Source organism: Sinohyriopsis cumingii, chromosome 3 (genome assembly GCF_028554795.1).
Source record: "Sinohyriopsis cumingii isolate HCF-2022 chromosome 3, ASM2855479v2, whole genome shotgun sequence".
NCBI classification, from domain to species: Eukaryota; Metazoa; Mollusca; class Bivalvia; order Unionida; family Unionidae; genus Sinohyriopsis; species Sinohyriopsis cumingii.
The window spans coordinates 9,890,056-9,962,144 of NC_142963.1; the positions used below are offsets into that span (position 1 = coordinate 9,890,056).

The window sequence follows — 72,089 nt, forward strand, 5'->3', positions numbered from 1 at the left end:
CTCCATGATTCAACAATTTTAGGAAAGTTTTCATTGATAAGATTGTTAATTGATTTCTTTAGTTTATCGGTATTAAATCCTGGTTGTATACATTTTAATAAATTCGATTCAGCTATTTTATAGTGATTAATATATAATTCTCTGATGTTTGCTATTTTTCTACTTCCTATATGATAAGTACTAGCATTTATTATTTATATAATAACTCGATTAGTAAACTCAAGATCTGATGCAATTTGAGTTAAATGTTGTATCGTTTCAGTAATTTTCTTTTTTAGATCGTTATTAGGATACTAAGGGATATAATTTTTAAATAATTGCACTCATGTCGTGAATGTAGTTATATGTTCAGTTTTAATTTTTTTTCAGGCAGCAATCTGACATCTCTTTCATAAACAATATGGTCGAAGATTTTTCATCAAAATTGATTATTGATGTTTTAGGAAAGATTCTACCATCAGAACGTTTAATACGATTATTTGTATAATGACATCATGGATATCCATCGCGATATTCGACAGCTGTTATATAAAATTTTCTTATTTATTAGAAATTCATTTAACTTTGGTTTCAGTGGTCCATGATACTCTGCTAGAATTTCAGGACAACCTAAAATAGATCTAATTCATGATTGATAAATATCTACAACGTAATCTGAGGAATACATTTATATCGCAGCTGATAAAGTTGGTTCGTGAACTGTTATAGCTATTTTGGCTTCTATTCCAATTATTAATTCTATTCTACGTTGGAATTCATCATTGATTTGTTCGATTTCATAACTTCCAAAGTTCCATCATCTTTATTTTTATTTGCAAATACAAGTGAATTATTCGCCTGTAATCCACCGAATGATTTTTATCTGATATTACGATATACTCGTAATTGTGCTAGTGCGATTTCTTTCACTGGAATTAAAGTTGGAAAGTTAATACTAAATTCTGGATTTATTATTGGTGCCTTGAATTTATAGCTAAATTCCCACCTACTTAGAATATAATGAGTATTTGATTAACGTCCAACGTTTTAGATACAATCAAGCACGTGAATTGCAAACAAAATTAAAAATATCGTTGACGAGTATGCAGTAAAAGTAAAAAAAAATATAGCAGACGTATAATTATCGTTGACATAATTGTTTATTCAGTGTCTGCTGTTATTTCTGGAACCAGTGTATTATTATCAACAATAACAATGACATCACAATTTGTGTTTCAGCTGCAAAACCGATTGCCGGTTTTCTTAATAATATTGGAAGAAAAAAAATAATGTACGTGCACAAATACAAAATTGCATACCTATGTAATAAAATTATACACAGCGACGTTAGCATACTCCAAATTATCCTTGTTATCATTAACAAGCCTTAGTGATGGAATAATATATGATTTTGAGTTCACGAAGATGATTAAAATCTACACGGATGCAATGACTTTGGTAGAATCCACGCTTGATTTAGAAAATCAGGATTTAAATAAGAATGTCAACTCCGAACGGGCTACTTCAGCAGACTGTCGTTAATACAACTCCGTCAAAAATTACGATGATATCAGTGAGCTCAACTAATCCAGAATTTAGTATTAACTTTCCAACTTTAATTCCAGTGAAAGAAATCGCACTAGCACAATTACGAGTATATCGTAATATCAGATAAAAATCATTCGGTGGATTACAGGCGAATAATTCACTTGTATTTGCAAATAAAAATAAAGATGATGGAACTTTGGAAGTTATGAAATCGAACAAATCAATGATGAATTCCAACGTAGAATAGAATTAATAATTGGAATAGAAGCCAAAATAGCTATAACAGTTCACGAACCAACTTTATCAGCTGCGATATAAATGTATTCCTCAGATTACGTTGTAGATATTTATCAATCATGAATTAGATCTGTTTTAGGTTGTCCTGAAATTCTAGCAGAGTATCATGGACCACTGAAACCAAAGTTAAATGAATTTCTAATAAATAAGAAAATTTTATATAACAGCTGTCGAATATCGCGATGGATATCCATGATGTCATTATACAAATAATCGTATTAAACGTTCTGATGGTAGAATCTTTCCTAAAACATCAATAATCAATTTTGATGAAAAATCTTCGACCATATTGTTTATGAAAGAGATGTCAGATTGCTGCCTGAAAAAAAATTAAAACTGAACATATAACTACATTCACGACATGAGTGCAATTATTTAAAAATTATATCCCTTAGTATCCTAATAACGATCTAAAAAAGAAAATTACTGAAACGATACAACATTTAACTCAAATTGCATCAGATCTTGAGTTTACTAATCGAGTTATTATATAAATAATAAATGCTAGTACTTATCATATAGGAAGTAGAAAAATAGCAAACATCAGAGAATTATATATTAATCACTATAAAATAGCTGAATCGAATTTATTAAAATGTATACAACCAGGATTTAATACCGATAAACTAAAGAAATCAATTAACAATCTTATCAATGAAAACTTTCCTAAAATTGTTGAATCATGGAGAAAAATAGCCCCGTCTCCAAGTATTTTCAAGTATAACAATGATCCATACAGAGGCGGTCGTTATTTTTCACCAGGAATTGTAAATATAACATTAACAATCGCAATCAATCTTGTATGTGATGCAACTGATGGCAGCTATCAAATAGATCTTGAAAAACCAAATTTAAGCTCAAAAAGGTTATATTATGTATAGATTTACACCTGAAGTACCTCATGGATATTTGATTGTACAAGAACTTATTAATTCTGTTTATCTATCATGTCATAATAATTTGTTATCAAGAATACATTTCACACTCACTGACAAATCCGGACTCTGAATTGACTTACGTAGAGAATTTTTTAAATATAAATCTATATGTAAGATCTTAAAGAGATATTTTTTCAGAGTGTTTTAGAATTAATTATTTAATCAAGAGGTATTATCTAATGTACCAACATTTGAGAGTTTTCATACACGGCGAAAGAATTGCTACCTGAAAACGCCACCAGAACAATAATGACACAGCCCCCAGTCAATACAGAACGATTTAGTGTTAATATAGTTATTGATGAACATGGCAACGAAGACGCAGGATCAATTAAATGAACTGCGGCGAGACCATATTATTATGATCAAGTGTGATAGAGATCAGATTATGAATTGTGTACATTCCTATATTAAATTTGTTTATCTTAAAAAATATTGTCTAATTCTGAAAAAAATCTGATTTCATTAAATTGATGGGTATATTACCATAAGCTAAGATAAAAAAAAAGTTACAGACAAAGTTTTTTTATTATTTCTCAGGTAGAATAAAAGTTAAAGGATAATTAACCACGACACTGCCGTAACTTTCATTTTCATCAGTGATGTTGTCAATACTTTCAAAATCTTTTTTACAATTTTCACTTTCACTTTCACTACTTCGAAAATCTTCTTCACTATTTCATTTTCAAGATCTGACATACACTGTTTTGACTGCCTCACGCGCCTGTTAATAATATTCTTCGTTTCGTATTCGTGAGCTAATTCTGGTCATATTTTTTTCCATCATGCTTCAGAGGAAAACGAATTTTTTTAACTTACGTATCTGTTACAGTAGCCAAAGATTGGAACATAGTTTGTTGTATTATCTTTATAAACCTATATTCCGCTGGCAGTGCATGTCTATCATCAAATATACGCGTTTGCAATGATTCAAAATCACAAATAATTTTTGCTGGACAAGTTGAACGTTTATGCGGTCTTTTTTGAAAAAAATTATTGGAGAAATAAGATCATTAATATTTTCTTAATTCATTATGCATTAAATATATTATAGAATATTTACTTAAAATACAATACATTATCTCATCATTTACTCTTTTTTAAACCAACAATCGTTTCTTGTTTTGAGGACGGCACAACATATCATTTTTGTTTTAAGGACGGCACAAATACATCTAGTAGCATATTTACAGCATTGTATTAAAATATTTACAGCGTATATATAATTTTAATTCTAAGGACAGCACAACATATAATCTTAATTCTAAGGACGGCAATTTACGATTTTTCTAGTGAGAATAGCCAAATTGACGTTTGTCAAGTGAGAATAACCAATTTAAAGTTTGTCTAATGAGAATATCCAACGTGAAGTTTGTCTCATGAGAATAACCAACGTGAGGTTTCTCTAATGAGAATAGTCATAGTGACGTTTGTAAAGTGAGAATAGCCAAATTGAGATTTGTCTAGTAAGCTATTTACATATATACAATCTTAATTCTATAACTAAGGACGGCACAATACATATACGGGAGTTTTCTCACTTCGTTTAACATTTTTTTTTGCACCTCCCCCAAATTAACCACTCCGGGGGAGTGCAACAGATCGCTCACCACGGTGACATGATGGGGTGGGTGTTTTTTTCTGTTGAAGTTCGAGCTTTGGGTCGGATCCTCATCTTATGCAAAAAAATCGCTAAATTTCGCCACCGTCGATAATTCGATCTCCAGACCTCGAGTTTGAGAATCCAACATTCTAGCATCTTGCCACTGTACATATCTTACAAATATATGTTTCAGAAATTATTATAAAGTTACCTATGCTGGATTGCAAGAAATAATCATTATGATTAATAAAATTATAGCGTGAATTTATTTCTGTTGAGAAACACGTTGTATAAAATAATTATAAACGTATTTCTGTCATGACAAAGTCAGAGTTGGAAGAATTTTATTTTCTGCATAACAATTAGATCTAAAAATGGTCCAGACAATTGTGTGGTTTATTATCGCTATTTGTTTTTATTAATCATAATCGCTGAAAAATCTAGATGAACAAGAAATCTGACAGATTCAGAAAAATAAGGATATTGTTTCTTAAAATACAACCAAAAACACATTCATTAGGAAATAAAAGATTACTGACTCTACTTTCGTTGACAGTCAAAGGGAATAGTCAGGGGACTATGTCATCGTCGAGGACATAAAACATTAAATTACTCTGAATTAAGGTACTTTTGTTTGTATTTCTTTGAAAATACCGATTTGGTTCTATTATTTATAACGGCGATTTGCTTGTTGTACCGATAGAGAGAAAATTAATCACAAAAAATATTTTATTTAGAAGCGAATACTATTATAAAATATAGGTGATAACTCTTCAACACTCTTCGTATCCATTACAGAGTTATCTCTCTACATCTTTCTGTGTCTAACACAATCGGGTGATAATAAAATAATACTTTCTGTTGATATTTTTTTGAATACGCCGATTTAGTAATATTCTTGCGAAACGTTGTACCGAAGGAATAAAATATCAAAACAATTGCCAGCTGCATTCATTGATTGAAATATTATTTCTTCACCAGTCTCTGTATTTACCCATTTGACAGGTTTTTCTCCGATTGTTTTAAATTTCCCAGTAATACCAAATCTGCAATTCACGCTTTGAGTAATGGCTCGTAAATTATATAAAGTGTTTCTGGTTATTAATATGATCGATCACAAGTCCGTCTTCGGGTACCCACCGGGAATATTCGTATACAAAATGTATGGCAAAGATATATTTAATTTCTCCCGGTACTGAATATGAGGTAACCAGCATTAATGACATAACCGACTGTTTTTTTTTAGTCGAGAGGTAAGATGCTTCATAATTCTCGATGATAGGATGTCTCAAAAATTAGTTTTGCTCCATTTATATATAATATCATTTGTTTGAATAATACTTTGTCTAAATCATTCAATTTAAATTCTAGCTAGATAGTCTTTTGCATTTCTTATATCTTTGCCATTATTATCAGTATTAATTTTTTAATCATAATATCTTTTGAGCTCTCTGTATTTTTTGCCACCACATTGCACATACAACTCCATGCTTCTTCTAACTCCAACACCATACTTCTGTCACGGTTTAGGTCCTAAACTTCCTCTCCGTACGCTTTGTGAATGGTTTATGCAGGCTTTGTTTAGAAGAAGTTGTAGAAACTATCATTAGCCACTTGCATTTCTTCTTTTTTTGTATCATTGTATATATATATATATATATATATATATATATATATATATATATATATATATATATATATATATATATATATATATATACTTGTCTTAATTATAATATGGATGAATTTGAGAGATTATCTAAAATTAAGCACTCTAGAGATAAATTTAATCTTGACAGAATACCCGCCGACTTACCTATGCGAGCTATGGTTGATCCGGCGAATAAAAGTTTGATTAATACTATTTATGACGCCAAGGAAGAATTTAGCGAAGATGATGCATCTCATGTGTGGTCGACTTTCAAAATCATACGTAACACCGATGGTGACGACAAAGTCGTCGATGCGACAATGAACGAAAAACAAGCGGCAACGATTATTAATTATCTCGACAATCTTGATATTGTTTCAGAATAAAGTGTATTGTTTTAGCAGAAACAAACAATACTTGGATTATCAGTGACAAACATGACCCTGTCCTTCATAATGAAAAAATTGACATATTAATTAAACATTCCAAACCAGGAATGCTGACTAGTATTGACAGACCGTATTATGAAAGAGCGTATCCTGTAATCGCGGTTATTTATGGAATTTATCCGATAAATGATTAACCTAGCTTAATAATCTGAAACCGATGGAATTTTCAAAAATAAACTGTGTAGCTGAACGAGTAACGGAACATTTTACAAACACGTTACTTGGAAATGGTTTAACGGATGAAAAACGTACAATAATAAACGAGTGGAGAAAAATAGTTAAAGATACCGGAGCATCTGTCAAAGATGTCGCTGAGCTAGGAAGCAAATTAAAATTTCCAATAAAAGTAAGAACGATACCCGGAGAGATTTTATACGAATCAAAGTATAAATCGAAAGAAGCATCGATTGAAATTATTGATTATAATGCTCGCGCTTGGACTAATGCAGTAATAATATTTCCACGAAATCGAACTTTTAAATTTTACCAAGGAGATATATTTGATTTTATTAACGAGATAAGTAAAAACGATCTTGTATCAGTGTGGTTATTTCAAAGTTCAGATAATGAACATTATGATCAGTTTGTACGACCTAATGGCTTTATTTATAGTACAGAATCTCTCCATGAAGAAATGTAACAATTGCGTTGAAATATACCCATGACCCTGACGTAGTCAGGGCTGAACAATTACTGAATAATTGTTTTACTGTTCAGTCACTTGCTGCTAATTTTGCTAGAGAGAGAAATTCGTGGAAACCTACACGATTTGATTATCTTGTAGAAATACAACGCAGCTGGGTCGAATACGGACACGGTGGATTATGGAATAATGAATAGGATTGTAGAGATGTTATTTCAGTTGATATGGCTGCATGTTATCCGGGAAGTTTTCTTGATATGGAAGAGTTTTCTAAGTATTTTTAGCGATTTGGACATCCAGCACGCGAAATGACCCGAGTATCGATAAATAGACCATTACCACATTTTGATTTGACTGGATTCGCTTGTATTTAAGTTTGCCGAAAATCTTCATCCGATTTGTTATGTCTAGTTTGGCAAACTTTTTCAGAAAAAATGTGGGTACCAACAATATTATTACGGTATATGCTCGATGACACAATACTATTAAGGTGAAGCAATTATATCATACCGTCCGCAGAAAGAAGTTTGGTTATCACAACAACACAAATATTCTGATGATGAAAATCCAGATATAACTGATTTTGAGAATAAAATCGCAAAAGATCTTGGCAGAAAAATGAGGATCATATGATCATATATGACATTGTACAAGATTGATTATGTATGATGGTGAGTTTGATTGTATAATTGCTAATACAACGAATAGAAACACATTTATAAGCCGAAGAAATATTAATTTATCAGACGGAACTAAATAGGGTACAATTGTGAGTTATATTGATGGTGAGTCACCGCAGTTTACTCATTTAAGATCTTCAATGCTCGCGTATTCTTTTCCAGGATCAACTTGTAATAGCTGTGGCCATCGCAAGGGTCATTGTTGATAAATTCATTCAAAAGCAGAAGGAACTTCAGTTGCTGTATTAGTTGATAATGGTTCTGCTTCCTTATATCTACTTGCAACGTCAACGACAGTTAACGCGTATTTATATTTACGTTATTGACATCTTCCAATTTTAAAAGTATCATGTAGTAAAAATAAAATATCTGCTTGATGAACTTCACTAGGAGTGCTGATATCAAAATGTGCATGCTGAATTTTTTAGGTGGTGGTAGGTAAATTTGCCATATTGCCTGTCGTGCTAACCATTTTTCAGCAACAGTACGTGTAACATTTGCTGCATCAGCGAGTTTACTAATCGCTGCTCTAGCCCTCCAATATCCTTTTGGGGTTTAATAAATCGATTCCATTATTTTAATAATCGGTTAATTAATTACCGGTTCTGAATAATATTTTCCACTCATTTCAGATCTTACCAGCCAATTAGCAAATGATTCTCTGAAGGATTTTTTTTATATAGAATTTAATGCATGAATTAGTTTTACGTCTGCAATATGTCGTTCTTGCTGATCTTTACTTTTATAAGCTACACGATGAGCGTGACATGCTTTATCAATATCATTCATAGGATATTGACCAGGTTTTGTCTGATCTTGGTTGTCAAGTAGACTGTCAAGTTTAGTTCCAGGAGCACAGTAATTATATCCTGGAATATTGTTTTCTCCTGGGTATTTAGCCCATGGAGTTCCTGGTAATTATCCTAATGAAGCAGCGATATCACCTCCAATTTTCCTTGACTCGTCAAGAGAAATAAAATTTATATTTATTTGTACCACATCTTACACATTTACCTGTAAGTGCACTTTTTTATTTTTTGTTATTATTGTTGTCAATCCACTTGTGGAAGTGGATGCTCTACATCGAACACAATATATACTCATATTATTTATTAAATTTCTACAACATGGATGTCATTGATTTATCAGCGACACGAAAACAAGAGCCAGTAAAACATATTTCAGCATAACCGACTGTTATCAGAATGATAATAATAGGTCCATCTCGGTCTGGCAAAACAAAATTACTCCTTAGTTTGATAATGAGATGGCTCAAATGGGATGATTCATATATAGTAGCTCCGTCAGTTGATGATCAGAGATGTTATGACATACTTAAAGATATTAATTAAAACTCAAAGTTATTCAATGAAGATGGCGATGATATTATTAATTGTATTACATATATTAATGAAGCACCGTCCGTAGATGAATTAGATGTATTTATGAATAATTTAGTTGTGTATGATGATGGTATGCTTGACAAACAAATAAATCTAGCAGGAATATTTTCTCGTGGAAGACATACAAATACTGATGTGATTTATGTTACTCAGCGATATACCCTAATACCTCAAGTCATCAGAGATAATTGTAATATTTTAATTGTGGCGATATACATACTCTGCGAATATTCATCAAACCTGATGTAATGGAGACATGGACATGTATAAGTTTAAAAACTTTTCAAAAGCACAATGTGCTCCACACGGGTTAAAAGCAATACATTTAAATGATCCCAGAACATGATATCGTGTAGGTCGTGGTAAGATATTTGGCTGTTATAATAATGATATAATTAAAGCAACAGAGAGGGTGCGACCTCAATGAAACGTCCCCTGGGTAAAAAAAAAAAAACACACATACAAATTTTGAAAAACACAAACGACAACAGATAAAGTAACAAAATAAACTAACCCAATTAGAGAAACTGTCTGTAAAGTTAGAGGCTTTGGTTTAGTGATATTACGCTTATATATTTTATTTTTTTCGCATGAGGTTTTAGTTTTCATAAATGACGTTTCAGCAAAAGGTCTGTTCACCTCTCTGCTGCTCCAATACAGGTGACTATCACAATTTGTATGTGCATATTGATGTGTTACTCACTGATGTATTTTTAAAAAAAAAATTCCTGACACTCACATGCACACTTATGAGGTACATCCCGCGTGTTACTTCTCATCACCAGTCAAGACTTGAGATGCGTTGTGTCCACACTCCAAATCAAAAGGGAATCCCTCACTGACGTTCACCAACATTTGTTTATTAAGCGATCACTTCGTAGCGGGATCTCTAAGGTGAGTCAGATATATGGTTGTGCAAATACCCCAAGCATGGATGGGTATGACCCTGGTGCCCCTAACAGTTACATGATGTATCTAGAAGTCAAAAACCTTATAACAGGGCGATTTCGCAACTGTGACCGGCTGGTTTATTTCACTGGATTGATCCCTTGCTCGTTGATCTACACAAACATATACGCAAGTGAAACAGAAACAACAACTACGGATACTTGTTTGAATCTGTCCTAAAATATCCAGGTCATTAACATATTTACACAACGGTTATCCGCTTTCACTGAGGTGCAGTTGGTACCATGTACATGGCTGTCTTTTTATCTGTGAGAAAGTGTGAATGAATGCGGACTTAAATTTATTGAATGCACTAAACTTGTTCAAGGTTTGGGTCGAAACACAACTATGTACTACACCAGTGGTTCCCGAACGTTGTCGGGCCACTGCCCCCCCCCCCCCCCGATTATCATCAGGGACCCCTACCTTATCCCGAAAAACTCATTAATCAGCATTAGCCCCCCCCCCCCCCTCGTTAATCCAAATGCCCCCATGGGTCTGTACCGCCCACTTTGGGAACCACTGTACTACATGCACGAAATATTTATCTTTACTTCCGATTGGGAATGCGAGCAACCAGGATCCATCGAGTGCTTGAATTTCACCCGCACGAATGGTTGGTACCGTATATAAAAATTAATACGGATTTGCACACAGCGGTCACATTAGTTTTAAAAAAAGATATCTTTAAATTCATGAACAATGATTTATAAGCAAGACGACGGTGAATTTACGCAAGTGGATTTCAGTCAACGTTATCAGTTATAGTGAGCAAGACAAATTTTGAAGAGTCATTGATGGCCCGGTATTTGAAAATCAGCAGATCTTTGACGATGGTCGTGTTGCCTCTCATAGGCAAAATATTGAAACTAATGTTCACACAACCTATCGATGTTGGACATATCCAATTTACATATGTACGAGTTTTATTTTTACGACAAGACTAAGCAAAGATACGATGACAATGTCAAAATATTGTACACCGAAAATGACCCAATGCTGGTACATATCTCAACCAATGAAGTGTTCGCGAACATGAATGAAAACAAATTTGGTAAATGAAGTTGAAACCATTGAGTATCCCAAATATCATCAGTTGTTTAGTAATTTAAAGTAAAAGGCTATTCATAAGTTCAAAGATAAAAGCTCGGGTACCCAATCAAATACTATGTGGGACCCAACATGTATTAAATCGTGCTTGTATCCGGCAAGAATATTAAAAATGTCAAAGGTATCCTATGGGTCATTTTGAAAAAGGGTCTCACACACGACATGGACATTCTTCGAGAGAGACGTGTGTGTTTTGTGCTTTAGGATTTTTAACGTAGCTTTAACAATTTGAGTCATGTCGCTACGATGTCTGCAGTATTTCAGTTTATTGTGATGTCTAGCACTGGAGCGTCATGTCGCAGACATATTACATCATGTCCCACTCAGTCATAATATCCTGACACCTGGCCGATCAGCCCTAACACTAGCTTTTTAATGCTGAGCACCAAGCGAGACAACTGTTAATACCATTTTTATAAGTCTTTGGTATGACTAGGCGCGGGTTAGAACCCGAGATCTCAAGCATCCAAAGTAGACGCTCTAACCACTTAGGCCGCGGCAGCAGTCGAAACAGACGCGAATTCGCCCACACGGCAAATATAGTATGGTGTCGGAAACATCGCATGAGTGTATATCGATGTACCAAAGTAAGTTTGTCGCACTTGATACAAAGTGATGTATATTCCATGACGGAATTGACACTTGCAAGTTTGGACATGATATTAACGGCTGGTGTATGTTAATATGATTGATATCTAAAGACATTCAGTAGCGCATCAATGTGTTTAAAGAAATATTGGTGGTAGTTCATTTGCTTGAATGACATTCATTTCTCCTCGTAAAAGTACTCCTCCTGGTGGCATTGCTGGTCATTCATTAATAGACCATCAAGGATTACGTGTTGGCTTTCTTGGAGTATCATTCCATTTCAAGACTGTTTACACATCAATAGACATCGTGAGTTGAAGTTTGTCCACATGAAGTATAGCCTTCTAAAACATTACTGGCTTTCATTCCGCCTTTGATAATCCATCTTGCGATTCGTTCTCCGAGTATAGTATTAATAGCGTTCAAATCATGAATTAGGTCCAAGCTGCACGTTGAAGTGCACGGATATATGTTGGTGTTTGGTACACAATGTCGTGTCGGTAACACGTATCACCAACATGATTTACTAATATTTCAACATGCTTTGGTTGGGTGTTGGAATCCACCCCTACCACCCGTTTATGAGTGAATGATGGAAACACCAAAGCAAACCATTAATGATAAAAGTCGCAAGTGGATCTCTGAAGATCCCATTCATGCAGTTTTATCTATATCCCCAAATGGAAACATTTTTTGACCAAAGAACCATCACAGGATATAAAAAGGTATGGGCCAAGTGGATAAACAGGTGTCTACTGTGCTGAAACAAGTCTCTGGTGAGCCATTTGAATATAATAAATTGCATTGGCTAAGGTGGAAATGACAATAAAACAAGGCAAAATATGCATTATTTTATAAAACTCCTGGTGGGGAAGAATAATGTCATTAAACCTCTGAAACCGAGACAGAAGCGGCAGATGAATATTTGGATTAAGCAGCAGCCTAACTATTGATAAAAGAGAAAAATACACCCTTAGCTCAAGAAACATGGTTTACTATACATACAAAAAAACGTGTATCAATATTGTCTCCGCCAGTAAAAATTGCAAAGAAAACATTGTAAAAACAGCACAACAAAAGCAACCACTAGCACCTGAATTTCGCACAACGGAAGAAAAATCAGAATGGATAGAAGAACAAGTTAATAGGTTGGCAAAGAATCGTTTACCAAAATGTACACATACGCCTATACAGGAAGAATATAAGAAAGGAAGTGGCCTTGGTGGACTGTAATTCTAACGACCTTGCTGATTAATGAAGTCACATTGTTTTGTCTGCGGTTGCTCACCAATGGTATCATGGTCAAAAAGAACGTTTTTATGTTGATACATGAACTTTTTGAAGATGTCAATGTTGTATATGACGATACAGCTAAGTTGAGATTATATTTTATATAAAATATGTATTGCGATGCAACAGGATGTTTTAAATAAAATCAAAAGCATTCCTTCGATATTCACAATCTCATCAACCAAACTATAATTCAGTGTGACATTTTATACAACTGTTACAGCTGGCAAATCACGCACAACTGTGACTAAACTTGCGTCGCTATGAGTTTATTAGTTAGCTTGATATCCTATCACAATCATCGTTTTGTGGTCTGCCTGATAATAGCACATTTGTGTTTTCACAAGATTATGTATATCAATACCTCATTCAATGTTGAGGTCTAACAAAGAATTTCAGTGCAGACCGGTAAAGACTAATATTTATATACGTGAACATGAGCCCACACTCACCTCCATCATCGCAGCTGAATCTTCATAATATTTAATTCACATTGGACAATCATCCTCCACAATATCTCTTGGTTGGCTTTTTAGATGCTCATGAGAATGAAATATTTTGCATGCTGGAACATGTGGTAATTAGGAAAGCAAGTCCGAAAAAGGCCTAGGTGCGGGAGGCATAGCCTCATATAGTTACGTACTGTTTGAGTTTTCAACAACTTTGGGAACAGGTAATTTAATATCAGTTATGTCATTGGGATCTGTATATCTTCAATGCTACAATAATTGTTTGTTATATATCCGTTTTACTATTGTGGATGGAGATCACTTGTTGTAGATAATCGAAGTGAAATACTGACAATACAACTGCACATTAGAAATCAACGGGATATTTACTATAATGAGATCATGACGGTTGTACCTGGACAAGTGACACCCATGCACGATGTTAAGAGAGAAAATATGTTTACATGACATATTATGGAATTGGCCCCGGTGACCTTGTTCGCCGATTGTTCACGGGCGCAAACAAGATACTCAAAACATTATCATCATGTTCTTCTCCTATTGCCAAACAAGTTTCAATGTAAGTCGTTTATAGTCTTAAAAATTCTGCTGAGGATCAGATGAAACAACTGTGATAGCAAGCAGTTCAATCAATTTGAGATCGGCTACGACTGTTAGTGAATAGAATACCTTCTAAATTACAATCACCATTAACAGAAACAATGCTGACTGAGGTTTGTAAAGTTATTAATGAGGCTGCTTAACGACTGTCTGATTCAGTATATGTAAGTCTGGCAATGAGAAGTGTATTACAGTTTAAACATGAGTGAAGTGACAGTGACAGTTTTCCCAGTCACTGTATGTCTCTTGCTCGGGCCACTTCACTTTTGTAGATTATTAATACTAATCAGTCACGGGTTTCACATATCAGAATAAGAGGTTTGCTCGCTAAGATGGACAAACATCTTGGGGGACAAAGGCTGTGACGTACATCAGGTAGAGTAAGAGAAAAAGAGAAGGCAAAGCTGCCATAATGACACTACTTCATATTACATTTTCCAGTCAGGTGATGCATACTAATTCTAATTGTGCATGCACAACATACTAATGTTACCACTTTAAGCTGGATGAATTGATATCATGGTGATTCAATACCCATTAATATTCTATATGCATACCATAATACAATTTCAATCATTCAAGGCTATCAAAAGGTGAAACATTTTATGACAGATCGAAAAAACATTCAGCTTGCTGTAGATAGAACCTACGGTAATAATTGTCAGCTGCTAAAAGAGCACCTTAGTTCAGTTTATGGGGGCTATACATTTTCTGGAGAAATCCTTGGGTTGCAGCTGGTATTAAAAAAAAACACAATTGAGTCATCCACCCACCCAATCAATTCTTTTACATCTATTCACTGCCTATATTTTGGTACACTTTTCTCACACCAATTAAAAAGTCACAATGAGATCATTGCAGGTAAGAATATATATATATATATATATATATATATATATATATATATATATATATATATATATATATATATATATATATATATATATATATATATATATATATATATATATATATATATATATATATATATATATATATATATATATATATATATATATATATATATATATATATATATATATATATATATGTATATAACCAGAAGGTATTGTAAAATCTTTATGAAACATGAATCATACAGCAAACAGTTTGGTATGAAAATTAAGACAAGATATATTTTTTTATTATTGAAATGAAGACAATGCACACAAAGTTATACAAAGCTGATTATTTTCTTATTAGATGACATATTAATTATCAAAAGAAAATTCCTTAAAGGAGTATAAAATAGTGTGACAAACCTGGACGGATATAAAATCAATTCATAAGTTCCGACAACACATACATTTTCTTATGTAATATACAAAACAGACCAGGGTATAGGAATGTAATATACAAAACAAGTATTCTTTAGATTTGTTTTACATCATTCTTTTCTTTCCACTTTGCACTGTTGGACAAACAAGTTTTTGTCATGTCATCTTGTCATAATAAACAAATCCATCTAAAATACACTACTTATACATAAAAAAGACAAAGGACTCCCAACCTTCTAAAGTATACATATTGTCAGCAAGCCAATGATATTGCAATATGGAATGTTGAAGCCAGCGCCAAGTCCCAGGAAAAGTCTTCCAATGCCTGCAATACAAGTTTGTATTACTTCACCATATGAAAGAGTAAACCTTATGCTATATATAAACTATTTAGGTTCAGGCATGTAAATATATATATATATATATATATATATATATATATATATGGTCTCATGCTACAAAAATGTATATGGATCATGCCTAAAGTTTGTAATATGAATGAAGCACTGAACATACTAATCATAAGTGAGACCATGAGTCACATCTGTAACACGAAGGAACATATTAATTATCAGTGTGACCCAGTGTCTCACATCTGTAACATGAAGGAACAAACTAATAATCAATTTGACCATGTATCACATCAGTAACATGAAGGAACATATTAATTATCAGTGTGACCCTGTGCCTCACACCTGTAACACGAAGGAACAAACTAATAATCAGTGTGACCATGTCTCAAATCTGTAACATGAAGGAACATATTAATTATCAGTGTGACCCAGTGTATCGCATCTGTAACATGGAGGAACAAACTAATAATCACTGTGACCATGTGTCACATCTATAACATGAAGGGACATATTAATAACCAGTGTGACCCAATGTCTCACACCTGTAACATGAGGGATCATATTATTAATCAGCATGACCATGTCTCACAACTGTAACATGAAGGAAGCAATAAATAGATTAAGAATTAGTATGACCATATCCCGAATGGGCAACATGAAGGAAGTTATGAACTTATTAATCAGTGATAACTGCTGTATATTTATATTGTCTTAACTCCATTGCATATTTACACGATACAGTGAACTTGGATCTAATGAACCCCAAGGGAACCAGGAAATAATGAATCTCAAATGAACCAAAATATAAAATCATGTGTGTAAATATACTAAGAATTTATGTTTGTTGTCTTTCAATAAATTAAACCTATTTTCTTAACTGGGTTCAGTCGATCCATAAACTTTTTATATAATTCTAGAGGAAGAAAAGACATAGTGTATAGGATACACTGCCTCTCTGTCTGCCTATGGTGTTTTTATACATGCAGGTGAGAAAAGAAAACAGAGATTCCGTTACATCAGAAAAAAACACTGGTAAAATTTGCCCTTGTATAACATTTATGGTGTTTAAATTTGTGAATAAAATTTAAATAAATGTTTCTGTCCAAAAATTCTGTATGAGCACAAATATTTTCAGAGAAACGAATTAATCTTTTAGAATCTGAAAAATTTAAATGAAACTCAAAAATTGGTCACAACAGAAGAAAACAACTTGACGACAAATGTTTAAAAGCCCAAACTGAAATTATTTCACAAGACATCTCAATTAAATCTAATTTCGGACATGCCTGAATTGCGAAATAGAGGGTCACGTGATCAAGTTTACAGTTTAAGGTCACATACTCCCAATATGACCCTGAGAAAAACCAACCATTTTACTCCAAGAATAAAATAAAAATAAAAAGTTGTTTTACTTGTCACAGTGATTTCTGTATCACGGTCGGGAACTGAATCAAAGATAGAAACAGTGTTTCTATCATTAGGTATTTATGAAAAGAGTCAGGTCAAAATGAATATTTCTGGAAAAATATAAAAATTTTGTAAACAAATTTACATTACATTAACATGCTATGAAATTAAAAAAAAAAAGATTTTGAAACTTACAAACAATTAAATTAAATCAAATATACATAACACTATGCATTATAATACTGTATGCATTATGATTCTGTAATCATTCCATTGGATGTACGACTGGCAAGATTTTAGTTCACAACAAACTAGGTATCATAGGAAATTAATGTGCGAAAACCTGATTTTCAAATTCACTGTCACAATCATATTGGTTGTTTGAGTGGTGCCATTTTTATTTATGAATAACTTGGCAATATGAAAAGTCTTTCAGTAAAAAATCGATGTTGATATAACCATTCATTTAGGAGTGGTGAGAACAAGATTATCAAGATTACTGCTGTATGGGGCATCACCCTGGTACCATTTTCATTTAGGACCAACTTGATGTTATAAGAATGCTTTCAGTAAATACTCCATTTTGTAAAACTATCCAGATATAACATTTCAAGAAAACAATCATATGTAGTTGTCTTATGAAAACACTATGCCAAGCTGGCTTTTATTCTGAAAAAAGTAACAGTGACAAGATTTGCAAAATGGCTCTTGAGTTTGTCATGCTGGATGTCAGATTAGAAATACTTTCATTCGGGCCCGACTATAATCATCATAATAAGAGATTGCTGCATTTGTATGGGAAAATAATAACAAGTTTTTCTGAAAAAAATACTGCACGAACTTGAGGGCTGAAGTATTTTTTTAAAATCAAGTTTATATTTTCCCATACTAATGCAGTAGCTTTTTATTATATGCTCATTTTGTCTAACAAGCTAAGGTTTAATAATAAAAGAAATTTAAAGAAACAATGTAGTTGAATTTATGATTAATTTCAAAACAAATTCACAACTGTAGATTCATCAACTGACGATAATAGTATTCATGCACACAAGGCTCCATCCTGTGACCTTTTAACTTAGTCGCGTACTCTACATCAGTTTCAAAACTAACTGTCATTTTGATGTACTTAAAATTGAACTTTAGAGGATTCTTAGTGTGAATGAATGTGCATGGATTTTGTTTCTATGTTGTTTCAACTCAATTCTGCTTTTCTGATTATGAGGGACTGGATTATTGGGTCAATTCAGTGCAGTAAGAATAATGGATTTCAGCTGGAAATATAGGCTACTCAAAATTCCAGTACAGTTTTGAAGAACTAAGAAAGTACATTTTGATGAAATTCAAGATACATAAATCTGAGTATATTACCATTCTTATTACCAGCTAAAGAAAACATGCTTATGCCCTGTCACTAGCATCTTGCTGTTGGAGGGACCCTAGCTATGACCTGTATCATACAGTGTGTTCTTCTTTCATTAGCCTAACATTGTATCAAAATAGTTACATGGGGAAAATTGAAAAGAAACTGTTGTGTGACACTCCATTTACCCAGCGGAATAATACTTTTTCGTCGTCTTGGATTATTGGCTCTGAGGCACTTAGTTTCCTACTAAAATCTTAGTTGCATTGTTTCTCGAATCAATTATTTTGAAAGATTTTGAAAATACTCCATCTTTGATGGATATGTCAGAACCAATTGCTTTAATATGCTTTACTGTGCTATATTTGTTTAACCCCTAGAGAGCACTCATCATAGTTGTATCCATTCTATTTTCTAAAAGATATGAATATCCTTCTAAATAACTGTATCAACGATCAGAACAGTATTTTCAATTACCGCATGTGTCATATTTGTTGTTGACATTGTGAATATTACGTTCATTAGTTTGCTTATTTGAAAGTTTCATTTATGGCTCGGTGAACTCGTCTACGTCGTTAACTTTATCATTTATACTTTCAAATGGACAAAACATCTGTTTTAGTTCATTCTGAAACAAATTTAACCAACCAAAACCTAAAGCATCTACTACATGAGTGTACCTGGTTTGTTTACTAAGTAGTTCTTAATTAACTATACAGCTATAGGTGCGTTCGTGCAACATAAATGTGTTCAGTATCGTAAAATACTGCATGATTCTGACAATGTAAAGTTAACGGAGACAAAAATGAGCATATAATAAAAGGAATTCTGGTCAAAACCCCATGTACATATGATGTTCCATTCAAAAGCAGTACCTACAACTTTTTCAAGATGGCTGCTATATTAGTGGCTAGAATGAATGTCAGATATGTCATATTGGTACCAATTTCGTATAATCCCAAGCAGAGATCATTAGAAGTCTTCTAGTGAAGATACCATGTTGATACGACAATCAATGCAGGTGGGTTAGCCTAAAAACGATTTTAATATGGTCACTGTGATGAAAATATTGGATGTCCTTGTGGAACCATTTCATTTAGGATCATGCAAAGCAGGGGTCTCAAACACGCGGCCTGTGGACCGCATGCACCCCACTAAGCAGAATCCTTTGCCCCGAAAAATGATTGGCATCACAAGGTGTCATGAGAGATGATAAAGGTGGTACGGCCCTTAGGCCGTCGAAAATGCCCTCATGCGGTCCTCAGGGTGCTATGAGTTTGAGACCCCTTGTATAGAGAATGGGATGAATTAGTACAAAGTTTCATCACAATACTCAGTGAAACTTAGGATGATTAGTGAGAACTTGTGCTAAAATACTTCATCTATGCTTTATATTGCTTATGTGAGAGTAGATGTAAAAAAACAAAGCCATGACAACTTCCTATAAAATCGAATTCAGCGACCAAGAGGTGACTATCAATTTATTCATTGTAATGTAACTAAATACAAAATCAGGTTAAAATTTACTTGAACATATACAAGTCAACTCAATGCATTTATAAAGTGCAAAAGTGTGAAAAATGACCTTGGACACTGCCAGAAGATTCACTGCATTTGCCTTCCTACCTCTTCACAAAAGTTTGGTTATGTTGGTCGTCAGATTTGCACCATTTGCATACAGACCCAATTAGTTATAGGTAGAAGTATGTAATGAAGCTCATATTGATGCCACCATTTAGACAAGTGGAAGTATTGGAAACATGAGTTTTGAGATGCCTATAGTACCATGATGGAAGTTTAATAGTTTGTAGGTACATTCTTAATAGGGGGAAATGATTCATTGATATCTCGATGCATCGATACTTTTGCTGGAATGATATACATATCAAAACAAGAGAAGAAGAATCGATACAAAACAATACTAGCCGTATTTGTTATTTTAGTATTCAGCAGTTATGAATACACTAAAATCTGTCTTGAAAGACCACTGCTATGTGAGACCACCTGTCTTGAGAGACCTATTCTCAATGCACAGTTTTATTAATTATATAGTGGTATGATCTCTTCTGAGAGACCACCTGTCTTGAGAGACCATATTTTTTGGCAGAAGGGGTGGTATTTCAATGCAGGTTCTACTGTAATTATCATTAGTCTGCCTTCTGATTATTTAAATATAGAATTCATCTGAAACAGCATTTGCTGTCCTAGGTCCTCATTTTTATTAGCTGTGTTGTTGTTGTGGGGTTTAACGCCATTTTTCAGCACACGATAGGCTATACATGGCGGTTAGTATTAATGGTGGAGGTAGAACCTGGGAAAACCTCGGAAAGAACCACCGACCCACGAGAAGCTACTGGCAAGCGTTCTCACATACCAACATTGGCCGAATCCTAGACTCGAACCCACGCAGACAGAGGTGAGATGGCAGTGATCCGTAACGGAGAGCGCTTTAGACCACTCGGCCACTCAGGGCCCCCATTTTTATTAGTAAATACGAAAAAGACTATCGAGATTACTTGCTCGTTGTCTGCAAATTCAAAATGACATAATTCGTAATCTGCCCCATCCTAATTCCATGCTAATTATCTTAACCCAGCAGCATGTTCAGCATAAGGGATACATTCTAAATGTGTTCCACATTCAAATCTTATTGGTGGTTACTGTTTGTTCCAGTTGAGGTTAAATAACAACTACCAATCAGGAATCAGTGTAGCTGATTCCCTGCGTTACAGACAAGAAGTACTAGCAAAGCACCAGAGAAACCTCGCTCTAAAGTCACTGATATATAAAGTAATTAAACAGAGATGATGTCAGGGTGTGCGATTGCGTGAATCGTGCAAAATATGTATGAATTTGCACAGTTGGAGAATGGTGATGCACGAGAACTAATTAGTTGAACGTCCCGCATATGAAAACGTGGTCGACAAATTATACCATTTTTATTTAACCATTCTTGTCGCGACATCTGTTTTTAGGGTAGGCTAGTGTTTACATATCTAAGGTCTTGAAGTATTGCAAAAATGATTGTCAAACTAAATTTGATTGGCATATTTTGCCCTGGAATAAGCGTTATATTGTAGTTTGAACCGTCATGAAAGAAGTTTTACAAATGAGCGTATTAAATACGGGCAACCTAGAAAACCCAAAATGTCTGATCCCAGGCGTGGTTCATTACATTTACATTCGCCAAATACCGGCTGGTGATAGTTATGATGGCAATAATTTTTAAAGTTATGAAGTATATTGGATTACTGGAGCTGGGAAATTCTTAATGAAGATACCAGTGACTGAATCTGAGCCCAAAAATGGTGTTAAATACAAGTCGATGTACATGTTGGATGGACAAAAATAGATGGCATGACGGTCAGTCTCCCTTGTAGCGGTATTATGAAATTAAATGTAGAAAGGTCAGAATAACTGAGCCTAATTAAACTACAGACAATTAAAAGTAAAAATGCAATTTTCATTTATTTAATCAATCAATTTAGCCCTGTGAATCATACGCTACAAAACCATATATCAATATCAGTGTTAAGATAAACCGAATAATTAAGGATTATAAAAAATGAAATTTAGAAGTAAAGATATTTACTTGAATACCTCTGTCTGCACAAGAAGATTATGGCATTGATGGACTGAAAACCCTAACACAGCATTATGGAACAGATAGGAAATCAGGCACAGTAGCCAGTAAACTACTGATTCAAGAAGTAAGTTTGTGTTTGTGAAAAATCCTATTTTGGAGCAGATGTATCCAAAAGAAAATATTTATGAGTACTGGAAAATTCTAAATAATAGGCACAAATATTAGTTTCCCAACATCTTCAAGCTGACAAAGCTATCTATGTATATGCCCTTTCAGAAGGAAGCACAGACAAATATTCACACGCAGATAAGGAACAGATTATGCTCATAAATAATTAACAGATTAATACTTATACAACTAGAGGTAACATCTATTCAAGATTTTGATTTCAGTAGAGCTCTAAAAAAGTTGAGTATTGAAGTGGTAGGTAAATACTGAACCATGATTGTTTCTTTAACCCCGCATTCTTTTGTACTCTCCCCTTATTTCAGTGACAAAGGGTGAAGCCCTAAAAAATATCCTGGAAGCACCTTTCCTTAATAACAGTAATCATGACTTTATTTAAAGAGGGTAACACAATTAGCTAAGAACTAATTTACCTTGAGACCCTCATACAAAGGAATTTATTTATTTTATTTAATTTGTACATGCGGAACAAATTCGGAACTTTTCCTGTTATGCATTGATATTTAACCAGTGAATAAAGGTGCTGATGGAATAACAAAAATTAGCACATAATCAGCATGGCTCGGGAAAATTTCAAACAGCTGAAGTTTACCACCTTGTGTACATTACAAAAAGTTATAGAATAGGACTGGGTATTATCAATAGTTTTCCTTCTTTACTAATACATACAAATACCCTTGGTCTCAGCAGTCGTTTGCATATGCAGGAAGTACAATGTGTGCGATTTTGTTGGATTCATCCTCATTCCCATGCCTGGATTTGTTAAAGATGAGATCTTCTTTGCACGAGGGAATTGCTTTATTTCTTCTGTTTTGAAGGTACAGTGTAACAAACTTTTTTTTTGTTGTTCCTGGATAGTAAGTGTTATTTCGTAATTGCATATGCCTCAAAAGTAAAGAAAATTGCCATTATTCCCTACAAACTTTACCTTAGTGACCAGGACCGTGATATTTTGATATTTATCAAGATTCAGTACAAAATTCCATCCAGATTTTAATCTTTATAAATAGCTTGACATCTCCTTACTTAAAAAAACAATGTTTCATCTCCAGATCTCTAAAGTGATGATACCACATTCTGATACCCAATTTTCTTTATCTGTACTACCAACTAATTTAGAAGGTACCCTAGTTCACTTAGAAGTTTGGTATGAACAAAATGGAAATTAATGAAATGATACAAGTATTCTGATTACAGCAACCCAGAGAAGATCAACATTATTAACCTTATTAGCTCTTCGAGATTACTAGCAAGCTAATGTCAAGGAACAAATGTACGCCACTTCCAAATACCTTCTGTATATTCGACCTTCTGGATCTGTTTGCAACTTTCTTCCATGACAAAGTACAAAGCATTAGATATAAGCTTGACAACACAATTTCAATTGACTCGTCGTCACAATACAGTTGGGATACAGAATTTCAGGGGCAACCATTAGCAACATTTGAACCTGTCTCTATGGATTTAGTACGTACAATCATGATGAAGAGTGCACCAAAGTCATGTGAACTTGATCCAATTAAAACATCACTGCTGCTTGAGTGTTTAGATACAATATTGCCTTCACTAACTGATGTTATTAATACCTCTCTCTCATCCAGGGGATTCCCATCATTTTTCAAAACTGCCATTGTAAAGCCTCTGCTAAAGAGTGTGATTCGGATTTGTAATGTAGCTTTAACAATTGTTCAGTCATATCGCCTCGATGTCTGCAGTGTGGTAGTTTAAAGTGATATCTAGCACTGTGGCATCATGCCGCAGACATGTAGTATGATGTACCACCCAGTCACATTATCCTGACACCAGGCCGACTAGTCCTAACACTAACCTCTTAATACTGAGCTCCAAGCGAGGCAGCTGTTAGTACCATTTTTGTAAGTCTTTGGTATCACTCGGCCGGGGATCGAACCCACGCCCTCACAAATTCGAGGCAGACGCCCTAACCACTAGGTACAAGAGCGGTTCTCTGCAGAAGAAACGAACACTCGACCATAACGATTTAAAGAACAACCGCCCAGTTTCTAATCTCCCATTCATATAAAAAAATCTTAAAAAAGGTTGTTCTATCCCAGCTTGTATCTCATCTGAAATTAAACAGTCTTTTTAGCAATGAAAAATCTGTATATCGCCCTTGCCACAGTACTAAAACTAGAATTCTAAAAGTAGTTATTGACATTCTCTTTGCTTTGGATAGTGGAAAGATTACACTCCTCACCCTCCTTGAGTTGTCTGCAACATTTGACACAATAGACAATGATATATTACTTCACCATCTCCAGCACGTATTTGGCATTCATGATACAGCCTTACTGTGGTTCAATTCCTACTTGGTCAACAAGACACAAACTGTGTCTGCAAATGGAATACACTCCAGCCCAGTTAATCTATGTTGTGGTGTTCCACAGGGGTCTGTTCTTGGACTTATTCTCTTCATTCTATACACTCAGCCTCTCTCAAGTGTGATAGATCATCATGCAGTATCTCATCAATTGTACGCTGACGACACACAAATATACAAATCTAGCCACCCATCTAAGTTGATGCTACCACCCAAGGTGTAGAGAGGTGCATTGCTGATGTAAAATCATGGATGACATGTAACAAGCTGCAGATGAATGATGATAAAACTAAGACCATTCTGATCACAACACAAAGACTTTCTCAGTCACATCCTTTGCCTCAAACAATAAAGATCAGCAACACCAACATTAAATTCACACAGTCAGTACAAATCATAAGTGTCACTCTGGACAGTACTCTCACATTGCACCAACATGTAATGAACATATGCAAGGCTGAATATCTTGAGCTGAGATGCATTAGCTTCTTTCGCAAATATCTTACAGTTGATGTCACTAAAACACTTCTGTGTTCATTAGTACTTTCAAGACTGGACTATTGTAACTCAATTCTGTCTGGTTCATCTCAATATCTACTTCAGAAACATCAAAATGTTCAAAACGCAACTGCTCGGATCATACTTAGAGTACCACGATCAAAGCACACCTCCCCGCTGCTCTGTACCCTATACTGGCTATCCATTCGATCCAGTATCAAACACAATTTTTTTTCTCTGTGCTACGTTTCACTGACGGACTCCAGTCCAACATATCTATCAGACCTCACCCATGCGTACACACCAGCAAGATACTTACCCTTCTCTTCTGACAATCGTATACTCATTATTCCCAAAACAAAAACGAAGTCATATCGACAGCGTTCTTTTGCATACCAGGGCCCAGCAACGAGGAATGAATTGTTCACTGAACTTAGACACAAAAACACAGTGATCTCATTCAAGAGTGCTCTTAAAACTCACTTATTTTGACTGCAAGAACAAACTTAAGGACCTAATAATGTTTCCTACCTTAAATATTTTCAGAATGTTTTTTATGTTTTCTAATTTCATGATGTTAGTTTTTTGTAGTAATATGATTGTATGTTTTGTATGTTATAGGTGTTGTCTAATGTTTCAAAGCGCTTAGAGCTTCTAAAGATTAGGCGCCATACAAAGTCCTCATTATTATTATTATTATTATTATTAGTAGTAGTATTACTACTATTATTATTATTATTATTATTATTATTATTATTATTATTATTATTATTATTATTATTATTGTTGTTATTATTATTATTGTATGATGTAGAAATCTTTCTTACAAGAAAGCATCAATACATGTTGTCACATTTGATTTGGTTATCGGCGTGGATGTGAAAAAAGAACCTTAATAATGAATGAACACATTAGGCACATAATCATCTACAATCTGGTTACTCTCCCAGATCAAACATGTCCTCCGTATTTCTCGCAGTATCTGGCTTTTATAAAAGCTATGATCAGTATTACTTTGATCATTGTAATATGGTACGGGGAAATTGTTGCCAAAACCTATTCAACAGCTTACATAATTGTCATTTAAAATACCATAATAAGTCATCTGATGAAACCCCATGACAAAATGACTTTTCCATTTAAATCGGATAATGAGAATAATATTCTCAAGATGGCCAATACGGTGGCCATATTAGACATTAGATCTGCATCATTTTACTTTCAGACTACATGTTGATATCTATTTATGTTTTGATGCAGTAACAATAACAAGAAGATTGCCATGGTAGCCATATAAGATATCAGACATGAAACGCTTCCATTTGGAACCAACCAGACACCTTAAACTGTTTGTAGACTCGCTATCATTATATTCTGCAATCATTTAGGAAAAGTATTAATAATAAGATTTTAACATGGTCATTGTGGTGTCCGTTTCGGATCAGCACAATTCAGCACAATTTTCATTCAGGACCAACTAGGCATCATTAGAAGTCTTTCAGTGAAAACCCCACGTTGATATTACCATCCATTCTGGTGTGGTAACAAAATATTATCATGAAGGCTGCTGTGGCAGCCATATTGTATGTGAATGTGATACCACTTTTATTGGAAGCCAACCAGATACCAAAAGAAGTCTCCTGGTGGAAATATCACAATATCCCAATATGGCTTTTCATTTGGGAGGAATAGCAAAAACAAGATTTTCATGTTGACAGCTCTTGTGGCACTTAGATCAGTATCATTTTCATTTAAGACCATGTTTTAAATGTGTGTATATAATTTCATAGCAAAACTGAGAGACAACCTGAACTAACAGACAGGCAGATAATGGACAACAGACTATCAAAGGGTTTCTTCTGGTCTATGTCTCTTTAATCTAAAAATTAATAATTTCAACTTACCATGTATATTTGATGATGACGAACCTGTAAGAAATAAGATTTAAATAGCTCACAAAAAGCCTCCATCATACCAGTGAATCATAATGTACTGGCACCAATGTCAGAACATTGGTAACAACATTTTGCTATGCTACGATAAAAGTGCTGCAAATGAAGAGGTTTCATAAGAAATTTCTGCATTATGCATACCAAAATAAAATAAATTTAGATCACAAACCTTTTCTTTCTAGCAATATTTGTTTATTCGACAATACTTGCCCAGTCATAATACCTTTGGGGAACTACTACTACCTTGCAAATCCTGCCCTTCCAAATTAAATTTTTTTAGTTAAGAAGCTAAACGTTTTCTGCCCACCTAGGTAGCAGTTAAATAGAGTGATCTCCACGTGATACTGGGATTGGTGTCCTATTCCATGAATTTTTCAGTTGCTACTGGAGTGGAAGGCATGATCTTTATATGGATATATCTGTCTGGAGGTTGTATGTATTATGATCTGGTAAATATTATTGAAAAAACATATTTTACTAGAAAAAAGTTGTTTTCTTCTTCAGATATGTTACCCAATCAAACACCTTAGGAGAATAGATAAGAGATGGAGGGAATTAAATTCTTTACCCCTGAGACACCATTCTTTTCTCAGGTCCACTATTACGTATGGTAGACAGCTTCTAGATTACCAACTAGAGAATACATTTCATTTATAAGGGAGATGCTTTGAAAGGGAATATTTTTCCCTACAGCAAATCCAGCAAAAGTCACACGGATGAGGCGACACTCTGATTCTTTAAATTGATGCATCACCTTTGCAACCCGAGGAGTTTGGGGAGTAGCATATGCTGTATTCATTTGGTCATTCCAATCTATATTTAAAAAAAAAAAACATATACTATCAAGGCCTTTTGATCAAGGACTGGTGAGACAAATGTTGTTATTTTGGCATTGCACCTTGTCACTAACAGGTCCATGATAGATCAGTTCCATTGGATACATGCTGACTGCAAACCGGGGGATGAAGTGACCATTCTGTTTGTATTTAATTAAGTTGGCTTTTGTGGTTGTGCCAATATATTAACCATCCAAGTGGATGTTGAATTTGGACAACGATTTGCCATTGAGGACACCACTTTAGAAAATCCCAGTCAAGATTAAAACGTTCTGGTGATTTGGTTTCACCTTGCTGTTTGAGTTAAGTCACCACAGCGTTGTTGGACAGAACGAGAACTCTAGTCGCATGTAGGTAATCCAGCCACCAAAACAAGCTTTTGGAATGGTTTTCATCTTGAGAATGTTAATATGTAAATACTGATCCCAAGGGAACACACTCCATTCGCATTCCATTATGATAGAAGGAAACTCGCCCCTACCTGCCCAGTCCTATGTGTTCGATTCCATACAGATCATGATTGCTGGAAGTTATAGTCCCAGATGTATCCCTGATGTGAGTCAGTGAGGTTTCTCTCCCTTCACGATGGAACCTCATATATGCGAATTGTGAAAATTGGTACAATGGTCAAAGCTCAAGAGAAAAAATAATATACGCTAACCTGTTTAGAGGTTTTGGTTTAGTGTTATTGACGTCTGTGTGTCGTTTTCGTAGGAAGGGTTAATTTCACAAATAGACCCTCCTAGAAATGGCCTGTTCAGCCTCTCTGCTGCTTCTATAAAATTCTTGGACAGAAACATTCACTGGAATTTGTAGTGAATTCAAACCTAGAATTATATCAATATGATTCAACAAAAGACTTCATACATCAGTCGTCTACAAGCTACAACAGACACATCAACAGCTTCAGCTTTGGATTTAATTTGGGACTTCTCCTGAATATTATTCATAACTTTAAATTATTACCACTTATGTCTGTAATTCTAGGAGTATTTCGTAATACCTTAAGTCTCCTTTTATTTCACTTTGTATTCTTGGGAAATAAATTATTTGTTGAATTTTACAAAGTTTGTTTCTTTTCACTCTTTCTGTCACTTATTTTAAGACCCAAGACTCGCTCGTAAAAGTATTTGACCATGATAGAAGCCATAAATTAACAAAAAGAGTTTTCCACAGTACACGCTGTACCTGAAGATAATACGGAAACTGAAGCATCATTATTGACTCTTATGAAGTGGATGCTGCAATATCCATTGTAAAACAATGTCCATTACATTTAGGAATGACCAAATGGCAGTCAATACAGTAACGCACCACATATATAACTATGAAGTGGATGCTAAGACTAAATAATGAAGAAAATTTACCTATATGTATCCATGCAAAATGGAAATTATACAATAATATTAAATGTGTTTCTATATCAAACACCAGACCTGCACGTATTAGTATGGTTATAACAATATGATGGGACAACACCATCATGAACCCTGCTGGTGTGTACTAATGATCCGCAAGTGGGTGAATATGAATAATAATAACAATAATAATAATAATGCTTTATTTATAGAGGGTGACTCATTAGTCAATGACTATTCTCCCTTGAGGCCATTATAACAGTGCACATTATATGAAGATAGAAATAATTACTGTTTATTTTAACATGTTTAGTATTAAAATACTAAATTCCATTATCTATTAGAAACACATACATGCTCATGATATCTCCTCTTAAATGCTCTAATATTTTCAGTAGATTTTACGTGTAGTGGAAGCTTGTTCCACCGAACTGTACCAGAGTATTGGAATTTCTTTTAAATTGCTCTGCTCTTAGTTTTGATGCCAGAAGGTGTCCATGTGATATTCATCTCAACTGGTATTGTGTTGGAAAAGGCCTGAATAAGTCCTGCAGATACTCTGGTGTAGTTCCATGTAAACATTTATATAAAATAACTGCCTTATGAAAATCTATCATGTTATATATTGTGAATCATTTGAGTTATGTAAACAATGCTTTTGAGGCATGATCAATAGATGTATCTAAAATTATGCGTGCTGCTCGTTTCTGAAGTTTATAAATCCTGTCAAGCTCCGATTTAACACAGTTCCCCCATACATTTGAACAATAATCCATTGTTGAAAGAATATATGACTTGTAGCATAGATTGTGAGTTTCCATAGGTATATATTTCTTGATTCTGCTGAGTGGGGCAATTTTGGATGACAGTGTTTTACTAAGCTTGTCAATATGGTCATTCCATAATAAATTATTATCTACGGACACGCCTACTATTTTTTATGTTTGACATTTTCTAACGGATGATTATTTTTTGAAGAAGGCTAAATTATAATACTGAAAAGTCTGAGCCTGTGTCGTTGACGAATGAAAGAATAAATGATTTTAAATTTATCATATGGCGTATACTTCCCTTCAAACGTAAACTTCCTCGAGCTTGTTTTAAGGCAGACAATTTCCAAACAACTTCTATGGATTGTGTGAGGCCTAATTGTAAATAGAGAGCATGCTACTAGGTATGAGCAGAAATAGTAACTGAAAACTTCACTATTGATGGAGATCACTTTAACTGCCATGAAGGTGGGTGGATAACATGTATGAGACTGAAGTTGTTATTCTAAGGAATTATAACTGGGCAACATTTTCGTGGAAGAAATAAGAAATTTACTGTTGTTGTTAAAAGCAAGCACGAAGACCAAGTGTTTTAATTAAGATATCAAACACTGAGGATGCTAAAAAGTTATCAATAATAATACACACACACACACACATATATGTATATATATATATATATATATATATATATATATATATATATATATATATATATATATATATATATATATATATATATATATATATATATATATATATATGTATATATATATATATATATATGTATATACATATATGTATGTATATACATATATGTATATATATATATATATATATATATATATATATATATATATATATATATATATATATATATATATATATATATATATATATATATATATATATATATATATAAACCAGAGCATCTGAGTTACATTAATAAGCTTAATGGTGAACTAAAGCCGACTTGCTCAACAAAAAGATATAACCACATTTGCAATAGAGGACCTGTCCATGTCTGACTCAGTCTGATGAATTCTTGTAAATCTGGGGTTGTTCCTAGTCCATTTACAGGCTGTATTGGATGTCACATCCGCACCATTTTTATTCAGGAAATCGAAGACATCTTAAAAATAGACATGATTGAAAGTCTTTCAGTGAAACTCCAAGCTGATATGACTATCCATTCTGGTGGAGCAGCAATACGATAATCAAGACAGTTACTGTGAGAGCCATATTGGATGTGCACACGATACCAAATTTACAAAACTAGGACCACCTAGATATCTTCAAAGGTCTCCTGGTGGAAATCACCAGTCAGTATGTCTTTCCTAGCTGAAAAGTAGTGATAAGATTTTCAAGATGACTGCTGTTGCAACAAGATATTCAAGATGGACGATGAAGTTTTCATATTGGATGTCCCAGCAGCAACACTTGCTTCATGACCAACACTACCAAGAGAAATATGGTAATTATCTAAATAGTTCAAGAGCATTGGTGACAATAAACTTTGACCAGTAGAGCAAAAAACTGATTTCAACTTACTTGCTGTTCCTCCTCCACTTGCTGAAGAGATAAAATTTAAATAGTCAACCGAAAGCTGATTTCACAAAAATAAATTATGATACACTTGTATCAATGCCAATGGAACAGGAAAAGCCTTCTTATCTTTTGGCTACGATAAAAGTGGTATATAAATGAAGGCTGGTTCCATAAAGAAATTTCTGTGTAGTATGTATATAAAATAAAAAAACAATTAGACAAGAAATATAATTTTCTTGCTGTTATAAAGTATATACAAAGGCCATGTTTATCAAAGCATGCACATATTATTTAAAATATCAAGAATTTATAAAATTAGAGATTAAAGATGACCTAAAATTGTTAAAAAAGTAAGCAATTAAAATATGTTTCGTGTGGAGAGGCTGAAGCCAAAGATAGTTTGGAGAAATTTGTGATCTCTAAGGTGAACTGATGCTGACTGCTAAATAGAATGATATAATCACATTCACAGTAAGGCCGCAGCCATGTCGGAATCACCATGATAGTTCTTTGCAAACAATAATTGATCTATGTTCATTGGCAGCCTCTAAATTATCACTGTGGATGTCAAGTTTAAAAGAGAATTTACCACAACTTGTGGACTTTTCCATTCGTATTGTTGCTGGAGTTCGGTATCTAGGATAGCTGTTGTAGATTTTGAACATGACCAGGTTACTCAAGTAATTAGATACTTTTTTGACGTATCTTATATGCTTTAGTTTCCATTGTTTCTCAGTCTACTAATATATGGAGCAGGAAGTCAGCTTATGAGAAAGTCATTTAAACAATTAAAGTAATTAGAGCCAGTAATATAATTTCAACGTTGTCATTGTGGCGACTATTTTACATGTCAGATCAGTACCATTTTCATAAAAAAAGAAAAAAAGACATCATTATAAGTCTTTCAGTGAAAACCCCAAGTTGGAAAAACCATCGATCTAGGTCGAGTAGCAATACAATTGTTATGTATATTTGGCTTAATTATATCTGATTTAAAATATATTTATTTCATTTAAATTGTTTGTCAATTTTTTTACATATTGTTTTATTATATGCTATTTTAATGTAAAGTTATTAACTAGATATGACACTTTTTCAGAAAATAATCTGACCTTGATTGTTAGTTTATAAACACCAGGTGTTGATGTAAATCCTGACCTTGATTAAAAATTTGTAGCAACCATGTAAACAAGTTCTATTTTTATTTGAAAATGATTGGTTGTTGTCGAGGTGATGATGGGACTATGTATTTATGATGTAAACAATGTTATTTATTTCTTAGAGAAAAATGATTGGTTTTCGTCAGGGCCACACTGGGTGAACGTGATCTTTAACAGGAACTTAATTTCTACGAGCTTCCAGAACATGATCACGTGAACCTTGTTTACATTTCTAAAGACAATATAACCTCCGTTTCGGAAAATTATTCTCCATTGCAGCTGGGCTTTCTCTTAATCTGGAAGTTATATGTTGTGCTGTTTGGAGTTATTTCAAGTTACTTGGATTCAAAAGGATTAATAATGTTATTTTTCTGGAAAATACATGTTTACACGTGAGATTCTTAATCAAAGACAGTTCTTATAAGAAATGTATTTAGATTTCCAAAACCGGAGTAATAATTCTTGTTTCTACAAGGAGCTCTAAATTTCAACACCACAGGTTACAGCATACATTATCATCTTCCATTTTGGATTCTCTGTCGAGACTAGAACTTGAAATCATTGGAACATTTTGTAATTAGGACTTCAAACACTTCATTCGTGGATTATGTTTTGATTTGATTCTTAAAACTGTAAGTTCATATATTTTTCATTTTTACAGAATGTTCCAGGGAAATATATGATTATTGTATTTTTTAAAGCTTGTTGTTTACACTCTTTCTTGTGTTTATTCGAGAATAAATATGTGACTAAAACAAGTATCAAGACAGCTACTGTGGCAGCCATATTGGATATGTGTGTGATACCATTTGAACCAACTATATGTAAGAATCACATATATATCATAAAAATCTCCTTGACAGATATCTCAAGCCAGTATGTCTTTTGAATCTGGAGGAGTAGCAATAACAACATTTTGAAGACGAATGCTTTGGTGGGCATACTGGAACTCAAATCAGTATCGTTTTCGTTTAGGATCAACTAACCATTAGAAGGAAAAAGTTTCAGTCTCAAATCAAAGTTGATAAGACTATCCATTCAGAAGGATTATCAATAACAAGACTTTGAAGTTGGCTCATGTGACTGAAATACTTTTCTCTGAGCAGCAGCAGTTGCTTTATGACCAACTATACCATGGAAAAAGGGTAATATTTTAAGTAGATTATGAGGAGTAGTGACAGCAAACCAGGACAAGTAGAGATAAAAAGAAAAATTAAACTTGCCTAATCCTCCTCCTCCACCTATTGTTGAAAGGATAAAATTTAAATAGTAAACAAAAAGCTGATTTCTCACTGGTAAAATTATAATGAGTCTGTATCAATGCCAATTGAACAGGAAAAGTATTTTTATGTTCTGGCTACGATAAAAGTAAATGAATTTATATAACCATTTTCCATGTGTCAAGTTTGTAATAACAAATAAAGAATTAGACAAGAAATTGCTTCACTGCTCTTATTAAAGGTATACATACAAAGGCCATGTTTATCAAAGCAAGCAATTACCGATATTTATTAATTTAAATACCAAGGATTGAAGAAATTAGAGATTAAAGCTAACCAAACATTATTTAAGAAATTAATTAATATAAAAAAGTTTTATGGGAGTAGGGTTTAAAGCAGGGAAATTCTGGAGAAATCTGTAATCTTTAAGGTGAACTGATATTTTAAACTCAAGATGACTACCCAGGTGGCCATACTGGAACTCAAATGAGTATAATTTTCATTTAGGACCAAGTAGAAACAGAAAGTGCCTTCCAGTCTCAACTCAAAGTTGTTAAGACTATCCATTCAGGAGGCATAGTAATAACAAGATATTCAAGATGGCTGATGCAGATGCCATAATGAATGTCTGACGAGCATCACTTGCTTTTTTAACTAGACCATGGGATAAAGAGCAGTTTTCTAAGTAGTTACCTGATCCTCCTGCTCCACCTGTTGAAAAGATCAACACCAATAATCAACAAAACGCTGATGTCACACTTGTGAATTATGATGCAATTGTGTGAATGCCAATATATTAGGAAAAGCATTCGTATGTTTTGGTTGCAATAAAAGTGGTGAATAAAGGAAGAGGTTCCATAACCAAATTTTCTGTATTATGTATATAAATAAAACATAAAGATGGACAAGAAATATAATTTTCTTGCTCTTATAAAGTATTTACAAAAGCCATATTTATCAGGCTCAAACCAACGAAATATTAGAGACATTTGTGATCTCTAAGGCGAACTGATGCTGACAGCTAAATAGAATGATATAGTCACATTCACATTAAGGCCACAACCATGTCGGAATCATCCTGATAGCTCTTGGAAAACAAGAATTGATCTATGTTCATTGGCAGCCTGTAAATTAGCACTGTGGATGTCAAATTTAAAAGAGAATTTACCACAGCTTGTGGACTTTTGCATTCATATTATTGCTGGATTTAGGTATCTAGGATAGTTGTTACAGATTTTGAACATGGCCAGGTTACTCAAGTGATTAGGTGTTGTTTTTTTACGTATCTTTTATACTACAGTTTCTAATGTTTCTCAATCTACAAATATGTAGACTAGGAAGGTTAGCTTATGAGAAAGTCATTTAAACAATTAAAATAATTAGATGGAAATTAAGACATCTTAATATGATTTTTGTGACAATGTCAATATGGTCAGTCATCTAAGAGTAAGTAATACTATTTTCAACATCGTGATTGTGGTGATCATTGTACATGTCAGATCAGCACCATTTTCATTCAGAACAAAATAGACACACTAAGAAGTCTCGCAGTAAAAACTTCAAGCTTGAAAAAGCATCAATCTAGTCGAGTTACAATACAATTATCAAGACAGCTGCTGTGGCAGCCATATTGGATATGTGTGTGATACCAGTTGAACCAACTATATGTAAGGATTACATATATATCATAAAAGGTCCCCTGTTAGACATCTCAAGCCAAAATGTCTTTTGAATATTGACGAGTAGAAATAACAAGATATTGAAGATGAATGCTTTGATGGCCATACTGGAACTCAAATCAGTATCGTTTTCGTTTAGGATCAACTAGACATTAGAAGGTATAAGTTTTAGTCTCAAATCAAAGTTGATAAGACTATCCATTCAGAAGGATTATCAATATCAAGACTTTGAAGATGCCTCATTTGACTGAAATACTTTCGTCTGAGCAGCAGCGGTTGCTTTATGACCAACTAGGCCATGGAAAAAGGGTAATATTTTAAGTAGTTTATGAGGAGTAGTGACTGCAAACCAGGACCAGTAGAGGTAAAAAGAAAAATTCAACTTGCCTGACCCTCCTCCCCCTCCTCCTCCTCCTGTTGAAAGGATAAAATTTAAATAGTAAACAACACTCTGATGTCACACTGGTAAAATTATAATGAGTCTGTATCAATGCCAATGGAACAGGAAAAGCATTTTTATGTTCTGGCTACGATAAAAGTAAATGAATTTATATAACCATTTTCAATGTGTCAAGTTTGTAATAACAAATAAAGAATTAGACAAGAAATTGCTTCACTGCTCTTATTAAAGGTATACATACAAAGGCCATGTTTATCAAAGCAAGCAATTACCGATATTTATTAATTTAAATACCAAGGATTGAAGAAATTAGAGATTAAAGCTAACCAAACATTATTTAAGAAATTAATTAATATAAATAAGTTTTATGGGAGTAGGGTTCAAAGCAGGGAAATTCTGGAGAAATCTGTAATCTTTAAGGTGAACTGATATTTTAAACTCAAGATGACTACCCAGGTGGCCATACTGGAACTCAAATGAGTATAATTTTCATTTAGGACCAAGTAGAAACGGAAAGTGACTTCCAGTCTCAACTCAAAGTTGATAAGACTATCCATTCAGGAGGCATAGTAATAACAAGATATTCAAGATGGCTGATGCAGATGCCATAATGAATGTCTGACGAGCATCACTTGCTTTTTTAACTAGACCATGGGATAAAGAGCAGTTTTCTAAGTAGTTCAAGAGGAGTAGTGACCACAAAATTGACGAGCAAAAAATAAAAATTGATTTCAACTTACCTGATCCTCCTGCTCCACCTGTTGAAAAGATCAACACCAATAATCAACAAAACGCTGATGTCACACTTGTGAATTATGATGCAATTGTGTGAATGCCAATATATTAGGAAAAGCATTCGTATGTTTTGGTTGCAATAAAAGTGGTGAATAAATGAAGAGGTTCCATAACCAAATTTTCTGTATTATGTATATAAATAAAACATAAAGATGGACAAGAAATATAATTTTCTTGCTCTTATAAAGTATTTACAAAAGCCATATTTATCAGGCTCAAACCAACGAAATATTAGAGACATTTGTGATCTCTAAGGCGAACTGATGCTGACAGCTAAAGAGAATGATATAGTCACATTCACATTAAGGCCACAACCATGTCGGAATCATCCTGATAGCTCTTGGAAAACAAGAATTGATCTATGTTCATTGGCAGCCTGTAAATTAGCACTGTGGATGTCAAATTTAAAAGAGAATTTACCACAGCTTGTGGACTTTTCCATTCATATTATTGCTGGATTTAGGTATCTAGGACAGTTGTTACAGATTTTGAACATGGCCAGGTTACTCAAGTGATTAGGTGTTGTTTTTTTACGTATCTTTTATACTACAGTTTCTAATGTTTCTCAATCTACAAATATGCAGACTAGGAAGGTTAGGTTATGAGAAAGTCATTTAAACATTTAAAATAATTAGATGGAAATTAAGACATCTTAATATGATTTTTGTGACAATGTCAATATGGTCAGTCATCTAAGAGCAAGTAATACTATTTTCAACATCGTGATTGTGGTGATCATTGTACATGTCAGATCAGCACCATTTTCATTCAGAACAAAATAGACACACTAAGAAGTCTCGCAGTAAAAACTTCAAGCTTGAAAAAGCATCAATCTAGTCGAGTTACAATACAATTATCAAGACAGCTGCTGTGGCAGCCATATTGGATATGTGTGTGATACCAGTTGAACCAACTATATGTAAGGATTACATATATATCATAAAAAGTCCCCTGGTAGATATCTCAAGCCAAAATGTCTTTTGAATATTGACGAGTAGAAATAACAAGATATTGAAGATGAATGCTTTGATGGCCATACTGGAACTCAAATCAGTATCGTTTTCGTTTAGGATCAACTAGACATTAGAAGGTATAAGTTTTAGTCTCAAATCAAAGTTGATAAGACTATCCATTCAGAAGGATTATCAATAACAAGACTTTGAAGATGCCTCATTTGACTGAAATACTTTCGTCTGAGCAGCAGCGGTTGCTTTATAACCAACTAGGCCATGGAAAAAGGGTAATATTTTAAGTAGTTTATGAGGAGTAGTGACTGCAAACCAGGACCAGTAGAGGTAAAAAGAAAAATTCAACTTGCCTGACCCTCCTCCCCCTCCTCCTCCTCCTGTTGAAAGGATAAAATTTAAATAGTAAACAACACTCTGATGTCACACTGGTAAAATTATAATGAGTTTGTATCAATGCCAATGGAACAGGAAAAGCATTTTTATGTTCTGGCTACGATAAAAGTAAATGAAGTTCCATAACCATTTTCTTTGTGTCATGGTTGTAATAATAAATAAAAAATTATTTCGAAATTTGGTTTAATTCCTATTATTAAAAGTATTCATACAAAGTCTTGTTTATCAAAGCATAAACTTACCGATATTTATTAATTAAATACCAAGAATTAAGAAAATTAGAGATTAAAGCTAGCAAAACATTATTTAAGAAATTAAGTAATTAAAATAAATTTTATGTGAGTAGGTTTTAAATCAGAGAAATTCTGGAGAAATCTGTAATCTTTAAAATGAACAGACATTTTTATCTCTGGTTACGAAAAAAGTGATGTATAAATCAAGAAGTTCCATAACCAATTTCTCTGTATTATGTAATAAATGTAAATACATAAATTAGACAAGAAATCAATCTTTCTTGCCATTATGAAAAGTATGTACAAAGGCCATGCTTATGAAACCACGAACATAAGCAACATTTATTAATTAAAATATCAAGAATTAAGGAAATTAGAGACTGAAGCTAACCACAAATTATATAACAAATGAAGTAGTGAAAATAAGTTTTCTGGGAACAGAGTTTAAAATAAAAACAGGTTTGGAAAAATATGTTATCTTTAAGGTCAGCTGACACTGACTGCTAAACAGGACGATATGATTACATTTAAAGTAAGGCCTCAAGCCAGACAATTCTACGAAGTCAAGGATTGTTCTCTGTTCATTGGTATCCTGTTCCAGACTCTGTGTCAAATATGAAAAAGAACCTTCCACACCTTGTGGTATTTAACATTGGTATTGCTACTGACTTTCAGTATCTATGATAATACTTTTTGAATGTAACCAGATTTATCAAGTAATTAGGAGATTTTAAGTAAAGTATCTTATATGTATCAGTTTCCATTTTTCTTAATGTAGTACTATGAAGAGTAGGACTATTGACTTATGAGAAAGTCATTTAAACAATTTAAATAAGTAAATACAAATTGAGATATCTAAATAAGATTTTGGTGACGATGTCAATATATGGGGCCCGCTGTGGCCGAGTGGTCTAAGGCGCTCTCCGTCACGGATCCCAGCCGTCCCACCTGTGTCTGCGTGGGTTCGATGTTTGGATTTGACCAATGTTGGTATGTGAGAAAGCTTGACAGAAGCTTGTCGAGGGTCTGTTGTTCTTTCCGGCCGTGGTTTTCCTGGATTCTTCCTCCACCATTAATACTAGCCGCCATGTCTGGCCTATCGTATCCTGGACCCCACAACAACAACAACATTGTCAATATGCTGAGTCATCTAAGAGCTAGTAATAAGATTGTGCAATATGGGCATTGTGTTGCACATTTTTGATGTCAGATTGGCACAGTTTTCATTCAGGTCAAAACATATATCATAACAAGTCTTTCAGTGAAAAACCCAAGTTGATAAAACTATCCATTCAGGTGGAGCAGCAATATGCAAAATGATTATCAAGAAAGCTGCTTTGGCAGAGACATAGGGTGAGCATTTGATTCCAGTTTTACCAAGCATATGTAAGGATTACTTGGATATCATAAAAGGTGTCCTGGTGGACATCACAAGTCATTGTGTCTTTTGGATGTGGAGGAGAAATTCAAACAAGATTTTCAAGATGACTGCTGTGGTGGCCATTCTGAAACTCAAAATCAGAATCATTTTCAGTTAGGACCAAGTAGAAACAGACAGAGTCTTCCAGTCTCAACTCAAAGTTGATAAGACTATCCGTTCAAGAGGCGTAGTAATAACCAGATATTCAAGATGGCTGATGCAGATGCCATAATGAATGTCTGAGCAACAACACTTGCTTTTTAAACTAGACCATGGGATAAAGAGCAGTTCTCTAAGTACTTCAGGAGGAGTAGTGACAAGAAAATTGACCAGCAGAAATAAAAATTGATTTCAACCTACCTGATCCTCCTGCTCCACCTGTTGAAAAGATAAAGACCAATATTCAACAAAAACTGATGTCACATTCGTGAACTATGATGCGATTCTGTCAATGACAATTGAACAGGAAAAACATTCTAATGTTTTGGTTACAATAAAAGTGGTGAATAAATGAAGAGGTTCCATAACCAAATTTTCTGTATTATATATATAAATAAAAAATAAAAATGGATAAGAAATACAATGTTCTTGCTGTTATAAAGTATTTACAAAGGCCACGTTTATCAAAGTATTTACATATTAATTAAAATATCAAGAATTAATGAAATTAGAGATTAAATCTAATCTATAATTATTAAGAAAATAAGCAATTAAAATATGTTTTGTGTGAACAGGCTAAAACCAAAGAAAGCTTAGAGAAATTTGTGATCTCTAAGGTGAACTGATGCTAACAGCTAAATAGAATGATATAATCACATTCACAGTAAGGCCACAACCATGTCGGAATCATCCTGATAGTTCTTGGAAAACAAGAATTGATCTATATTCATTGGCAGCCTGTAAATTAGCACTGTGGACGTCAAGTTTAAAAGAGAATTTACCACACCTTCTGGACTTTTCCATTCATATTGATGCTGGATTTAGGTATTTAGGATAGATGTTACAGATTTTTGAACATGGCCTGGTTACTCAAGTGATTAAGTGTTTTCTTTTGACGTATCTTTTATACTTCAGATCATATTGTTTCTCAATCTACAGATATGTAGACTAGGAATCTTAGCTTATGAGAAAGTCATTTAAACATTTAAAATAATTAGATTGAAATTAAGACATCTTAATATGATTTTGGTGACAATGTCAATATGTTCAGTCATCTAAGAGGAAGTAATAGGATGTTCAACATCGTGATTGTGGTGATCATTGTACATGTCAGATCAGCACCATTTTCATTCAGAACAAAATAGACATAATAGGAAGTCTTCCAGTAAAAACTTCATGTTGGAGAAAGCATCAATCTAGTCGAGTATCAATACTATGATGAAGACAGCTGCTGTGGCAGCCATATTGGATATGTGTGTGATACCGGTTGAACCAACTATATGTAAGGATAACATATATATCATAAAAATCTTCTGGTAGATATCTCAAGCCAATATGTCTTTTGAATACTGACGAGTAGAAATCACAAGCTATTGAAGATTAATGCTTTGGTGGCCATACTGGAACTCAAATCAGTATCGTTTTCGTTTAGGATCAACTAGACATTAAAAGGAACAAGTTTCAGTCTCAAATCAAAGTTGATAAGACTATCCATTCAGAAGGAGTATCAATAACAAGACTTAGAAGATGGCTCATGTGACTGAAATACTTTCGTCTGAGCAGCAGCAGTTGCTTTATGACCAACTAAGCCATGGAAAAAGGGTAATATTTTAAGTAGTTTATGAGGAGTAGTGACAGCAGACCAGGACCAGTAGAGGTAAAAAGAAAAATTCAACTTGCCTGACCCTCCTCCCCCTCCTCCTCCTCCTGTTGAAAGGATAAAATTTAAATAGTAAACAACACGCTGATGTCACACTGGTAAAATTATAATGAGTTTGTATCAATGCCAATGGAACAGGAAAAGCATTTTTATGTTCTGGCTACGATAAAAGTAAATGAAGTTCCATAACCATTTTCTTTGTGTCATGGTTGTAATAATAAGTAAAACATTATTTCGAAATTTAGTTTAATTGCTATGATTAAAAGTATTCATATACAATCTTGTTTATCAAAGCATAAACTTACCGATATATAATAATTAAAATACCAAGAATTAAGAAAATTAGAGATTAAAGCTAACAAAACATTATTTAAGAAATTAAGTAATTAAAATAAGTTTTATGGAAGTGGGGTTTAAATCAGAGAAAGTCTGGAGAAATCTGTAATCTTTAAAATGAACTGACATTTTTATCTCTGGTTACGAAAAAAGTGATGTATAAATCAAGAAGTTCCATAACCAATTTCTCTGTATTATGTAATATATGTAAATACATAAATTAGACAAGAAATCAATCTTTCTTGCCATTATGAAAAGTATGTACAAAGGCCATGCCTATCAAACCACTAACATAGGCAATATGTATTAATTAAAATATAAAGAATAGAGGAAATTAGAGACTGAAGATAACCACAAATTATATAACAAATGAAGTAGTGAAAATACGTTTTCTGGGAGCAGAGTTTAAAATAAAAACAGGTTTGGAAAAATATGTTATCTTTAAGGTCAGCTGACATTGACTGCTGAACAGGACGATATGATCACATTCAAAGTAAGGCCTCAAGCCAGACACTTCTATGAAGTCAAGGATTGTTCTCTGTTCATTCGTGTCCTGTTCCAGACTCTGTGTCAAATATGAAAAAGAACCTTCCACACCTTGTGGAATTAAACATTGGTATTGCTATTGACTTTCAGTATCTATAATAATAATTTTTGAATGTGATCAGATTTATCAAGTAATTAGGAGTTTTCAAGTAAAATATCTTGCATACCTCAGTTTCCATTTTTTAAATCTAGTACTATGAAGAGTATGAATATTGATTTATGAGAAAGTCATTTAAACAATTAAAATAGGTAAATACAAATTGAGATATCTAAATAAGATTTTGGTGACGATGTCAATATATGGGCCCCGCTGTGGCCGAGTGGTCTAAGGCGCTCTCCGTCACGGATCACAGCCGTCCCATCTGTGTCTGCGTGCTTTCGAGGGTTTGATTTAGCCAATGTTGGTATATGAGAAAGCTTGACAGAATCTTCTCGTGGGTCTGTGGTTCTTTCCGAGGTTTTCTCGGGCTCTTCCTCCACCACTAATACTGGCCGCCATGTATAGCCTATCGTGTCCTGAAAAATGGCCTATAACCACTCAACAACATCAACAACAGCAATGTCAATATGTTCAGTCACCTAAGAGCTAGTTAGAAGATTGTGCAATATGGTCATTGTATTACACATGTTTTATGTCAGATTGGCACAGTTTTCATTGAGGGCAAAACAGATAACATAACAAGTCTTTCAGTGAAGAACCTAAGTTGATAAAACTATCCATTCAGGTGGAGCAGCAATATACAAAATGATTATTAAGACAGCTGCTGTAGCAGATACATAGGGTGAACATTTGATTCCAGTTTTACCAAATATATGTACGGATCACTTGGATATCATAAAAAGTCTCCTGGTGGACATTTCAAGTCAGTGTGTCTTTTCGATCTGGAAGAGCAAATCAAACAAAATTTTCAAGATGACTGCTCTGGTGGCCATTCTGAAACTCAAATCAGTATCATTTTCATTTAGGACCAAATAAAACAGAAAGAGCCTTCCAGTCTTAACTCAAAGCTGATCAGACTATCCATTGAGGGGGCGTAGTAATAAAAATATATTCAAGATGGCTGATGCAGATCCAATAATGAATGTTTTGAGGAACAACACTTGCTTTTTTAACTAGACCATGGGATAAAAGGCAGTTCTCTAAGTAGTTTAAGAGGAGTAGTGACCACAAAATTGACCAGCAGAAATAAAAATTGATTTCAACCTACCTGATCCTCCTCCAACACCTGTTGAAACGATACACACCAATAATCAACAAAAAGCTGATGTCACACTCGTGAACTATGAAGCGATTGTCTTAATTCCAATAGAACAGGAAAAAACATTCTTATGTTTTGGTTACAAAAAAAGTGGTGAATAAATGAAGAGGTTCCATAACCAAATTTTCTGTATTATGTATATAAATAAAAAATAAAAACGGACAAGAAATACAATTTTCTTGTTGTTATAAAGTATTTACAAAGGCCATGTTTATCAAAATAAGCAAATATTACTTAAAATATCAAGAATTAATGAAATTAGAGATTAAATCTATTCTAAAATTATTACGAAAGTAAGCAATTAAAATATGTTTTGTGTGAACAGGCTAAAACCAAAGAAAGTTTAGGGTAATTTGTGATCTCTAAGGTGAACTGATGCTAACAGCTAAATAGAATGATATAATCACATTCACAGTAAGGCCACAACCATGTCGGAATCATCCTGATAGTTCTTGGAAAACAAGAATTGATCTATGTTCATTGGCAGCCTGTAAATTAGCAATGTGGATGTCAAGTTTAAAAGAAAATTTACCACACCTTCTTGACTTTTCTTTTCGTATTGTTGCTGGATTTAGGTATCTAGGATAGTTGTTACAGATTTTGAACATGGCCTGGTTACTCAAGTGATTAAGTGTTTTCCAGTCTTCCAGTAAAAACTTCAAGTTGGAAAAAGCATCAGTCTAGTCGAGTATCAATACTATGATGAAGACAGCTGCTGTGGCAGCCATATTGGATATGTGTGTGATACCAGTTGAACCAACTATATGTAAAGATCACACATATATTATAAAAATCTTCTGGTAGATATCTCAAGCCAATATGTCTTTTGAATCTGGACGAGTAGAAATAACAAGATATTGAAGATGAATGCTTTGGTGGCCATACTGGAACTCAAATCAGTATCGTTTTCTTTTAGGATCAACTAGACATTAGAAGGAACAAGTTTCAGTCTCAAATCTAAGTTGATAAGACTATCCATTCAGAAGGAGTATCAATAACAAGACTTTGAAGATGCCTCATTTGACTGAAATACTTTTCTCTGAGCAGAAGCGGTTGCTTTATGACAACTACACCATGGAAAAAGGGTAATATTTTAAGTAGTTTATGAGGAGTAAAGCCAGCAAACCAGGACCAGTAGAGGTAAAATGAAAAATTCAACTTGCCTGACCCTCCTCCCCCTCCTCCTCCTCCTGTTGAAAGGATAAAATTTAAAATGTAAACATCACGCTGATGTCACACTGGTAAAATTATAATGAGTCTGTATCAATGCCAATGGAACAGGAAAAGCATTTTTATGTTCTGGCTACGATAAAAGTAAATGAAGTTCCATAACCATTTTCACTGTGTTGTGGTTGTAATAGTAAATAAAATATTATTTCGAAATTTAGTTTAATTCCTATTATTAAAAGTATTCATAAAAAGGATTTGTTTATCAAAGCATAAACTTACTGATATTTATTAATTAAAATACCAAGAATTAAGAAAATTAGAGATTAAAGCTATCAAAACATCATTTAAGAAATTAAATAATTAAAATAAGTTTTATGGGAGTAGGTTTTAAATCAGAAAAATTCTGAAGAAATCTGTAATCTTTAAGGTGAACTGACATTTTTATCTCTGGTTACGAAAAAAGTGATGTATAAATCAAAAAGTTCCATAACCAATTTCTTTGTATTATGTAATAAATGTAAATAAATAAATTAGACAAGAAATCAGTCTTTCTTGCCATTATGAAAAGTATGTACAAAGGCCATGCTTATCAAACCACGAACATAGGCAATATTTATTAATTAAAATATCAAGAATTGAGGAAATTAGAGACTGAAGCTAACCACAAATTAGATAATAAATGAAGTAATGAAAATATGTTTTCTGGGAGCAGAGTTTAAAATAAAAACAGGTTTGGAAAAATATGTTATCTTTAAGGTCAGCTGACATTGACTGCTAAACAGGACGATATGATAACATTCAAAGTAAGGCCTCAAGCCAGACAATTCTATGAAGTCAAGAATTGTTCTCTGTTCATTCGTATCCTGTTCCAGACTCTGTGTCAAATATGAAAAAGAACCTTCCACACCTTGTGGAATTAAACATGGGTATTGCTACTGACATTCAGTATCTATGATAATAGTTTTTGAATGTGACCAGATTTATCAAGTAATCAGAAGATTTGAAGTAAAGTATCTTATATACATTAGTTTCCATTTTTCTTAATCTAGTACTATGAAGAGTAGGAATATTAACTTATGAGAAAGTCATTTAAACAATTAAAATAAGTAAATACAAATTGAGATATCTAAATAAGATTTTGGTGACGATGTCAATATATGGGGCCCGCTGTGGCCGAGTGGCCTAAGGCGCTCTCCGTTACGGATCACAGCCGTCCCACCTGTGTCTGCGTGGGTTCTAGGTTTGGATTTGACCAATGTTGGTATGTGAGAAAACTTGACAGAAGCTTCTCGTGGGTCTGTGCTTCTTTCCGAGGTTTTCCCGGGTTCTTCCTCCACCATTAATATTAGCCGCCATGTCTGGCCTATCGTATCCTGAAAATGTCGTATAACCCCACAACAACAACAACAATGTCAATATGCTTATTCATCTATGCACTAGTGATAAGATTGTGCAATATGGGCATTGTGTTGCACATTTTTGATGTCAGATTGGAACAGTTTTTATTCAGGCCAAAACACATATCATAACAAGTCTTTCAGTGAAAAACCCAAGTTGATGAAACAATCCATACAGGTGGAGCAGCAATATGCAACATGATTATCAAGACAGCTACTTTGGCAGACACATAAGGTGAGCATTTGATTCCAGTTTTACCAACTATATGTAAGGATCACTTGGATATCATAAAATGTCTCCAGGTGGACATCTCAAGTCAGTGTGTCTTTTGGATCTGGAGGAGCAATTCAAACAAGATTTTTAAGATGACTGCTCTGGTGGCCATTCTGAAACTCAAATCAGTATAAATTTAATTTAGGACCAAATAGAAACAGAAAGAGCCTTCCATTCCCAACTCAAAGTTGATAAGACTATCCGTTCAAGAGGCATAATAATAACAAGATATTCAAGATGGCTGATGCAGATGCCATAATGAATGTCTGAGCAACAACACTTGCTTTTTTTAACTAGACCATGGGATAAAGAGCAGTTCTCTAAGTACTTCAGGAGGAGTAGTGACAACAAAATTGACCAGCAGAAATAAAAATTGATTTCAAACTACCTGATCCTCCTCCAACACCTGCTGAAAAGATAAAGACCAATAATCAACAAAAACTGATGTCACATTCGTGAACTATGATGCAATTCTGTCAATGCCAATAGAACAGGAAAAACATTCTGATGTTTTGGTTACAATAAAAGTGGTAAAAAAATGAAGAGGTTCCATAACCAAATTTGCTGTATTATGCATATAATTAACAAATAAGGTGGACAAGAAATAGAATTTTCTTGCTGTTATAAAGTATTTACAAAGGCCACCTTGATCAAAGTATGTACATATTAATTAAAATATCAAGAATTAATGAAATTAGAGATTAAATCTAATCTAAAATTATTAAGAAAGTAAGCAATTAAAATATGTTTTGTGTGAACAGGCTAAAACCAAAGAAAGCTTAGAGAAATTTGTGATCTCTAAGGTGAACTGATGCTGACAGCTAAATAGAATGATATAATCACATTCACAGTAAGGCCACAATGATGTCGGAATCATCCTGAAAGTTCTTGGAAAACAAAAATAGATCTATGTTCATTGGCAGCCTGTAAATTAGCACTGTGGATGTCAAGTTTAAAAGAGAATTTACCACACCTTCTGGACTTTTCCATTTATATTGTTGATGGATTTAGGTATCTAGGATAGTTGTTACAGATTTTGAACATGGCCTGGTTACTCAAGTGATTAAGTGTTTTCTTTTGACGTATCTTTTATACTTCAGTTCATATTGTTTCTCAATCTACAGATATGCAGACTAGGAATCTTAGCTTATGAGAAAGTCATTTAAACAATTAAAATAATTAGATGGAAATTAAGACATCTTAATATGATTTTGGTGACAATGTCAATATGGTCAGTCATCTAAGAGCAAGTAATACGATTTTCAACATCGTGATTTTGGTGATCATTGTACATTTCAGATCAGCACCATTTTCATTCAGAACAAAATAGACATAATAAGTCTTCCAGCAAAAACTTCAAGTTGGAAAAAGCATCAATCTAGTCGAGTATCAATACTATGATGAAGACAGCTGCTGTGGCAGCCATATTGGATATGTGTGTGATACCAGTTGAACCAACTATATGAAAAGATCACACATATATTATAAAAATCTTCTGGTAGATATCTCAAGCCAATATGTCTTTTGAATCTGGACGAGTAGAAATAACAAGATATTGAAGATGAATGCTTTGGTGGCCATACTGGAACTCAAATCAGTATCCTTTTCGTTTAGGATCAAGTAGACATTGGAAGGAACAAGTTTCAGTCTCAAATCTAAGTTGATAAGACTATCCATTCAGAAGGAGTATCAATAACAAGACTTTGAAGATGCCTCATTTGACTGAAATACTTTTCTCTGAGCAGCAGCAGTTGCTTTATGACAACTAGACCATGGAAAAAGGGTAATATTTTAAGTAGTTTATGAGGAGTAAAGCCAGCAAACCAGGACCAGTAGAGGTAAAAAGAAAAATTCAACTTGCCTGACCCTCCTCCCCCTCCTCCTCCTCCTGTTGAATGGATAAAATTTAAAATGTAAACAACACGCTGATGTCACACTCGTAAAATTATAATGAGTCTGAATCAATGCCAATGGAACAGGAAAAGCATTTTTATGTTCTGGCTACGATAAAAGTAAATGAAGTTCCATAACCATTTTCTTTGTGTTACTGTTGTAATAATAAATAAAAAATTATTTCCAAATTTAGTTTCTTTCCTGTTATTAAAAGTATTCATACAAAGGATTTGTTTATCAAAGCATAAACTTACAGATATGTATTAATTAAAATACGAAGAATTAAGAAAAATGAGAGAATAAAGCTATCAAAACATCATTTAAGAAATTAAATAATTAAAATAAGTTTTATGGGAGTAGGTTTTAAATCAGAGAAATTCTGGAGAAATCTTGTAATCTTTAAGGTGAACTGACATTTTTATCTCTGGTTACGAAAAAGGTGATGTATAAATCATGAAGTTCCATAACCAATTTCTCTGTATTATGTAATAAATACAAGTAAATAAATTAGACTATAAATCAATCTTTCTTGCCATTATGAAAAGTATGAACAAAGGCCATGCTTATCAAACCACGAACATAGGTAATATGTATTAATAGAATATCAAGAACTGAGGAAATTAGAGACTGAAGCTAACCACAAATTATATAACAAATGAAGTAGTGAAAATACATTTTCTGGGAGCAGAGTTTAAAATAAAAACAGGTTTGGAAAAATATGTTATCTTTAAGGTCAGCTGACACTGACTGCTAAACAGGACGATATGATCACATTCAAAGTAAGGCCTCAAGCCAGACAATTCTATGAAGTCAAGGATTGTTCTCTGTTCATTCGTATCCTGTTCCAGACTCTGTGTCAAATATGAAAAAGAACCTTCCACACCTTGTGGAATTAAACATTGGTATTGCTACTGACTTTCAGTATCTATGATAATAGGTTTTGAATGTGATCAGATTTATCAAGTAATTAGGAGTTTTCAAGTAAAATATCTTGCATACCTCAGTTTCCATTTTTTAAATCTAGTACTATGAAGAGTATGAATATTGACTTATGAGAAAGTCATTTAAACAATTAAAATAGGTAAATACAAATTGAGATATCTAAATAAGATTTTGGTGACGATGTCAATATATGGGGCCCGCTGTGGCCGAGTGGTCTAAGGCGCTCTCCGTCACGGATCACAGCCGTCCCATCTGTGTCTGCGTGCTTTCGAGGGTTTGATTTAGCCAATGTTGGTATGTGAGAAAGCTTGACAGAAGCTTCTCGTGGGTCTGTGGTTCTTTCCGAGGTTTTCTCGGGCTCTTCCTCCACCACTAATACTGGCCGCCATGTATAGCCTATCGTGTCCTGAAAAATGGCCTATAACCACTCAACAACATCAACAACAACAATGTCAATATGTTCAGTCACCTAAGAGCTAGTTAGAAGATTGTGCAATATGGTCATTGTGTTGAACATTTTTGATGTCAGATTGGCACAGTTTTCATTAAGGGCAAAACAAATATTGTAACAAGTCTTTCAGTGAAAAACCCAAGTTTATAAAACTATCCATTCAGGTGGAGCAGCAATATGCAAAATGATTACCAGGACAACTGCTGTAGCAGATACATAGGGTGAGCATTTGATTCCAGTTTTACCAACTATATGTAAGGATCACTTGAATATCATACAAAGTCACCTGGTGGACATCTCAAGTCAGTGTGTCTTTTCGATCTGGAGGAGCAATTCAAACAAGATTTTTAAGATGACTGCTCTGGTGGCCATTCTGAAACTCAAATCAGTATCATTTTCATTTAGGACCAAGTAGAAACAGAAAGAGCCTTCCAGTCTCAACTCAAAGTTGATAAGACTATCCATTCAAGAGGCGTAATAATAACAAGATATTCAAGATGGCTGATGCAGATGCCATAATGAATGTCTGAGCAACAACACTTGCTTTTTTAACTGGACCATAGGATAAAGATCAGTTCTCTAAGTAGTTCAAGAGGAGTAGTGACAACAAGATTGACCAGCAGAAATAAAAATTGATTTCAAACTATCTGATCCTCCTCCTCCACCTGTTGAAAAGATAAAGACCAATAATCAACAAAAAACTGATCTCACATTCGTGAACTATGATGCGATTGTGTCAATGCCAGCGGAACAGGAAAAGCATTCCTATGTTTTGGTTACAATAAAAGCGGTGAATAAATGAAAAAGTTTCATTATCAAATTTTCTATATTATGTATATATACATGAAAATTGGACAAGAAATATATTTATCTTGCTTTTATAAAGAATGTACAAAGGCCATGTTTGTCAAAGAATGCACACATTGATTAAAATATCAAGAATTTATGAAAATTAGAGATTAAATCTAATTTAAAATTATTACGAAAGCAAGCAATTAAAAATGTTCTGTGTGAAAAGGCTTAAACCAAAGAAAGTTTGGAGAAATTTGTTATCTCTAAGGTGAACTGATGCTGACAGCTAAATAAAATGATATAATCACATTCACAGTAAGGCCACAAGCATGCTGAAATCATCTTGATATTTCTTTCAAACAAGAATTGTTCTTGGTTCATCATTTGTCAAGCTGTAAAATAACACTGTGGATGTGAAGTTTAAAAGAGAATTTACCACACTTTGTGGAATTTACTACTCATATTGTTGCTGCATTTCGGTATCTAGGATAGTTATTAGATATTTTTAATATGACCAGGTTACTCAAATAATTAGGTGTTTTCTTTTGACTTATCTTCTATACTTCAGTTTCCATTGTTTTCCAATCTACTAATATGTAGACTAGGAAGGTTAGCTTATGAGAAAGTCATTTAAACAATTAAAATAATTAGATGAAAATTAAGACATTGTAATATGATTTTGGTGACAATGTCAAAAAGCTCAGTTATTTAAGAGCTAGTAATACGATTTTCAACATGGTCATTGTGGTGATCATTTTACATGTCGGATCAGCACCATTTTCGTTCAGAACAAAATAGACATAATAAGAAGTCTTCCAGTGAAATCCTCAATTGGAAAAACCATCAATATAGGTCGAGTAGGAATACAATTATAAAGACAGCTACTGTGGCAGCCATATTAGATATCTGTGTAATACCAGCTGAACCAACTATATGTAAGGATCACATTTATATCATACAAATCTCCTGGTAGATATCTCAATCCAAAATGTCTTTTCAATCTGGAGGAGTAGAAATAACAAGATTTTGAAGATGATTGCTTTGGTGGCCATACTGGAACTCAGATTAGTATCGTTTTCGTTTAGGATCAACTAGACATTAGAAGGAACAAGTTTCAGTCTCAAATCAAAGTTGATAAGACTATCCATTCAGAAGGAATATCAATAACAAGACTTTGAAGATGGCTCATGTGACTGCAATATTTTTGTCTGAGCAGGAGCATTTGCTTTATGACCAACTAGACAATGGAAAAAGGTTAATTTTTTAAATAGTTTACGAGGAGTAGTGACAGCAAACAAGGATCAGTAGAGATAAAAAGAAAAATTCAACTTGCCTGATCCTCCTCCTCCTCCTCCTATTTAAAGGATCAAATTTAAATAGTAAGCAACACGCTGATGTCACACTGGTAAAATTATGACTTTGTATTAATGCCAATGAACAGGAAAAGCATTTTAATGTTCTGGCTACGATAAAAGTAAATAAAGTTCCATAACCATTTTATTTGTGTTATGGTTTTAAAAATAAATGATAAATTAGACCAGAACTCGAGTTTAATTGCTTTTATTAAAAGTATACATATAAAGACCGTGTTTATTAATGGATGAACTTACCGATATTTATTAAATAAAATACCAAGAATTGAGGAAATTTGAAATTAATGCCAATCAAAGTTACTGAAGTAATTATGCCTTTTCTTGTGAGGTATCTGACATACTTCAGTTTCAGTTTGTCTCAGTCTACTAATATGTAGAGTAGGAAGGTTAACTTTTGAAAAATTCATTTAAACAATTAAAATAATTAGATACAAATTATCATATCCTAGTAAGATATTCGTGACAATGTCAATATGCTCAGTCCTCATTGAGAGGTAGTACTACAAAGATTTTCAATACTGTGATTGTGATAGATACATTGGGCTTTGGACCAGCACCTATTAGTCATGCATCATAAGGAGTCTTTCAGTGAAAACACAAAGTTGATATGACCATCCATTCCGGTGGAGTAGCAATAAGGTTACTGAGACAGCTGCCATGGCTGCAATATTGGATATTCATGTGATACTATAGTTAATACCAAGTTATCATAAAATGTTTCCTATTGGAAATATGAGGTCAGTGTCTTTTTGATATAGAGGAGCTGCAAATACAGGATTTTTAAGATGACTGCTTCAGTGGCCACACTGGAACTCGAATGAGTAGCATTTTCATTTAGGACCAACTAGACTTTCGAAGAAGCCTTTAAGTCTCAAATCAAACTTGGCAAGACTATCCATTCTGGAGGAGTAGCAATAAAAATGTTTTCAAGAAGGCTGATGAAGTTGCCATATTGGATGAACAAAACTTGCTTTATGACCAATTAGACCATGGGATAAATGATAATTCTCTAAGTAGTTCACAATGAGTAGTGACAAAAAACTTTGACGAGCAGAACTAAAAATTGATTTCAACTTACCTGTTCCTTCTCCTCCACCTGTTGGAAAGATAAAATGTAAATAGTCAAGAAAAACCTGATGTCACAGTGGTACATTATAATGTGCTTGTGTCGACGACAATGGAAAAGCAACGCATTTTTAGCTCTTGTTAGGCAAAAAAGTGATGTATAGATCAAGACTTTCCATAACCAATTTCTCTGTATTATGTAATAAATATAAATATAAATAAATAAATTAGACAAGAAATCAATCTTTCTTGCCATTATGAAAAGTATGTACAAAGGCCATGATTATCAAACCACGAACATAGGCAATATTGATTAATTAAAATATCAAGAATTGAGGAAATTAGAGACTGAAGCTAACCAAAAATTATATAACAAATGAAGTAGTTAAAATACGCTTTCTGGGAGCAAGGTTAAAAAAAAACAATGTATGGAAAAATGTGTGATGATCTTTAAGGTCAGCTGACACTGACTGCTAAACAGGAACTAAAAATTGATTTCAACTTACCTGATCCTCCTCCTCCACCTGCTGAAAAGATAAACAACAATAATCAATAAAAAGCTGATGTCACACATGTGAATTATAATGTGCTTGTGTCAATGCCAATGGAACAAGAAAAGGATTCTAATGTTCTGGTTACGATAAAAGTGGTATATAAATGAAGAGGTTTTATAACCAAATTTTGTATATTATGTAAATAAAAATGGACAAGAAAGTGAGTTTTATTGCTGTTATAAAGTATGTAAAAAGGCCATTTATAACAAAGCATGGACATAGGCGATATTTATTAATTAAAATATCAAGATTTTTTTTAAATTAGAGATTAAATCTAAACTAAAATTATTAAGAAAGTAAGCAATTAAAATATGTTTTGTGTGAACAAATTTAAATCAAAGAAAGTTTGGAGAAATGTGTGTTCTTTAAGGTGAACTGATGCTGGCTGCTAAAAAGTACGATATGATCACATTCACAGTGAGGCCCGGACGTGTAAATCAGACTGACAATTCTATGAAATCAAGTATTTCTCTTTGTTCATTTGAGTCTGTCCCAGATTCAGTGGGTGTCAGATTTAAAAGAGAACTTACCACACTTTATGAAATTTACGACTCGTATTATTGCTAAATTTTAGGTAAGATTAAAGTTAATGTTTATGGATGTTATTATACTACTCAAACAGGTGTTTCCTTTTAACATATCCTACACATTGAAAATTATCAATCTACTAATATGTAGAATAGGAGAGTTTTACTTTTCTTATCAGAGAGTTAATGAACTGTTCAAATCATTAAATACCGATATCAATGTCCTATACTTTATTTTTTATTTCATTTTGTTAGAAGTTTAATTCCTATGGCAATGCCAAAACATCAGCACCAGTTGAAAATTGACATAAGTTAACAAAGCATTTGTAAATCAATAGCTGAGTATTAGTGGACATTCATTCATTTAGATATTACGAGATGTCTAATTGTATTGATGCTTTTGACATAGATATACAATTCATAAAATTTAGCAGTTTCTACTCCATCATGTCGATGAAGTTTTGCACAACCTCATAGCATATTTCATGGTCAACAATGGTGAAGCTGAAAATATTATGTGTATTGAGTTGAAATTCCCAAGGAATTGCCTGCATATTTCGTGTTGGCTACAAAGCAGTCAGTATCTTCCCTGTATTAAATTATTTGGATATTTATGGATGTAAAATATGGTGATTTTATTAGCATTGATGAATGTTGTTGTCCATGCAGTGCAATTAACAACGTCAATATGATATATGAGTGCATCAATATTGAACCATGTGGTACTTATTTGAAGGTTGAATTAGTTCATGTTTGAACAATGTTTCAGGCTTTCATTTTGTAATGATACAGTTGTGCAGAAGACTGTCAAAGGACTTAGAAAGGTCATTATTAATGCATCCATAATAAAGTCATTGTCCAGCCCAACCCTTCAATAAATTCACGAGTTTCTTTGTTCTGAAGTGTAATTTAACATCCACACAATTTCTGGCAGCAAATCAAAGCTGTGAAAAATATCATCAAATAAAATTGGAGCTGAATTTAAATCAGCACAGAGGTCTTGTAAATGCTTAATCATGCGTATTTGGATGCAAAGATTTTATCTGGGATGCAGACAATTATTTACGCGGGACTCCTCCGTAAGCACGCAATAATATATAATAATTGATTGTTATGCATCCTCATTTAATCATTGGTCAGGTTTTAATTATTTAAAATATTAAATATAATTGTTACTTTCATTTTTCTTATAACACCCTAAAACATTATGAAACTTGAGTTCTTTTTTCCAAACTCACCGCAGAAATTGATGAAGTGTATGTTGTATCATATGTACTTTGCATGATTGAGTATATCAGTGTGTATCGATTACTTGTCATTCACATGCATTCACTGTGTATTATGCGTGCATTACCCATGTTTAAATGATGCATGCATTAACATCGGATTTGTAAAACTAAACTACTGTAATAATAACTGTACATATTCAATTCCCACAAGAAAACAACAAAGCAATGATATTTGAAAGTGAAAATTTCAATATTAATTATACATGTTGACTAAAATTTGTATTTCTCATTACAGTAATGTTGATCTAGGTGAATCCAGGAACACTGAGAATTATTAAACACTGTAGAAAAGGAGAGAAATCTAACTGCAGTATATTAATTGTCCACAGGCATAATTTCTCGGTCACAACGGCTTTAGACGCATGTATACCATGGCATCAGTGAAAAAATATTACGTATAGGTACCTTTACCTTCTGCGCATTGCCTGTGGCAGAATGGTGCGCAAAAGGTCAAAGGGTCATACTGACTTTTTCTCCGCTCTGGGAAGATGTATTTACATCATACGGACAGTACGTTTTCGGCATGAAAATAGATAGATAAGCAATAGCGACAGGATAGTAATTATGCTATTAAAACGGATTTGTTTCACCCCTTAACACAAATACAATTCGACACAACGGTGAGAGGTGTGAGGATGCATGAACAATTTATAAGCATTGGCAAACCGATATATAACTAAGAATGTATTGCACTGTAAATTATATGTGCTCCTCAGCTAGACAAAACAATGGTGCTAGCGTAGTATAGCAATTAAAAAGGAACTTGACCTATTAAATCCAATTCAAGTGGTTATTTTAAAGCACAAAATTTTTAACTCTGAATCAGAAAACAATTTCTAAAAATAATAATAATACCTTGTATATAATTTTTTAAAATATTATTTAAATCATGCATTTGTGACTGAATTCAGGGAGGGGGCAGGGTGTTATTTATTTAAAAAAAATATCCGTGACACTGGACACGGTCTATGGACACTACTATAGACCTATAACTATGTAACTATATAACTATATATATATATATAACTATATATATATATAACTATATATATATATATGACTATATATATATATATATATATATATATATATATATATATATATATATATATATATATATATATATATATATATATATATAGATATATGTGTATGTATATAAACTTGCGTCATATATGCAGATGAGATTTTAGCTCAGATTATTGTAGTTTAAATAAATTGTTGACTATCATAATGGCTGTAAATCTTGGGACACGAAACAATTATTATCCCATGTCCTAAGACGTATATCCATGTAAAAATATACATTCTCTCTGTCCAAACACTTATTAAACTGTTCCAGAACACTATGATTGATTTTGTTATCATTTTGCATATGCATATATTCTGATTTCTCACATGAAATTAAATAAAGGCAAATAAAGTCTTCATTAATCATGGGCCGGTTTGAGTTTACCCGGGAGACCAGGCTGTACTGTAATGTAGAATACTAACACAGTGCAGTTCCTGCTTAGCTTCACGTTAATCATTGCTTATTCCCAAACATATCAGATGCAGAATTTGGTTTATTCATTGTTTCTACCAAATCGCATTCTTCCCGATAACATTTGGCCAGTCGGTAATAGCTGTTTCATTTACCTAGTAACTCTTTTTCAATGATATAAGTGATGCTTCAAAATTGAGGTTGTTGTTGGCTTGACTTCGCTTGCAGAGATTAAGAAGGGGGGTGTCCATGTATATTGCACGCGCGATTATGGCTGACAAGCCCAATACGTGAGAGGCACGTCCGTCCACAGAGGCTGCAGGGGAATGTCTGGGTTGTGGTGGGTGCTGCTGATAGTTCTCAGTTTATTTTTCGCCATCGTTTTTCCTCCAAGATTGCCCGTCTGTTTTATACAAATGTGGAAGCGGCCTGGTCAACTGCATGTCGCCAGCTTTCACGGTCAGCAGCTTCTGATGCCCTTTGGCGGTGATCGATGCCACAAGTGGTGACGGTCTTTTTCAAGGAGTCTTTATATCTCTTTCGAGGTACCCCTCTATCACGGGGGCCAGTTGACAGCTCACCATACAGTGTCATCTTTGGCAGGCGTTGATCCTCCATCCTGAACACGTGCCCTGCCCAGCGAAGCTGTATCTTAATGAGCGTGGCCTCAACGCTGGTGATACCTGCTTGTTTGAGGACTTCAGTGTTGGTGACGAAGTCACTCCAGTGGATGTTGAGGATGGTACGGAGGCATCGCTGATGGAATCATTCAAGGAGGCGAAGGTTGCGGCTGTATGTGACCCAGGATTCGGCGCCATATAGGAGGTTGGTTAGTACGACAGCTCTTTAGAAGTTGATCTTTGCATCTCTCTTGAGACTGATGTTGTACCAGACTCGTTTATAGAGTCTGCCGAAGGCGCTGTTTGGCTTGGCCAGTCTGTTGTCTATTTCGTTTGGAGATCTTGGCAGAGGATATCATACAGCCCAGGAAGGTGAACTGGTGGTTACGTTCAGCTCTGTCTGGTCAATAAAGATGCTTGGTGGTCGGTACTCTTCCTTGGGAGCAGGCTGGTGAAGTACCTCAGTTTTCTTTAGGCTGACTTCAAGACCAAAGAGCTGTCAGTCTTCTGCAAAGCAGGACGTTACGCGCTGTAAAGCAGATTCCGTTTGGGCAACAAGGGCGGCGTCTTCTGAAAAGAGACGTTATCTAATCAGTTTTTCCAAGGTCTTTGTGTGGGATGAAATTGCCTTAAGTTGAAGAGTTTCCCATCAGTACGAAATCGGATATAGATGTCATTTTCGTCATACTGAAGAAGATTCAGAACAGTGTAGGGGCCAATACGCATCCCTGATTCATGATATTTGCAATGGGGAAGGTCTGTGACAGGTCGTTATTGTTTCTAACCTGACCAAGCTGGTCGGTCTTCATGTTGTTGGATGACCATCGGAAGGAGATTAGGAGGACAGCCGAGATTTTCAAAGATTTTCCACAGTCCAGTTTTGCTCATCGTATCATATGCTTTCGTCAGGTCCACAAATGTGATGTACAGTCCTTTGTTTTATTCTCGTCATATGTCCTGGGTATGTCTCAGGACGAACACCTAGTCAGTTGTGCCCCTATTGACTCTGAAGCCACAATGACTCTCTGCAGCATGTTCTTCTGTAATGATGGGCAGCAATCTGTTTAGCAACACTCTGGCAAGGATTTTGCCTCAAACGGAGAGCAGAGTTATCCCACAGTAGTGTGAGCAGTCAGACGTTTCCGCCTTGTTTTTGTACAAGGTGATGATGACTGCATCTCAAAGGTCTTGTGGAAGTTTCCCTGGCTCCCAGCAGCAAACGAAGAACTCCTGGAGTTTGGTCTGCAAAGCTAGGCCTCCTCTCTTCTATATCTCTGGTGCGATATCATCTTTTCCTGTAGCCTTTCCTGTCTTCAGCTATTACATGGCTTTTACTGTCTCCTGCAGTGTGGGTGCCTCATCAAGTTCCATTTTAGGTGTCTGTTGTGGGATGCGAACAATAGCTGCCTCATGGACTGTACGGCTAGTGCTGAAGAGGGTGTGGAAGTGCTCTGACCATTGGTTCAGGATAGATTCACTGTCAGTGAGTAGCTCTTGGGTATCTGCACTCCGTAGGGGGGCTCTGTATTTGGAAAAGGTGCATATACTGCTTTAAGCGCTTCAAAGGACCCTTTGTAGTCACCATTCTCAGCGTACAGCTGGGTTCTTTCTGCAAAGTTTATCCACCATTAATTTTGTATGTCTCGGAGACTGCACTAGAGGGATCTGCAGATAAGGCGGAAGGCTGCTTTCTTCTGTTGACAGAATAGTTTTGCAAGATGGGCTTGGTACGCTGACAAACAGAATGTGAATGACGTATAACATTGTCACAAATCAACATACATCATCCCCGACACTGGCAATGAGCCAAAGCTTTCCAACTTTTTCATGCCCTCACCGAAGCAGCAAAAATATAAAACTATATCTGACATTGTGGGACTTGCCATATTCGACTATACTGCCTATACATATTTATAAGATGGTGCATGAACTATTAATTTGTAGGTCAGAACGATATAGCATGGCAAACTGTTAAACTTGTTAAAACCACAAACGCAATGGATACTAAGACCATGGCAATATCCAAACCACAATTTACTGGAAAGGTACAGCAGTGGTTATAAATCTGTCAAAAGCCTCCAAAATCTCACATGTCAAGCCATGGCTTAACCAGTGGCACCACAACAATTCCCTTGGTACAGTCAGTCTGATGCTTCAACCTGGGTGAGACACGAAGAGGTACATGCCGAGTGTAGATAATTTGACAATTAAACAAGACTTACCAAAGTCACAGTTTCATTGGATGTTTATGAACCTGTAGGTGCCTGAGAATCACATGAGATGGAATTGGTAACGTGATGAGTCAGTCTTTAGAGCATGATCAGCTTGGATGCCTCAAAGAACAACAATAGGATGGTATATACATGAGTATAATTAATTTGTATATGGGTGGGCATGTGATAGCTCAGGTACTTATAGGTTCATAAAATCCCAATCAAACTGCGACTTTGGTAAGTCGTGTTTAATTGTGAAATTGTATTCCCCTGTAAGTGCCTCGGGATCCCACGAGATTTCAGAGTTTATTCATCCAAGCACAACAATGAAGAAAAAATAAAGCAAAATGTATATTTGTGATACTAGATAAAATTATAAAAAACAATATATAATCATCTGAGATTGAATCAAAATTCGTTATCGCTGAGACTTTCCAAGCAATGCTGAAATCTAAGCTATCTGAAACATGATTATTATAGAACTAGCGAAAAGTGCAATCAATTCTCCATCCTACAGTCCTAATAATAGTATGCAAAGACAGTTTCATTTTAGCTGCATCAGTGCTTGATGCAGCTCTACTGCTGTGAGCCCCATAAATGGACATATATATCCCTGCAATAATAGCATTTTTGATCCATCTAGCTATGGTGCTTTTAGCAACAGCTCTAAAAGAAAGTTGTGTGATTATCAATATGTTTTATTATTGTTTTTTCTTCTTCTCATTTCCTCGAAGGGAAGAAGTTACACTGACGTATTCTTGTAAAGTTCAACTATATATACATTGTATTTTATCATGATGCGCAGAAAAAGTCGCTTGTGATCTTGACTAGGTTTCGTTTGCTTCCAAAGGTTCCTAACTCTGACAACAACTCTATCGGCAAAAATAGTAATATCATCAATATGTATGACATGCAAAGTTTGGCATCTCTGGCCTCAAAGTAAGACAAACAGGATCACCCGTTTCTGAGTCACTTGTTTCAAAAAAATGTTTCCCAAGGGAAACATTTTTTCTAGATGCTGAAGCACAGTTCTCACATCCCATGTTATGCCATATCTTGGCAAATATGGCCTACGTAGACAAACTCCTATAAAATCATGTTATGAGCACATTATTACCTAGGTCAACATTGCTACTCAATTTAGCTAAACTAGACATAGCAGATCTGGCAGTGTTGATGGAGCTGTAACCTAAACCAGAGTCTAACAGCTCTGTCAGGAAAGCCAGGACCCAATTTACAGGTGGATTAATTGGATCAATATTTTTCCGAAATGAAAAGTGCAACCATTTCTGGAGATGTGTTCAATATTGTTTCCTTGCAAATTCTCTCCATGAGTCGAGTATGACAATGGCATCTAGTCCTGATATGCCTTTATGAAACAAGGCTTTCTTGATCAGCGAAACACAGCTAGCCAAGTTTCCCTTGAGTGGATGCAGAGGCAAGGTCAACAGGAAGTGAATATATGGAAGAATGTATGATTGCTGAACAATTTGTCGCAAAAGACAGTGAAACCATGGCTGTGTTGTCCACAAATGGTGTTACAAGAACCACTTCTGTACAGTCGTCTACTATCTTCGGAACAACACGCAAGCATGGGAACCAGGAGGTGTACTGCAGTTCTGAGTGATATAGTGTGCAAAATTAAGTCATCATGGGCACATTTTCGTAATCAAAAGCCAGTTGGTCTTCCAGCAGGTCCAGTTCATCTCAATCAGTAACCATCCAGCATGTGCTGGCAGCCATTTCGCTATAATAGCTACAAATATCCCCATGATAATGCAACCAATTTTTGTGTCCTCTGGCTGTCTCAGTGTGATCTCTTTCTTTTAAGAGATGCTGGCTTCTGTCACTTCAAGGTGTGTAAGAACTCTTGTTTGTACCATAGTCCAAAGCGGAGCAAGGGAAGTCCAGCAGCTGTCATCTTATTCAGCCTCCGTTTCTTTAGGCTTGCTAATGTGTCATCCAAACCAAGATGGGATAATTGGGTGACAGCAAGGACTGTCATGACTCACAATCACAGGACACCTTGTAATCATCTGGTCTATTCCAAATCCAAATTTGACGCATGTCTTATGGATATCCTCCATCACGGTTCCAGGGGCAGGCTTCCAGCCATTTTACTCTCAAGTAAAACTAGTGGTAACCTAATTAATGCTAAAGACTTTGGTCACCAGCATATTTGAGGTCCAGTTTATTGTTGTTTCCTCCACCAAGAACCTAAGTTGCGTCTGGCTCACCTTCCATAATATGCTGAATGGTATCCTAGGTATTGCCCTTTAAATACTCACTTGAAGCAGCATCATTAAAAAAGCACTAGCAAGTGAAGATGGTTTGGCCAGGCAGGGCCATTGTTGTCTGTGACTTTGATTGAGTGAAAGTTCGACAATTTAATCGCTGCAGTTATGTTACTGATTGACGTGTCCCTCATTATAACTTTATGCTTAAAGATCTTTACTAGCTTGGCAATGTCTTTGATGATTCCACTTATCTTGTGCACTCACATTTCCCACTAAGCTCTAGCAAACAGTCTTCAATATGTCCTTGACCTCTGAGGTCATTTTCAAAGTGTTCTACTGCACTTTTCACAATGTAGTTCAGGTCAAAGGGGCCAAGAGTTTCGTCTCAGGCTCAATAATGGGGTATATACATGTCATATATTATTGTTCTTGAACTCATCTGTCTTAAACCGGCACTAGGTAAGTCTTAATATCATCCGTCCAGTTTCCACTTTCTCTTCCCCATCACCCAGAACAAAAAACTTGAAGTGAATGAGAAACATTTTGCCTGTCATACTAATGGCAAGAAATATGGCTGTATTTGTGTGTATGTCATTTGGTTTTGATCACGCTATCACCTCATGCTTGGTATCCTGGTATAATGTCAAGGTTTCCATGTCCAAGTAAGTTTTTTCTTTGATGCGAAATGTGCTAAAGACACGCAAAGCATTGTTCATTTTATGTTCTTCCTTGCATCGTGAAGATGAAGATACCAATAAAAGTCAAGGGTTTTTGGTATGAGGTGTAGGATACGCTGCAACCTTGTTACGATCACAGAGACTTTGGGATGCACAGTTTGAATAGTGCCGAAGTGGTAAAATTCCTGCCCCACTCTCTGCTGCCTTTTCCTTCGTCACAAGCTTATCTACTTTTTCCCTGAGCAGATGCAGCACTATGCTATTTCTGGGATAAAAGGGTCATACCCCTGTCAATAATTTGAATACATCATGCTATTCATCTGATTATTTTGTCTGTGCCATCTATATGAATAGCATTATTACAGTAGACTCTTGTCTAAAACCTATATATGATGATAGTTCCTGTAAAACCTGACCAAGCATTTTATATGCATGCTATTCAGTGAAGACAAGATTTTATGTCTATATATATATATATATATATATATATATATATATATATATATATATATATATATATATATAAACTAAAATTATGATCATTACTTGAAACAAAGGAATGAAAAAGCATACCATATAACAGAATTGCAAAAGATACAAAATAAATTCATTAATTAATAATATAGTGAATAGTGGTAAAAACCTAAATAGTTGACCCTAATGAATTAACATTGGATATAATGTGGGCTCTATAGAAAAGACAAATTAATCTTGGTATATGCATGGTACATAAGTACATGAAGCTCAAAACTGGATATATGAACTGTTGTGAAGAGGAATTCATGTATGGTGTAGGAACTATTTCTCAAATAAATATCACCGGAGTCAAACTGAATGTTTGCCTATATTCTGTTCTTGTGTTTTTTTCTTTCTTACTGGTATTAGTGTCGTTTTCATCACAAGTCCAAATTCTTGAAAAATGAAAGCAGATTTTGTTTACCTGTTTTTACGAGTCAACATACGTTCCAAAAAGTTTAATACAGATACTATGGTGCTCTCTAGATATTACATGTTGTGAAACAGCAATCTTTTGACACATCAATGATTTGACAATATAGTCCAAGTCAAACTCAGAGAAAGCTTTGTTTACTTTCAAAATGTATATGTGCGTCGGGACAAATTTGATTTAATCAATGTTATAATAAAAAATACTGGGCATCCTTTTTTGGCCACTCAGTTGCGGATGAATACAAATAAATTCAACAGAACATGGTTTCTTTAAAGTACGTCAGAGCAGACTTTTGACAGGCAGTCCTTTTCACAAGGTAATTGCAATGATGAGGATTGTTGCCTCAGACTTGTTTACAAAAGTCTAGCCTTCCGCTATGCCACACATGACCGGTCTGATCAGAATATGAAAAGGAGGTGAGTTACGGCAATGCTTATTCTGAGAAACAATGTACCCTTTGAGAATTTCATGCGTATTTGATCTGGAAGCTTTGGTTCCTAAGAGCCCTGTCCTTATAAGCACTGCTTTTGTCTTTGGTTAGACTGGAGGACCTATATAATTTTGCCTGTGTAGGAAACAACACAATATTTTAGAGCTACTCGCAAGCAGGCTATATTTCAATTCAACTAGTTAAATAATCTGCTCAGATGTTTTCTCATCATTAGCGACTTCCATATGCATGGCCAGTATGAAGGTGGGTGGTGTGCCTAATATCAAGCCTAGTGTTTCATCTCTTGCATCACTATGCTCTTGCACCTCTGATATGTGAGCTGCTGCCAGCGATTGTGCACTGCCACTCCACTCTGAGGATAAAAGGGACAAGCTTTATATAGTTATCTCTTTTTAAATTTTCTTGTTGAATCATTTCATCGATACCACTAACAGACAATTATCAAATATATATATGTATTTTAATCTAAGCACTCCCGATAAATTTCTAACCTTAGCCAGTGAAGAAGGGTGGACTGTAGCTTGTGTCTATATATTCTTTAAACATACATAACGTATTGCTAAGTGTGGTGGTGAAACAAGATTTAAAAATAAATATTTGTGTTCACTTTGGGTTGGCTGAAAGCATAATGGCTCAATCAAGGGAGAGGCAGGGCACGGACAATATACGGTCAAATATCCTCCCTGCTGCTAAAATAATTCATGAAACTTTCAATATTGTATTGCAGTATGGAGAAGTGTAGATATCTGTCAAAAATGATAATTGTTGGTATTTCTCTCAAAAGAAGGGATTGTGTATATTTGATGTAGATGCATTCATAAATTCATATACTATATATAATGTACAGCACTAATATATCACAAAACATTTACCTGCCCCAATCAGTGCACATACAATTAAAGTGATCAAAAGCAACAGTGCGATCTTTTTTGTTCTCGCCATATTTATCTGGTTTTCTACCTGAAACAACAGAATAAAATATGATTGTCACTATAAGCAAGTAAAATGACGTCTCTCTTGTGAAAAAAAGTAAAATTTGTAACCTGTTTACCAGGTTTCCACTCAATTCTGACACACAAATGACTGCAGCATAAATCCAGATATGTGCAAGGTGAGGTTATTATGGAATATGAACTTATTCTTTCTACTAACGCTTTATTGAAACTTCAGCAAGATGAAGTGTAATACAGAATATGAAAGGGCTGTAACGCTAATACTTAAACAATTCTATAAATGAGATCCATGTTCTCATGATTAAAGTTAGAATCTGACTACCGGTACACTTTGATATACCGAGCTAAATTTGTCTTGGTATATAAGTTAACTGATAACCATTACTTGTACATGAACACCACTAGTTACATTTGTGCATTATAGGCCTAAACTGTTAATTTTTTTAAGCCCACCACAATCTTAGCTCTGAAATAATGCATAACATGCAAATTCAGTCACCAAGAATTTAAAAGCAAAAGCTAACAATTAACATTTATTATAGGATTAAATGATCATGGTTGGGTAATTGTCGATGTGTAAATTTTGCCTAATCACTCACAAAGCAAATAGAGTCCGAAAGATTTTATGTTAGGTTTGTGAGTGATTATGTAAACTTTATACATCGATAAATACCCAACCATGATCATTTAATCCGTATAATTCAAATTTCATCCTTTCTACCGTCAAATCAACTTATTCCATCAATAATGCACTCGAATTTAAGTAGCGCGCACTTTCCTTTCATTCGCCGCTTCACATCGCCCCATTATACATAACCAGTACAGTATCACAAGAACAGACTGACTACTGTCACATTTACGTTTACTCAGAAAATCCATACTTTACATTTTAAGCAATGGCTACCGATGGTTTCAACACATTTCGTTTATTTACAACATTCTTGTTCAGTTTTAGTCAGTCCCATCTGCTACGTCAGATGACCATGACCTTACACAATAACAGCTGATACGGACTGAACATGTGTGCTAAATTAAATTTCCAATCAAACCTGAAATCATTATGGATTTTGTCAATAAACATCATAGACATATGAACAAGATGATGCTATCACTTCCTAAAATAAAGGTAAAAATGAAATAAATTGTATACAGGAATAACATGTTATGCAATTCTCAACAGTGTTAATACTTAACAAGACCCATTCAGTGATCTAATGTGAAATGAAATGTGACTACTGTCATAGTTACGTTTATTCAGAAAAGCCATACTTTACATCTTAAGCCATGGCTACCAGTGGTTACAACACATTTCGTTTATTTACAACATTCTTGTTTAATTTTAGCCAGTCCTATCTGCTACGTCAGATGAGAATGACCTTTCATAATAACAACTGATAGGTATAGAACAAGTTTGCTCAATGAAATTTACAAACAAACCATAAATCATTATTAATTTATCAACGAACAACATAGAAATATGAACAAGATTATATTACGCCTTACCAAAATAAAGGTAATAATTAAATAAATTGTGGACAGGAATACCATTTTTAAATCATTTTCAAGAGCGTTTATACTTAAAAAGAACCTTTCATTTATCTAATGTGAAATTAAATGTGCAGTTGTTAAATGTAGAGTTGCTTTCAAAACCGGCCATATGTTTTGTTTGGTTGCATTGTTGAGTGTTGGAGTACTGCAAAGACTGAGCGATTAGAGTGTTCGAACTTCGGACTGGACACTTTATCAATGGTTGCTGACTTCGATCTGAAGTGAAAAGGGGGTGTTAGGGTCTGATAAAGACAGATCTTGACCATCATTAGCTATATTTTCCCAAACTGAACTAATTAGTTGTTCTTGTTCAGTGCTAGGTCGTCGACTGTAAGTTTTTAGGGACTCCTCATGTTTGTGGTCTGTCATAAACAAAATATTTCTGGTTGCAAACCCAGCATCACTCATAGCCTGAATTGCTGTTGCACGGATTGAGTGACCTGTATAGCGTTGTACTCCTGCATTCTTGCAGATGTCTGGCTTGAATGAGGAGAACTGCTTTGGTTTGACCGGTTCACAAGTATACCATCTGTCAGAAAATTCAGGAGATCTTAGTGATTCTTTACTGACTGCATTGCGTAAATAAGGCCTTTCTTGCTTTGTCACATTTCTGAAGGAATTTTGTTACAGATTTCACTGGACAAGTGTTTGTGCCAGTTGCATACATTCTTTTGTCTGATGTTTCCTCAAGCTTTACATCAACACCACCTTGGTGGTTTTCTTTGAAGTGTTTTATGATTAAGAGTCATGTACTCCATTCCATATTCATCCTTTTCAAATTTTAAGGAAGTTGGGATCAGTTGATGGTGAAATTATATACCTCTGGTCACAAAATGAATAGCCAGCAGATACCATACTTTGAATCGAAGGGCAACAGGGTCAAATGTTTGAAGATGCGCATTAATTTTTCCTAATTCTTCCAGTGAAATTACTTGGTAATGCTGGGTTGGCCTTGAAATACCTGATTTTAAATTCAATTTCAGTTTTGCATTTAACAATGAATTAGAATTTTTTAATTCTTTGTCTTTGACAATGTCAATAACTTTTCCATTGTCCTTCAAGTATATGTTTATGGCTGTACGAACATTTTTCAAGGAATTCTTGTGATATTGTTGCGCCTGATTGGCTGGCATTTTTGTGACCCTTGATGATAAAAAATTTGGCTGGGCCTCAGCGTAGAATCTTCTTAAGTGGCCACTCAGTTCATCTGGTCTGATTGTGCTGAAGTCAAGTTTGTATCCATTAATTTTAATACACCAAGCTGTAAGTAAATAGAAAAATATTCATAGCAATACAATTCTTACACTTGGCAAGATCATTTCTAAATACACATAAGGACAACATGTATTGCAATTGGTGCATATTTTGTCTGCTTATGGTTGGGTATTATGTATGTAATATGGTGACATAAGTAATTTTATCCTTCAGCATTAAAGTCTTTCAAATTTATACGGAAGATTTATTTCTCGAGAAAAAGAATAGCAACGCAAAGAGTTATGTAATTTCTTTTTCGTTAATGACAACACATCCAAAATAATTTAACTTGGCCAAATAATCACTTTATGGATTATAATATACATTTTTCAATGGTATTTAGTCACATTGTTGGAGATATCGTGATAACATTGTCATGTCAACAAACTATGCGATATGTTATTATGTATGTTCAAAATCTATCCATCAAAGATATTTCACGTAAAAATCTAATTATCTTCTTCTTGTAGTTTTAACAGTTATAAACTTTATGCAGTCTTTGAATAATGGTCTCATAAATATTTGTTTGTATTTGTCTATAAGTGTTCATATTCACACAATGCCACGAACATCCACACACGTTTGAAAATTAGTAAATAAATATGAAGATAATTAAAATATTTACCATTAAGAACGCCACTGCCTCATTTTGTGTTTCGTTTAGTAGCCTCCGAGTATTGATTTATTTCAGTAACTTTCTAGTCCTCCTCCGATAATTTCTTGAATCTTGGTTTATCTCCCTCATCTGCCTCAAAATCGACTGTCCCAGTTCCCACGCTATTAGTGTCGTTCTTGTATATGGCTAGGGTGACGGCGGTCATGGGGTGCTCTGTGAGGGAGTTTGTCAATCTCTGTTCTATTTCATTTTCAGCGCTTGTACCATCCATCGCAATATCATCAAATCCATCTCCACTTGCATCAATCGCTGCTATTATTTCTTTTAATTCCTTGTCATCTAATTGTTCAGTAAACTCCGCAGAAAATTGCAGTGAAAAATCACCGTAATCGGCCATTTTGCTCAGCTATGTAGCAAACGAACGCTAAATTGTATAGTAAACTATGAATTTCAATCAAAGAAGATTGAAAAATGTATAAAAAGGGTATAAGTTCTATTTATTTGCTGAACTCAAATTTTAAAGATGAAACAACCGTTTCACAATGACGTGTCTGCATTGTTTATTTATATTGCAAACCGAAAGCAGTCGCATAATTGACCGATGTGTAAACAATTCCAGATCAGGATCACGTGACCATTTACATCCAATCATATTGCATACAATCCGTTTCCTTCATAAAAATTGGAATTATATTATAATACAAAATGTACCATACCACCTAAACCTGGTAAGTGTGCAAGTGTGTGGGTGTTTAGTGTGTATATTAATCATTATACTATACTTTCCATACACACTTCATAAGTCATAAAATACAAACATTTCACATATCACATAACATACCTCACACATGGTTTTATAAGTGGTGACAAAGTCCAACACAGTTCACATTTTGAATCAGTCCTGAACATGTAACTGCAAGGCCGATTTATTCAACCATAACATTAGTGCAGTGGCGTCACTCGGGTTGGTGTCACCCAGTGCGGTAGCTCATGGTGTCACCCCCATGGTCCTCCTTCCGTAACAGACCATACAGAATCCTTAGTGATGTCATTTTGGTGTCACCCCCTCTGTTGGTGTCACCCGGTGCAGTCCGCACTCCCCGCATCCCCCTAGCGACGCCACTGCTGTGCCTGCTAGTCATGTATTTAACTATGATCGGTTATCCGCTTATGAAATCCGACTAGACCGAGCAGTGTGTGCTCTGTAAAATTTGCAATTTTTCATTTTGGTGTCACCCCTCTGAGATGGTGTCAGCCGGTGCGGTCCGCACCCCCCGCACCCCCCTAGCGACGCCACTGCATCAGTGACTACTATGATTTGAACAGATGAACACTGGTGTGAAAACATATGTGCATGTTCTCACGTTACATTTATAAGGGTTGTTTTTTAACGTTTGAAATATTTTCAACTTGGTCATTTTCTGCTGAAGTTTTATAAACTAAAATGAAATTAAATTGCTAGTTTAAATGGCAGCTGATGAAATAATGTTATCTATCTATAATTTCAAGAATGTAATCTAGGCAAAATTAGTCCAACTATAAAGTTTAAGCTGTACTCTTTGGAAGCCATATGGCCAAAATAAATAGTAAAGTAACTTGGATGGGCACAACAATGTTAATCAAAGCTGGTAAAGCATGAGGTCACTGGGATCTTTGATTAAAAAAGATTTGTAGTAATAACATAGATAGATCCAAATGTCAAGGTTCACGACTGTAAAATATATAGCCTACAGTAAATGAACATTTAGCATAAAATTTCAACAAAGTCACTTATGTCTGAAATATGTCACCAAGACTTCTTTTTACAAAGGTGAACAAACTATTCAAGATGCATCCACTCATCAAGCTTCATAACTCAAGATATAATATGATACAAATAACATGCGAAGAACATCTGTGTATGGTCATCAACTGAATCCAAGTCAAAAGTGCATCATATGGGCTATAGGTCACACGGTACTAATTATACGGAAGAACTGTGAACCAGTCTAGAAATGGGTGAAGAAATAATAGAGTATTTACGGGTTTGGTGGTCCATAGTTGGTTAATAATGAAAATTAAAATTTTAGGAAAAATATTTTTTGAGAGCTTATCCTATATGTAATTTAAAAAAAATATAGACAAATTTCTACTGATGCAATTTTAGTCTTTTTACAGGCTTGACTCAGGAGTACTCAATAATGAAAGTAGTACCTGATTAATTTGGTGCAGAATCAATAACATGTGTTTCATGCACATGTATGTAAACAAAATGCCGCGGCTCATATGGTGTTCTCCACACATAAGCTTGCACCCAGGTTAGATGTGCATGGAGAATTATAGGTCTCATCATCAACACTCACAAATTTTAAGTTATTGAATTTTGAATATGATGGTGTTTCCATATGTTTCCTATTGGAGTTGAATTAGTTCCGTGTGTCCTATAATGACCCGCAACTGATATGAGGGTGAAGAGCTCATCAACATTCATCACCATGTTTCATTGATAGGATAATACTGTATGTCATGCATAAAGCCTATGTAGCTATTGGCTTAATGAAAACTTGACCTACGCCAGTAAAATGTGAAATAGAACACATTCACCTTTCTTAATACAATGTATAGTAAGAGACATCCAATTTAAAGATGAAACATTTAGCCACAAAACGACCAAGCTAATCAAATGTTCGTCAACTATTAAATATGTGGCACAGTGTCCTACTTGTAAAGGGTTGGTGTAATATTGATAAAAATACATCCCTTGCCAAGTTTCATGACCCCACGTATATCACCAGACCTAAATGTAAAAAGTTAACCAAGGATGGAACAGCTAATATACATGTACAAACATTAGCCCCTCAGCCCTATCTTCTTGGGGTAGGTGTTTTGAAACCATTCTAAACTGTTGCCTAGGATCTAAGAAGAAAAATTGTTTTACATTCAGTTAGAGTGTATATATGCCTTTGTGTGTGTTGGTGCCAATAATGGGGTGCTACAATACTGTACCTTAGCACTAATTCATAGAGGTGTGCTAACAATCATTTATAAATATGAATGAGATCAACTGTTCATACATCATAGAAAGGACATGAAAGAAAATGGAGGAATAAAGCTATGTACATAACTGATAAGGCCAAATAAGTATATTATAAACAAGCTATTGATGAAAATAAGAGTAATAAGACATTGTGGAAGCATATAAAAGAGGTGAATTCAGCCAAGAATAGTTGTTTTCCCACTTGACTTTAAGCTAATTGATGACATGGCAACATCTATACTATATATTGTTGAAATGTTCAGTAATTTCTTCACAAAGCTTTCCAGTTACTGCATTCAAAACTAAATTAACACACCAGTTAAGTTTGATGCCTTGAATCATTTACAGGAGGTAAAATTCCTGACGATAAACATTTTGAATAGCTTTGTGTTATTAAAGCTGAGGTTTCTGATATGATCAGATAGCTGAGTAATAATACATTCTTTATCTG

At 34.4% G+C, this 72,089-nt stretch overlaps 1 protein-coding gene across 1 annotated transcript; it reads right to left on the minus strand.

The window, feature by feature from the left end:
* Positions 1-15,324: 15,324 nt before the first annotated feature.
* On the minus strand, positions 15,325-48,161 carry LOC149802445 (uncharacterized). Its single transcript, XM_089951511.1, has 12 exons — positions 48,132-48,161; positions 47,124-47,144; positions 45,058-45,084; positions 43,844-43,861; positions 41,774-41,800; positions 40,295-40,312; positions 38,239-38,265; positions 36,866-36,930; positions 34,740-34,757; positions 31,670-31,690; positions 27,107-27,130; positions 15,325-15,799 (listed from the first exon to the last, which is right to left on the minus strand). Exons 1-12 carry the CDS (start codon positions 48,159-48,161, stop codon positions 15,673-15,675), a joined length of 423 nt encoding a protein of 140 aa, XP_089807637.1. The 3' UTR covers positions 15,325-15,672.
* Positions 48,162-72,089: the final 23,928 nt, after the last annotated feature.

Excerpts from the sequence above, each read along its gene's own strand:
- LOC149802445 (XM_089951511.1), bottom strand. The coding sequence starts at position 48,161 with ATGGCTGCCACAGCAGCTGTCTTCATCATA. Across the intron at positions 36,931-38,238 it reads AGGAGGGGGAGGAGGGTCAG|TGTGACATCAGCGTTTTGTT; the intron begins GCAAGTTGAATT and ends ATAATTCACAAG. Across the intron at positions 27,131-31,669 it reads AAGTGGAGGAGGAACAGCAA|GTTCGTCATCATCAAATATA; the intron begins GTAAGTTGAAAT and ends TATTTCTTACAG.